Below are 72,089 nucleotides of genomic sequence, written 5' to 3'. Positions count from 1 at the left end.
GGTGTTTATATGTGTATTCTAAGTATTTAAGTATCAGTCGTCTTAGTACCCATAACACAAGCTACGCTTACTTTGGGACTCGATGACGGTGTGTATATTGTCGTATAATATTTATTTGTCTATTAAAAAAAAAAACCTTATATAAGTAGTTCTGTATCATGAATTACCTTACAAATGAATGAGTTACAACGTCGCAATAGTTACGCATAGTTTTGTCTTACTCCAACTGACTTCACCTTCCAAATTCTTATACTCGTATGTCACAAAACTAGCGCATTTTAGGTTGAATCCTTTTCGTTTAACTGCGTCTCAGTTAAGTTTAGATAAAGCATATCCTAATAGCTGGTCACAGACAGTTAAACAGTGGACAAAGTTTAACAACATCCCTGATTGTCTAAGTAGATATCGTCAGATCTCTAAGGAACTAATCGGAACTCCGTCAAGCCGAGCTAACGAGATTCACGCTCAGACGTACCTACTATAGAAACTTCTCTATTCAGTTCAAAGATAAGAAATTCCTTTCACCATTATATTCTTATCCACATTTAAGATCATAACATTTACATAAGGTACTTAGGTACTTTTTTTTATTTCAATATCACTTGCTTTAACAGCGAAGGAAGACATCGTGAGAAAAAGTGTATGTTTTAGAGTTCTCCATAACGTTTTCAAAGTCCGTACTTGGCCGGCGGACCACGGCCTAAGCCCTTTTCATTCTGAGAGGAGTCCCGTGCCCTATAGTGGGTCAAAACTTAGGTACCAAATGGCTCAGTGAACTTCCTACCACCTATAATTGATTTGATTGTAAATATCCACAAGCTATTATCTGTCCAATCGTTATCTATTGCAAGTAATCTAAAAAAGAAGAATTCTGCAATGAGGAATGTCTTAAGTAAGTCTGTTTTTGCTTGTTTATTTCTTAAATATAGTTCAACGGGTACATACCAAGATAATATTTTTGGATTTGTCGATATTTCGAGATGTCAAGTTGGATGTCACGGGCAGAATCTGACTACCCGCTTTCGTGTTCTTTTTGTCGGTATTTTACAAACTGTTCGACACACTACACCGACAACGTTACTTTTAAATTGAAAATCTTTGTTTAAAATCTTTAATTTGCTTGTGTATAGTATCAAGCAGAGCGTGCTGATGAGTGAGCTTATTATACCCGTTTTCACTAAACATAGGCATTGCTTAAATCGAATATGTAATGGTTTAGGCGAGTCTAGTGAGTCTGGCTGGTCTATATAAAGACTTACAAACTCTTATATTTTACTCTTTTTGCGATTAAAGTTTAAACATAGTTAGGCCTGTTGTACCCGTTTTCCCTAAAGTTTAGGTGACTCGTAAACTGACACATGACAGATCAAAAAAAATAATAAATTCGGTTTTTTAACAACCTTAAATCCACACAAAGAATTAAAATATGATAATACAAATACAAAATACCAGAGCATCGTGTAAGAATCATAGACAAGTTGGGTTATATGAGTTGCCTAGTGAAAATCGATTGGTGGATTTGATGAGGCGTTTCTTACTTTGGCATTGCATTGTCCGCCATTAGTGAAAATGGGCATTAGTCAGTTATGTGATTCCGACAAGTCACGAGGACTTAAGCAGGAAAATGAGCGTTTCAGGTTGCGGGTTGCTATATCATAGTTCACATGAGCAAATACACTCTATACTTCAAGAAAGACGTGCCTAACCGAATCCAGAGTGGATTTCGTTTTTTAGCAATTACTTTTTAGTGCAAGATAGATAGTGTTTAGCTGAAAATTTAGGCCGTCAGAGGTATTCTTTCATATTTTGAATACCTTTGCCAAATTTACCAATGCAAGCAAATAAAAACGCTCTGTGAAAGCAAACAATATGGTCCGTAATACATTATATTAAAGAATTTTAGTTCCTAAAGTGCTGCCATTAAAGTTTTTTCCATACAATAAATCATAGAATATTTATATAAGTCTTCGTGGAAGCTCACCATCTCAGCCGTAATAAATTCCAATTAACAAATTAAATTCTTGCAAATCATGCCTTCAAAACTAGTTCTTTGATGGCATTAATACCAACTTTTACACAAACAAATAAATGCTAGCAAATAATTACTAGGCTTTGTGTAAGCAGACAATCTGGAGTGCCATAAATTCCATTAAGGAAATTCCTTGCAAAAGATTTGAAGAAAATAAAATTAAACACATTTTACGATGTCTATATGAAAAGTTAACCAATAAGATGTTGAAATTACTTCGAGAGTTAATAAAATTTCTAGAGCAATCTAGACTACAATAAAATTACCAACGTGGCCATTGACATTTATTAAGGATCGGCTGTACAGCACGTTATTATTGTGTCCATAGTATTGAAGTTGGATGCAAATTAACATTAAAAAAAAGTCAATCCATTGCTATGTTTCTGTATAAAAAAACCGAACAAACACATTTTATCATTTATTTTTTTTTGTAAGTTTTAATTTACTAAAATATTTTTAATTAAATAATTTTGTATACTTTATATAGCCCATTTTATAGCCCGCCACACCCGAATAGTAGCAGCGTGGTCAAGATTTTATTCCCTCTTTCATTTGAGAGAGGAGGTCGGTTTTCAGCAGTGGGATATAAATAGGCTGAGTAGTATATTAGATAAGAATAAGCAGGTTGAATTGGCAATGGGCGGGTAGTGTCTGTCGTCGATCCGATGATTTTTGGGGAAGATGCGTCGAGACCGTGGATAAAATAGCTCAGCAGCACAGCGATCATGGGCGGGAGATAATTACTGCAGTGGCGGTACTACCATACAAGCCGAAAAGCCGGGCTTGCGTTGCAACAAATATCTCTTTTAAATTTTTCTCGACTATTCCGAAATGAAATTAACAAAATAATTAAAACTTGATAGCAAAGAGGATATAAATACAATGTTTTAACTTTTGCTCAATAATGTATATACTCTTTGTCTACTTTACTGCAAGCACTACGTTCTCTGGCAGGTAGACTCTGTGGTAGCAACCGGCCGAACGGCGCGGCGCCGCGCCGAACTATCACTATCGCGCTCTTCGCGTTTCTTCGTACGCGATCGGAGGTCCCGCTTTGTCTCGCTCACACTCATATGCTTATATGGGGCTTTTATTTTACTGCTCTCTCTCATAGAAATTTCAATGTATTTAGCAGAGACAATCTAGATTATTAAAATATTTAGTATGGAGATCAAATGCCAGATTGTGAGTTGAAGTTAGTGAAGATGTCTGTCATCTTGTCACTTGGGATAATGACAGAACTCGAAGAAACACTTGGGATTTCTATGATTGCTTTTTAATTTTGGCAAACATTGCATAGAAACTTCTTTATCATACGAGTAATTCGCGTGCTGACTTAATCGTACCTAACATTTTTCAAAGATTTGTTGATATTGTTTGTCATTTAGCACAACAAGAATGGTGACTTAGAGATCATGACGAGTTAAATTTGTCCTTTAGGTAACTGGGCTTGCTCAAACTCAAAACCCTAGGCACGCCACTGATAATTAAGTATATCCCCGGGGAAAGGATAAAAATGTATCTTCTTCGACAGCTTTATCAACTCTCAGAACATTGACGCACAAGTGGAAACAATATCCAAATAAAACATGTGTAATAATAAATGAGGGTAAAATTCTACTATACCATGTTCCCATGCTTTAGCAGGTGGAAAAGTTAATTATATCCCTTTTCAGGGGATATAATTTGTGTCTCCTTTCTGTGCTAGCCCTGCTGAAAGGCGAAAAACGCGATTAATTAATTTTCTGTTCAGCCCGCAAACGTTTCAAGCTTAATTACCTACACTATATCGTAAAACTCTTTTAAATATTACAAAAGCATTATTTTTAGGGTTCCTTACCCGACCCGCCTAAAGGATAATTTTAAGGCCACCAAACTGTTTGTCATCAAACTGTATTTCCATAAAATTGCACAGTGTTGCATAGTTCTTTTGTCACACTACCTACAAATAATAAAATAATTAGTTAAGTACGGCTCTTACACAAACACGAAGTTATATTTTATACGATGGTACGAAACCCATCGTGTTTAGCGTTCGGGTACGATGTCACGTTGAAACCGATTAAAGGGTAGACCCGTTATTAAATTAGACTGCACCATCACTTACTATCTGTTAAAATTGCAGTCAAGGATTAACTTGTAGTGGGATAAAAAAAACGACATAAATATCAGGTAGGATTTAATAAAAACTATCACGTAAAATTGAATCCTCCAAGTTTTCTCTGGGGATAGGAAACGTAATTTAATGTTTATTAAGATTAATATCCTACTAACCGAATTCAGCTGCCGGTTCGGAAAGAACCTAATCTTGATTAAAGATCGTTTGTATCTTGGAAGAATTTTAAGCAGGCTTTCTTAAAAATGCTCTCCTATTTTGGGTAACAGGAATCCGTAAAAGTTTATTTATATATGTATCATTTTAAGGAAAAAAGAAAAATAACCAATAGTTCAGTCATGTTAAGAATCTATATCCTTTTATAATATAAACAAAAAAGTGTCTTTGTTTATTTGGATTGGTAAAAACCATAATAATACTAAATTATAATAATACGATAATAAACAAGGACGAAGGAGTCTACTTTTTAACTATTATTAACTAAGTATGTAAATACATAGTTAATAATATTAGTAGGAACTGTGTTGCATCTCTCACAATTCATAACATAATCAATCAACAGTATAAATTGTAGCAATTCAGAAAAAGGTAATATACAAAACCTGAAGGGTGTTAATAAATTGCAACGTCAGCAACGTAAACAGCCTTCTCGATCCAACAACACTTTTATTAAAATCGATCGAAAGCTTGACCGAATTTGTTGACTTTGCTTTTGATTATTACCTACAAAATATAAAACTTTTCAGGTTTAATAAATGTGACGTAACAGGATTTCCTTACGTTGTTAAGTTTAATACATGCCTATGTTCAAATTAAAAGTGGTAACTCGAATTATGTCATCTGTCTGTTTGAGTTATATTAAACCCCAAATGTTCCTACGCGACATCGAAACCGAAACATTGGTTATCGGCACGTCTTTGTCGGTAGGGAGGTAACTAGCGATGACCGAAGCCTCCCACAAGATCAGACTAGAGAAAATTCAGAAATTATACATTTCCAAATTGCCCTTGCTGGGGATCGAACCCGGGAACTCACACTTAAAACTCCTCATCCCTGGTTCCACAGTCACCGCTGTGACAGGCAGGTCAAAAACCGTCAAAAACCTAATTATAGCGAGTTTTTCTAAAAATTTTGATTATTAATTCTTATAAAATCTCTACGGATTTATAAAAGTGCGGGGATCTATTGTTGTTTTGAAACAAGGCTTAGAAAGTAATAGCTACTCTCGGTGGAACGGGAAAAACATGGCATTTCATTTCCCATTCGGTCTGCAGGATCAAAAGTTAATTCGTGTTAATTTAACGCTCCATTGCGTTTCAGTAATCGAGTTGTTTCAATTTAATGAAACCATAAATATTACAGTTTCAATATTTAATTTATGAAGAGCTCGGAATTTGCTCCGTATTTTATAATTTTAAAACCTACTTTCTCATTAATGAAGACTTTTTGGTGAAATTCAGACTGTATAATTATCTACTTACTTATTAATATTTGTGGTGAGATTCTGATTCTATAATATTATACAAATAGGATTTGAATAGCAATTTTGGTATGTTTCTGCAAAATTTTCCATTGTGTTGTAGTGATAATGAAATATTTCATATTAGCTCTACTTAAACTAAGGTTAAGAGGGTTTCAAAGCTAAACTAAATATTACGATCTAAAGAATGTAGCGAAAAGGTTACGCTACTGTTAGACTTGCCAAGTTTAAAGATTCGCAGATTTTACTTATATCAATGGTGAGTACCTGAATAACAAAAAATATAAAGAAAAAAAATAAAATAAATAATCTAGACTCTAGTACTCTAGGAGTATTCTGGTTTTTTCAGGAAAAGTGGAGAAAAATAATAATTAAGGCTCGAACTGGGGTTTTTAGCTTCCATTCGACGAACTAGATAAATAATCCTGTTTTACAAATATACTTACAACAACAGTTATATGCGCCTAATGCGTAAAACATAATAGGTAACAATAACAATGATTATTTTATCATCATCATATAAATTCTTCACGGGCCACCTCAGGGGACAGGGGTCTCCTCCCACAATGAAAGGGGGTTAAGGCCGTAGTCCACCACGCTGGCCCAGTGCTGATTAGTGGACTCTACACTATTTTGAGAACATTATGGAGGTCTCTCAGGTTTCCTCACGATGTTTTCCTTCACCGTTGAAGCAAGTGATATTTTAATTACTTGAAACGTATATACATAACATAACTTAGATAAGTTAGAGGTGCGTGCTGGGATTCGAACTCGGCCTCCCGAAAGTGTAGTCGAGCTCCTACCCACTGAGCTATCACCGCTTCAAACATTATTTACAAAGCTTTTATTATAATTTCTGATGGATTACGATTTTCCAATAGGCTACAATCGAGGAGAGATCTGGTAAATTGTACTTGAGGTAATTAATTAAGGTAACAATCATTTAGATAAAATCTACTTTTTTTTTTTTTTTAATTCTTTATTTATTCGGGACATTTCTTAACAATAAGAATGTCAGCCCATCGTTCCCTTTACAAAAATTGATACTTCCTTTCTCTTATCTTATATCTAATAGCATTCTGGCTACCTCTGAATAAGGTGCCGCCAGGATACTTTGCCAAATCCCCACATCATGAAGATTTATTTTAAATTTACATATTAAATCTCATTGGCCTATTCCGAACACACTCCCCCAACAAATGCAAGACATCTTCGTCTATATTACAAATTTCACACTACTAAAATCTACTTTGTGACTCCAAAAGTAGGAGTGAATCAGTATTTCACTTATAGTCTTAAAACTATAAGTTAAATAATTGAATGTGATAATGTGCGGTACCACTGTAATAATGTGCGGTTAATTATTATTGGTTACAGCCCATTTATAAATTCACAGCGCTTACAGAGGTGCCATTTAGATCATCCGAAGTACTTAAGTATTTATCAAGTAGGCAATTCAATTCAATTCAAGAACTTAATCCACTTTTGTAACAACACTAAATAAAATGCAAACTTTTAAATTAAAGCGAAAATTCATCCCAATCCAATTTCATGGTTCACTCATTTTATCATAGCGTTGAAAAAGTTACGTACGATATTTATTTCATTCGTAGACTTATTCAAAAATGAGTTTTTTGTCAAGGAACGGACGGAGGTCCTGTATAATTTTACCCATAAAATTTTCTGTATATGGCCTTTAATCGACATGGAATAAAATTTTTCTAGATAGATCAGTAGGGAAACATTTTTTTTTTTACTAATTTTGGAACTTGAATTAGTTATCGACCTGAGCTGCAAAACGAGCCCAGGATGACATCCGCCGTCATATGCCGGCTACTAGACTTTTGACGACCTCCCTGGGGCAACGGTGAGCGCTGTGAATTTAATTAGGAGGTCCCGAGTTCGATTCCCGATAGGGGCAATTTGGGAATTTACAATTTCTGATTTTTCTTTGGTCTGGTATGGTGGGAGGCTTTGACCGTGTCTACCGATAAAAACGATCTGCTAAGCGATCGCGTAGAAAGGGATTAGTGGTCTGCCTACTATACTCCTTAACAGGTTAGCCCGCTACCACCTTATAATGCATTATCACGACCAGTGAGATTGCAGTCAAGTGCTAACTTGAAGTTGTATAAAAAAAACTGTTATTTTATACGTCACATATGTATAGAATTATCAATTGTCCGAGGCTAGGTCCTCCAGAACCAGAAGCAATAACATATTAACGCTCACGTGGTTGTTACGTTAGTATACGTGAAAACCTGCACTTAAACTGAAATTTACAAATCTTATAGCATCTGACGAAAAATTAAGACGTTTTACAACAAGCTAACAACGAATTCAATCATGTTATACAAACCAGATTTAATTTGCTTGGTTTTCATTAAATCGGTGAAACGAAAAATCACAATGGAATTCCCCATAATGTTATTCAAATTGAATTTAGTTGAAAACATTTTATTTCTTCCAATCAGCTATTGCCTCTGCTAGCGATGTGTACACGAGAATAAAACTTTTACTGTCGCCCATTTGATGAATCACCATTTACTGGTGTCGTAAATGATTGATTTAAATTTATTTTTTTCCTAATCAAATACCCTTTTTGTATCGCAACTTCCAGTAATTTTATAAAATATGATGATGATATGATGAAGCTTTTATGTACCTAAATAATTATCTATAACCTTAAAATAAATCCAAAAAAAATTTATGATATTAGTGATAATATAGGCAACCGCATACAATGGTTTGAACGAACAATGACACACAAACACATATAGTAATAATACTTAAAATAACCCACTGTTTGCGTTGGAGGATATTTAACTTAGTGCTTAATATTTTAAATGTGAAAATAGGCCTGTTTTTTTAACTTATGTTTGACGAAATTTGAGACCTCTTTTTGCTCTGACGACTTTCACGCGTTACACACCCAAGAAACAAAACGAGCACCTATATGTAAAAGGAATGTATAAACTCCTAGTGCTAAAGTATCAGGCAATTGTATATGCGTTGCGATGGAGGTTAATTGAATTCATACTGATATTATAAATGTCAAAAAACGCCTCTTTTTGTTACTTTTGTTAAACTCAACAACTGGCGATCTTAATGTTTTAAGAACTCTTTTAGCTCGTGATACAAATGCAAGAACTAAAACACGTAACTTCATGGGGAATGTATAAACCTCTTGTGTTTTAGAATTACGCGATTGTATATGTACGCCGAGCGTAGCTCCTCTCCTTGTCTAAATAAATATAAATCGCAGACGATTTCTGAAATCGCACATAATCTGGCGCATTTACACCTGCAAGCACACTCGCGTTAGTCCTGCAAACTTAAACTGGTGCTGCATGCACATTGACGAACGATTGGCGCAGTAGGCACTGACACTGAGTCCAAGGCCGTGGGTTCGATTCCCACTACTGGAAAAAGTTTGAGTGATGAACATGAATGTTATTCAGTGTCTGGGTGTCAATCAATATATTATAAGTATTTATGTATAACACAAAATACGCTTACTTTGCGGCTCAATGTCTACGTCTGTATTGATGCAAGCAATAATATGCACATGCTGTTTGTATAAGTTACAGGGGCATTCTACTTGCACAGTCTTTCTGCGATGATTATTTCTGTTATTGATTGCTGCCACGTGAATGGTACTCTTTATTAGAACTGTTATAAATCACACCTAATCTCCAATTAACGCAAAAGGAAGTATATTATTTCCTGTTATCAATAGCGTCGTTAATCAAACAATCTAATAACGAACTAATAACTTGTTACAATTTGTTCTTCTTACACGATTAATATTAGTGTATTCAGAAATGTGATAAGTATAAAATATTATTATAAAAGTCTTATAGTAGATATGGAATAAACTAATTTCCATATTCGAAAAGCATTGTTTGGGATTTTTTTTCTTTTTTTAATTTCTTTCTACCCCTACTTAATTGCTCAATCGGTTTCAAACAAGTCAAGGATTAAAATGTTGTCAGTTAAAAATTTCACAATATACACATACATTTTACTGAAAGCGTATCGTAAATTTCGACCCATTTTCGAAATACCTGTTCCATGTCAAGTTAAACACATAGATACTTTGCCCAAAATCTTCCAGAAAAGAAGTTCCCAATTTATTATGTCAATAGGTCTTCGCTCATGCGCCCGGAAGAATATAGACTTATCTCAGTCCAAAAACCGTCGCTTTAATTCCAAAATCACCCTATAAGTCGAACATCACCCTATTAGTCGTACACCCTAAAATCCCGTACGATCTTCATGAGCACTTATACTTCAGTTCCCACAACTGGAAAAATGTTTGTGTGATTAACATTAATGTTTTTCAGTGGCTGTGTGTATTATATTCATAAAAAACATTCATCAGCTATATTAGTACCCATAACACAAGCTACGCTTACTTTGGGGCTAGATGGCGATGTGTGTATATTTATTTATTATTTATTATTATTAGTTACAATTTTGAGGTTAGCAGTAACACCAACCGGGCCTGGATATGTGGGACAAACAAAATGAATGGGCCATGGATAGAGGAGGTTGTAGAGGGCTACACCGACATGAGCTTAGCTCTTCAGTTAAAGAACGAGTTTATACAAAATCTGAATAAATAAGAAAAAACACAGTTAATAAAGTCGACTTCATTAGCCACTGGATATATTCGGTCGTATCGTTTATTCTTCAGTACTAAATGACCTATGAAAACTTTTTGTCCCACAAAATAAGCCTAGTATGATCGCTCGCTTGAACGCGGAAACCGTGTTGTATCGTTAATCTTTGCCCCACCCCTTGACGCCGAGTCATCTACTATTCATCATAATTTGTCTCCGACGTCACGACCGGCTTCACTTATGACAGGTCCAATTTATTTTCCTAAATTTTTAACACGTACCCGAAACGAAGGTCCTAGATTTGATCATTTGTACGTTCACGGGTACTTTTCAAGTAAGTTCTTGAATTGCCTAAATTTGAAGAGTTTTTTTTAATAGCGGGTCACCTTTTAAGTGGTTGATCCCATGAATATTTGCAGCACCAGAGGCGCCAGCAATACCTTGCCATCTTATTCATCAACCATAAATCGCCTTGCGAGTGCACCGGAGAAGTTTTATTTTAAGACTTGTGTGCACGACATTGGCGTAAGCCCAATATATAGAACCCTTATTTTTCTGAATTTATTTTTCTATCGTAATCAGTCGAATTTAAACGAAGAGAACACCCCTAGTAAGATATCGGAAATATGGCGTGGAAGGTCTTTACTTTACGAGAGAGATAAAGTGTCTTTGCCCAGCAGCACGGTAATGATGGACTGATGATAACCAATCTTAAACAGTAATAGAGCTATTTACTTACCAATGAACGCCATCTGTGTAATAATCCAAGTTAATATCAATAGCTATATTAATTCGTGCGGTGACGGCAGATCAGAATACTGCTGCCCCTCCCTTTTCCCTTGGGTGTCGTACTATAGAGAACGGGCAGCAGCTTCCTCAATGCTAGTACTATTATTTACTGCGATCCCCAACCCATCTGCCCAGTGTTGTGCTTATGGGGCCTCCCGTTGCGTGTTTGCCCCGTTTGGACCGTTTGGTCCAGTAGAGGACTATACCTAGCCTTAGTATAAGATTTGTTCGCTCGCAATCGAGGATTCGTTTTCAAGTATAAAGTCTGTATCGTCAAAGTAAATTAGTCCTAATACCACTCGTTTTAGAGTCGCAAATCCTGTACTTCCGGTTTTTGTTTAACAAGCGTTGTGACAAAAGCTAAAGAATTGTAGGCAAATTTGAGCTTTAGCGCTATGCAACAATAATCTCTTTTACCCGATGTTCGAGAATTTCCATATTCAAAAACGACTTCTCGATTGCAAGCGAGAAAATCTTATGCTATACTGTTACAGGCTATTGATGTTGACATTATAGTAACAAGCATAGTACAGTATGCCAATATCGACGCCTGTAATCATTCCGGCACGGCGAGTATTCTCACAGCGCCTGACACTAGGTACGTTTTAATAACGGAACATATTGTTGCGGCCAGGTATTACGGATAACAAAGTATCTAGTGTTTAGTTACCACACAAAGTCACTTTAGACACAATAATATTTTGCTGCTGTTTTCAATTATATCGGCTCTGTTTGGTTTACAATTTTGTCCACGTCTTCTTTTGCTACAATAAAGAGTAAGTGTAACTGTAAATAAGTTCAGCCAGAAAGAAAATTAATTGAATAGAGGATACAATTTTTGTCTCCTGCCTACGCTAAGCCGTGCACTATTAAGTAAGCAGATCTGAGATACAATATGAAAATTGGTACATAGTATGAAATATTTATTACTAACTGGTACCTGCGACTTCGTTCGCGCGGATTAAGGTTTTTTATTTGCGCGGGAATTTCAAAGCTGTCTGCACGCGGCTTAGCTCGTAAACCTTTTTCGATTTTCCCTCAGAAACTAATTAAGGAATCGGAATAAAAGTTCGCCTATGTTCTTTTCGATGTCAAAAGCTACATGTACCTATGCCAAATTTCATCCGAATCCGTTCAGCCGTTTTTGCGCGATTGAGTAATAAACTTCCACTCTTTTACATTTATAATATTAGTAGGATAGTAAGAACGGCCAAAAGCCAATTACACAAATTATAAAAGATTAAAAAGAACAACACAACAAAGCGGAAAATAAAACATACAATTAAAGAAAAACAAAATAAAATTAAAATAATTATTTATTTACGTTTACACCGGCTTCTCTACTCTCCATACACTCGCGCACGACTTTCATCCATTCATCAGCAAACATATCCAGTTCAGGTTCAGCCTCTAGGATAGCATTGCTCGCAGACAGTGTGCGGTGGTGAGGTATTGGCGAGCGAGCACACGCTACTGATAACATCTTTTATATGATTGACACTCTTCCATACGTGTGGATGACACAGCTGTCACGTACACGTAAACTATCCACTTATCAATAACTAGGTGACTCATCTCAAAAGTTTAGCAGTGGTAATTTTTTTTTTGTGATAGAGCTCGTCGACACATCGCACTTCGTAGTCACGTGGTCCTTGCATGCACTGCGAAGTGTTTTTTTTGTTATTATTTATGTACCACCAATTAGGATTACGAATGTGAATATAATAAAAAAACTTAAAACCTTTGTAATTGACAAAATCTGAGTGCGTTAATGGCTATGTATGACAGTATGAAGTGTTTATTTATAACTTTACCCTCAAGTTTTTTATATAATTTCTGATTGTTTTGTACGTGCCTTTGCTTGTAGTTTTAATAATACCTACATAAATAAGTTGTAAATATTCTCATTGAGTGAAATTGTTATTTCTTTTGAGAAAAATAAACGTCTTAAACCACAATATATATTGCTCTGTTCATAGGCAATGTAGGCTAATAGTAGAGTTTTTTTTTGTGATAGAGCTCGCCCGGAGAAAAACTTCAGTTTCGGTCAACTACAGACACATGAGGCTAATATCTACGCCTCAGGCTAATGGACACATCGCACTTAGCAGTAGGCACACTGCATGCACTGCGAAGTGTTTTTTTTATTATTATTTATGGACCTATAGGATAGCATTCATCATCATCATCATATCAACCCATTTCCGTCCCACTATAGGGCACGGGTCTCCTCCCACAATAAGAAGGGGTTAAGGCCGTAGTCAACCGTTTGGCCCAGTGCGGATTGGTTGACTTAGAGAATATTATGTAGAACGCTCAGGCATGCAGGTTTCCTCACGATGTTTTTCTTCACCGTTGAAGCAAGTGATATTTTAATTACTTAACGCAAATAACTTAGAAAAGTTAGAGGTGCGTGCTAAGATTCGAACTTAGTCCCCCGTAAGTGAAGTCAATCTCCTACCCACTGAGCTGTCACCGCTCTTAGGATGTCATTATAAACATGAATATATATTGCTCTGTTTATAGGAAATGGTCTTTCACTTACCATCAGGTGGGCCATCTGATTGGTCCGTCAATTACAAAAAAAATATATGTCGCATGATAACTGGAGTCTGCTTATAATATAAGACAGTTGGAAATTAACATATACTTTGAAACTATCACAGTTTATTTATGTAAATTGTACCGTATTTCTAACATAATCGTCTTAGTAACTCTAGCTTCTCTCAACTTTTCTTTCCGCATTACAAAAAATTCTTTAGATCATAATTATTACGGAAAAAAGGAATAATTCCTTCATCTACAAAACACAAATATAATTTATCTTTTTTTTTCAATTCAAGTACGTGTTATAGACTTGTCTATATCACGTACTTGTGTTGAAAAAATCACGTACTCGTACTTGTTTTGCTGAGCACATTTTCCCGATCTGTTCTCCATATAATTGTGGCCGCCATTCGGCGCCTTTAATAAGACAGGATAAGATGATCTTTATGATGATGGATAGATGGTGAATGATATGTTGAATACAAAATATACGCTTATTGCCAATACATATTAGCAATATTAACTAAAATTGAAACAAATTTTATTTGTATAAATTTACCATAGTTACTTTAATATGGATATTAAATTAATCCCTCTCACTTTTTTAGCACTACGTATTGTATAAGTTAAACTATTTTTCGTTTGATTTTCTAGGGAAATCTAAAAAGCTTTATAAGGAAGCCGACATAAAAGGAAAACAAAATGTAATAGTCTTGCTTCCTCCTGAACCGAAAATTGAACCGTAAATGCTAGTAGATTTTCTACAATAAGCGGTTCTGTTTTGTATTTGTGAAAGCTCGTTCTATTTTAAAATAACAGAGACTCCAATACTTTATTGGTTCGAAAATAATTCGTTGATTTCGTTTCTTACATTTTGATGTGTCAGTGGATGTTGTTTTCTTGGAAATAAATTTTAAGTATTTGATGAGAAAGAATGGACAATGATTTTAAAAGGACGCTGCCATGAAAGGAAAATAAAATAAATCTAATAGTCGTGAGAAACGTAAGTTGAATTGGTCGGTTCAGTCGGATGAGAGATGTTGACGCAACTCTACAATAAACGATTTTGTTTTGTGTCAGCTTTATATTTAAGTAAAGGTAGTGGAACGTGAAAAATGCGCTACCGACCATTTATACTATTACTAGCTGACGTCCGCATATTTGTCCGCGTTTGGTACGGTTTTTTTGCAAATTCTGTAAAACCCGTTTGTTTTCCTAAGATAAAAGGTGGCCTATGTTACTCTCCGTCCTTAAAACTTACTCTGTGTCGAAAATAAGGTTGTTCGTTTGCTTAGTTAGGGCGTGAAGGAAGGACAAACTAAGAAACACAGTTTCGCATTCATAATATTAGTTAGGATATGCTAATGTATGCGATTATTATAAAGTTTATTAAAAAATATACTAAATAGATTTCGCTTTCATCCGCGAATTTACAACTATTGGCAAGATTCCCACGCAAACTTTTGCTACACAATATACAACTATATACGATGAGTTAGCAAATGATGAAGTTTATTTTAAAATAGGTTTGTAACTTTTATTGTAAGATCCTTAGAAGAACTACAATAAAAAGAACGACGAGTATCTGCCATACAAAATAAAACTAGGTACCTTTTTTACACTTATAGAAATAAGTACCTGCGTATAACCTTTGTTTTTATTATCGTTAGTTTGCAAACCCGTAAGAAACCGTTATTACTTCCTTTATATTAGCTCACAAACCATTTCCGAAAACACTCAAATATCAAATGAAATCTAAGGCAAATCTCACTTTAATAAGGAATAAATTAAAATTAATTAAAATAAAATATTCCTTCATTTAGAAATCGTGCTACACATTTTATTACTTGCAAATAATATTTTAACGCTTCCAAATTTCACTAAGTCAGTGGAACCAATTCTAATCTTAATAAATAATTATCAGCTAGCCTCAGAACAGGTTGCTCCTAGATGTCTAATGTGAAAAACTGCATCCAAACTGGCCTAGTTGATTTTCAACATGATCATGTTTTCTAGGAAATATATAATACGAAAGTAATGTTTTTAATTTTTTATTGGTACATATTATGTTATCGACATACCTATTGTGATTTTTCCTCCATTCATACCTCACGGTTCGTTTATACATTTGCAGAGACCTATCCTTCAGTCATAGCATAATAGTAAAATATCCGAGCCGAGTAAAGAACTGTTTATTCAGAGAGTAGAAAACTAAATGAAGTAGAGACACATTTGAATGACTAATGAATGATTATTGAATGAACGATAAGTTTATTTTCCGGTCATTATAGGGGTTATTAGTTATATTCATGAAATATCCATGTGTATTTCCAGGCAGTTGGATTGTAGCGTACATGAAAGGGAATTTTTGTTTCAGAGTGGCTTAATCATGGCCTAATTCATATAGAAGGTACAATCAGCAAGTGGCAATCCATTTCCTCTGATATTATTACCGGATAACGCCCCACCCTAAGTGCTCCGACTGATTAATTCGATTCAGCAATTTGGCGTTGGCAAGACACTTTCTATGGCGCATAAATACCCGTATCTTTATCAGCGATAACATAACAATTGTGACAGCATGGGATTTGCGATATAAACTAAAAAAAAGGTTGTACATTTTTTATAAATTTTCCCCAAAATATGGTGTCTTACTAAAATAGTTTAAGTTTTACAATATATTGATTTCAAACTACTTTCATTAGATTCCGTCTTTTTTAAGTCATTTGTTAATCATCAAATTATCAATAGCTGGAACCTGGAACCTGGAACATAATGTGTATCGACACAGGATTACTTTTAATAATGCTAATTAACTTAATTCTGAGCTGATACTGAAATTTCCTCACCCTAAATGTAGTTACAAATAAAGAATCAAACTCAGGACCCTTTTTCCTACTGATTAGCTCAATATAGCTGGCTATTTTGAGTTATGAAACGTACAAACATCTTGCAACGAATCATCGATGTTATATTATCTGAATCAAATTTAGGGGCGAGAAAGGAAATTGGCACATTTCCTTACTCCGGGCTTGTACGGAGATTTTTTAAAACACTTACTACAATAACTAAGGTGTGCTACACATTGAAGTCGATCGACATTAATCGGTTCAAGTAAATTGTAAAATTATAGGTTTATTATGTAGCGGCCGAGTAAAATTGTACTGTAACTTATATCATTCGGGTTTTGCGGTTCGGTCATCATTGCTTCAATACGGGATGTAGGTAGGTACGTCATATAACGTAGGCTAAATCATGTTAAGCTAACCCAAAAAGACCAATTAAGAGAAGGATATCGAACCGAACGAAGTGGCTTCGACGAACTTCGGTATCGCCATTATTATTATATCAACCCATTACCAAGCCACTACAGTGCCCTCCCATAAGATGAGAGGGGTTTAGGCCGTCCACCACGCTGGCCCAGGGTGGATTGGTGGACTCCACAAGCCTTTGAATTATGGAGAACTCTCAGACATGCAGGTTACCTCACAATGTTTTCCTTCACAGATAAAACAAGTGATACTTTAATTGATTAAATTGCACGTTGGCGGCAAACTCAGAAAAGTTGGCGGAGAGGTGCGTGCTGGGATTCTAACTCAGCCCCAAACGGTCGGTGAAACTGTCTAAAAAATACTGCCTTATCGAATGTGTCGATCATCAGTCATCAATAGTCCAAGTCGAATATTATTAATAGAAGTTTCATTTTGTTTTAACCAAAATGTATGATAAGAACAATAATATGTGAATTGTGGCTAGAACCAGAGGGGCGGCGGTTTATTTGATCTAACAAACTTTATCTTGCATAATAAACGAACTTGGCAAACAAACAACTAAGTAACAAGTTATGCGTATACATCCATTTTGCGTCAGAACGCAAATATTACATTCTCTAGTAACGACGGCAATATACGGAGTCGATTCCCAGTCCAGTCAGATTCATCATGACATCATCAGCTATGAACAGTAGTTCTTTTGTTTTTTTCAAGTTAGCCCTTGACTACAATCTCACCTGCTGCAGTGATGATGCAGTCTACGATGATAACGGCACCTGTTAGGCGTATATTAACCCAAACCCCTAATAGATTTCTAAATAACACCGTACCGGAACGCTAAATCGCTAAGTGGCACGTATTTGTCGGTAGGGTGGTAGCTAGCCACGGCCAAACCTCCCACCAGACAAGTACAGAGAAAATTCACATATTATAAAATCCGTTTATTAGACCACTGCACCACGGAGGTCGTCTCTCGAATTCTCGATATCCCATCGTATAATAGCACGTGCCGATGGCGTATGTATATCAAACTTCATCCCCAACCTACCAGTTTGAGCTACATAAGATCCAGTTTTCGTATGTTAATACTAATGAAATTTAATGAAATTTAATGAAAATGAAATTTAAATCGGTAATTGTCATGAATTTTCACTCAACGTTGCATTTACTCGTATATACAAGAGTGTATCTATATCGCTTTAAATATCTGACTGATCTATAGGATCATCTCGGAATGTAGTAATTATGAATATAACATTGTTGTTTGCTTTTCCAAGTATACTTACAAATCACCGCGAGCGATAATAGGAGAAATTTACATACTTTACAGACTATTGTGATTAAACTAAACTTTGACTAATTAAACAAACCAGACAACTGTTTATTATAAACAGAAGTGTGGTATATATAAACTCGGATTGAGTTTGTTAAATACATTAGAGTGGTTTTATTATGCAATGAAGCGAAGCGTTAAAACAATACTGAATGGATCCTGAAACAAAGCGTTAACAATATAAAAATACCACTCCTTTTAGCCATGTAGTTATCCCCAGATCTTAGAAAAACTGACATAGAGATGATATAAAGCAAATAGTATACAACGGTATTTGAACCCACGACTAACGATTGCCAAAAGAGGAGTGCAATGTTTTCCGGGTTAATGTAGGTTTGTAAAATGCACTGACGCTGGCTTTAATTTTAAGGAAAAAGTCATAATTTACGAATTCAAAAATTCATGCAGAGTTCGGCAGTCGTGTTAAAGTTAATATTACGTATTATTTATTGCCATACAGAAACCCAGTATTTAACTATTAACTAAGCATATAGTATATACGTATGTATATGTATATGTCAGACGGCCCATTGGCGCAGTTTGCAGCGACCCTGCTTTCTGAGTCAAAGGCCGTGGGTTCGATTCCCACGACTGGAAAATGTTTGTGTGATGAACATGAATGTTTTTCAGTGTCTGGGTGTTTATCTGTATATTATAAGTATTTTATGTATATTATTCAAAAAAATATTCATCAGTCATCGTAGTACCCATAACACAAGCTACGCTTACTTTGGGGCTTGATGGCGATGTGTGTATTGTCGTAGTATATTTATTTATTTATTTATTATGTATGTATATGTATATGTATTTAACAAAGCATTTTGTTGCGAAACGTTGTGTGATGAGGCAAATGTTGAAACAATGGTGCAACATCGAAGCAAAATGGTGTGTTTAAAAGTTTGAGCACATTAATCCAGATTTGTTTTATTTATTACTTATAATCGGCTCAACCAGACAAGTAGCAGTTGAGCTTTTTGGAATAGTTGTAGAGGTTTTAGTGGCAGAACTCGTCCGGGGAAGTACTTTATACTTGTTATGACGCCAAGCCGCATTGCCGTGCTCCAGTTTGAAGGACATAATTACCTAGGACTCAGACGAGTTCTGTTACAAAAAGATCTACTAGAACTCAAAAAAACCTATTGCTACTAATCTGGTTGAGCCGATCGTAGGTAACAAACAAATACACTTTCACATTTATAGTATTAGTGTAGATGCTTGGACTCTATGGGTAAATATGCTGGACAGGTATATTTGAAGATATATAACCGACTGTAAATATTTACGGTTAAATATATAATATATCGCTTTGTCAATGCTATGTGCACTTGTAATTGACGTGCATATCAGTCCATGTTTTTGTGTGTGTGCTATGTTTAAAAACGTGTAATATGTACGAGTATGCTGTCTGTGCTCTTAATCCTACTAATATTTTAAATGTCAATGTAAGTTTGTTTGACGCATAAACTACTTAACCGATCCTTATAAAACTTTGTACAGTGTTAGAAGTAATATAGAATGCTTTTTATCCCGACATTTAGCTCGAATCCTTTGGGAGAGGGGATGAAAGATTTGACGATTTTACACCATAACTCCGACAAATTATAACCGATTTAAATAATTATTTTTGTACTATAGAGGTTATAATATGTGTTTAATTTTTCCCCAACTGTGGTTGGAGATAGAGGACAGAACTCTTAATCAGACATCAGCAAACCCCTCATTTAAGGCTTAGCGATACTGAATACTTAATTATTTTTTTTAGATCTATAACTATTAATGCCACATCAAAAAACAAAATCAAACGCAGACATACTCGCGGATAACACCTAGTAAATAAATAAAATAAATAAGAGCCAAACAAAAAAATGCTTTTTATAATTTTAAATCACTAACATATGTTATATTATGAATTTTTTTAGTATTTAATATTTTAATAGCCTTTAACTGGCCACTTCTGGACAAAAGGCCCCTTCTAAAAGCATGGTTTGCCATAATCACCAAGCTGGGTAGGTTTGGGTGGGTGTGTTGATGATAGCATTACCACCGCCGCTGCCCGATCTCCGTTATATGCCTTTAGTCGCCTCGTACGGCAACCGTGGTAAGAGGCGGGGGTGGTGACTATTGTATTCTGATCTGCCGTCACTACATTAAATTTAAGAACCTAATGAGGTTGCCCTCATTAAGTTCTTAAATTTAAATAAACGGGACTTAATCTTTCTTAATGTTTGGATTAAATATCTTGTTAGAGCACGCAAACAGGGCTGTGAGCAATTAGTAATTAATTTTCGATGCTACAAAGCCCGAACCCGCCCCAATTTCTAAAGAAAATAGCTTACACAATGAGATGGAATGTAATATTATTAAAACGGGAGCACGTAAAGCTGTCGGTCCAGATTATAATCAATTACTTTCAGTAATAGTCGTTTATACCCACCAAACAGCATTGTAGCAGCGTGGTGGATCTCTAAAACATCCTTCGTATGATAGGCGAGGCCTGCGCCAGTGCCAGTGGGACATTAAAAGATTGCGAAAGATGATTATTATTCCTCTGATGCAGGATATGTTTTCCTATGTGATTAATATGTCTCTCTACGTCATAGGAAGCATGGAATAGGAGAAGTTAACTCCCGTTTATTATTACACACATATTATTTGGATATTATTTCTACTTGTGCGCCAGTGCTCTGAGAGTTGATAAAACTGTGGGAGAAGAAACTTTTTATCCTTCTCCCGGGAATATAATTGTCTCCTGCCCATGCTAGCCGTGTAAAGAACATACAAAAAACTTGTCGATCTCTCGATCTGACAAAAACTAAAAACAATCTATCCCATGATAAAAAAAAACGCTATTGCTATTCCACACATTTTATGATTTATCTTAGTGCAAAATTTTATCCACATTCAGCTGTTCTAACGAGATCAAAAAAAGAAAAGAGTAAAAAAGTAACAAACTTTCGCGTTTATAACATTAGCACAAATTTAGTTACGAGTTCTCGGCCGTGGTTTGTTACCACCATACCGACAAAGCCGTGCCGCCGAGCGATTAAGCGTGCCGGTACGATACCGCGTCAAAACCAATTGGGGGCATGGGCTTACGATACAACACCTAACCAGTTAGACAGTTTCCATTTTAGATGGCATCATCGCTTACTAATGAAAATGAAAAATGAAACTAATGCTTATTCGTAAAGGAATAACAAAAAGATTAGTTATTGCATTACAATAACAGTCCGTAATCGTGTATCTTGTTTAACTGCGGACCATTCGATTCCCAGGTCGGGCCAGAATTATTGCATTTTTCCATTATCCAATTCCGACTGGTGTGATCTAGAAATCGAACCCAGAACTTTGTGATCCGTAGTTGAACATGCTTACCACTAGACCAATATATGTATATTCCAATATGAGTATATTATACAAAATTATATGTAAATACATTATATAAAGAGAGCCATGTATGGATTAATGAAATTCCGATAGCATCAGTCTGGTTCGAAAACAAAGACATTTTCAATTCCATATTATAATGTAATGAAATTACCGTACAATAATAATTGTGATTTAATCATCATTAAATTATTCCACATTTCATGAAATGTTACGTTTATTTGATTCAAGGTAGATATGTGAAGGAATACATGTTTATTTTAATAGATTACTTCAAGACAATTCAATGAATTTCTTTATATAGTTTTGTTTGATACATTTATTGTATAAGCCAGGTATTTTTTTACAAAAATCTCTTTATCTGGCCAGCGGTAGGTAATTGATGGCGTCCTTGGAAAGCACGTTAAGGGTGGTGCAAAAAATGTTTAAGTATTGTATTATTTCTGTTAACACATTTTCAGTACCAACACCTAGTTAGTATAGGTTAGCCTCGGAGAGCACGTTAAGCTGTCGGTGTCGGTAATTTTTACTAACAGGTGGTGATAATCCTTAAACCCCGACAAAATGCATTTTAGCAGCGTGGTAGGTGTATTTTAAACTTCTACAAATCCATGGGAAATTAAGATAAAAAAAATATTTGATAGGTTTGTATAAAATCATGACGTAATAATATCTCGTGAGGGTAACCAAATAGAGCTCTTTCTAATTAATTTCCAATGGTCTAAAAACAAATCCCGGGCCTCACCCAATTACTAAGAAAAATAGCTTAGGTACACAATCAGCTGAATTGTAAAGAAATATTATAACAGCCTTTCCGAAGCAGCGGCTAGCTGGATTGCGTTATAAGTATTATACACCCTTTACTAATTTTAGCGCAGGGGGCTTACTACGATTGCTTAAAGCAGTATTATTTTGAAATGACTGTTTTATACAATACAAGAACATCAACAATATCACTATTGCTTTATGCAATGATAGTAAGCCCCCAGGTTAGTATATGTTTCATCATTAATACATTAGCGGCTAACTAAGGGTTTGAGCCGTAGTCCATCATCGCTGGCCTAACCGGATTTGCAGTCTTCATACGCTTTTGATAACGTTGTAGAGAGTTCTGAGGCGTGCAGGTTCCCTCACGATGTTTTCCGTCAGCGTTAGAGCAAGTGATATATAATTGCTTAAAACGCACATAACTTAGAAAATTCAGAGGTGCGTACGTGAGTCGAACGAAGCCGAAGTACTACTATAACCGCTTCCTTTGGTTTACTGTGGAAGAAGTTATACACAAACTCGAAACATTAACGTTCCGGTATACCTTCCTATCCGTAACTGTTTATAGATAACACAAATTGCCAGCTAGTTTTCTATCTGAATATTCCCATAAATCATCATAATCATTATCAGACGACCAATTATTAATATTCACTTTAAATTATATTAAAATTAAATGTTTATTTATTTTATGAGAAGGAGATCAGGTTGATTTTAATTATTCAAGTAAAGTTCTTTGTTGGTACCCTAAATTTATGAAGATTAAATAAATAAATAAATAAATAAATATACTAAGACAATACACACATCGCCACCTAGCCCCAATGTAAGCGTTGCTTGTGTTATGTGTAATAAGATGACTGATGAATATTTTTTTATGAATAATATACATAAATACTTAGAATATACGTATAAACACCCAGCCACTGAAAAACATTCATCCTCATCACACAAACATTTTCCAGTTGTGGGAATCGAACCCAAAGATTAGTCTATGTATATATAACATGCTATGAGGTATAAACTTAAGAAGAAACACTTTATTGAATGCAAGACATAAAATAATACAGATAACACAAAATAACAAGAATAAGAACTAAATAAAAAATGTACTAATTTAAAATGTAACGTGTATGTTAACTTAATACAATTGGATTTTTGAAAAAAAAAATTATTGATTTTTTATGTATTTTACAACTTTATAATTAATAATATTGATATTTAATGCAAAAAATTAATAAAAAAAAAAATTTAATTAATTATAAACAATTAAAAATTGATGAAATTTAAATAAAAATCACGTGACTGTAAACGCGCCATGATTGGTCGCCATAGTTGTGACGTCATAATGTTATAGCTATTTAATAACAGTACAGCGTTTACGGCTATTACACGTGACTAGACAATAATATTGAAAATTTATTGCTAAAATACGAGTTGTTAGTTTGTTCCGATTAGCTATGTGTGATAAAGGATTTATTAAGGCAAAGTCTGATACTATTCCTGATGTTGATATATTTATGATCACCGTTTTTTTAAAAAATGACGTCCGGTTTAATTCTGCTGAAGTTCGAGATGCCAAGGCATCAAGGTAAGTCTGTTAAAAAATAATATAACAAATGAAAATATTTAAGTATTTATTCTCCATTACATTAAATATAATTATTTATTTCATAAATTGTAGAGATCGCATCGCATCGCGTGAGAGTTATGGAGATAAAGCTATAGGTTATGTTCAACTAAGTCGTAAAAATAATAGGAGGAGTAAGGAGTTGCCTTTGTAGTATTCGTACATAATGGTACAAAACAAGAACGATAACTTTTGAGGTTCGACATTTTTAATATAAATTTAAATATTTAACAATGACAACAAAATAAAATCGATCATAACACTGTATTTATCATTTTTCTATCAACTGCAATGAGTGAAAACTAACATTATGACGTCGCTCGCTCGCACGCGCTCGGGTTTGTTGTCAGTGTCTGGTTTTTATCTGTATATTATAAGTATTTATGAATACAAACTACGCTTACTTTGGGGCTAGAAAGCGATGTGTGTATTGTCGTAAAAAAATGGAATACTGATACGAAATAAAACACTGTGTGTTAATTTAAAATCAAAACACGCCTGTTTTTTTTTAATATGATTATGAGCCTCAGAACGATTTCAAAAGCTCCAAGTTACGAGTTACTTTTTCCTAAATTAATTTAAAAAACGCGTCTTTAAAAAACGAATGTTACAGCTTTAGCTTTCATCAAAATCTGCCTTGAGTCTGCTTATATATAACAAAAGTGACAGTGTTTATCTGTTGGATGCTGTTGGATTTAACTTATAGCGATATACTGTAGTAGCTACTATATTAATATTAGTTGTCCCGTCAACCGTACTATCTACGTTAAGATGCATTGCGTGTAACGTGTCATTTTATGCGAAATTCCTAACGAAGCTGTATCTATCTAAATATAATGGAGTTATATTTAGATAGATACAGGTAGTTAGTGCTTATAAACAGCAGCCTATTCATGATTATTTTTCAGAAACTATGCTTGGTTAGTTTTCCGAAACTTGTTAGGTAAGTTTAAATCACTAACAACTCGGTTTTGGGAAAAGCAATATTTTGTAGAGGGTTATGAACAGTTGACATTCAGTTATTTATAGCTTATATATAATTTTAAACTACGCACTAAAAAGAGTTATAAAAAATTGACAAAAAAGAACCGACTTTGTCAAACAACTGTACTAAAAATAAATGTTTTCAACGAATTATCTTTAGTTGATCGTTTCTGACTTGTGTTCTGTAAAAAGATAGCCAAAAATATGTAACAAACAGTCAAACTCAGAGGTATATCACCGTCATTTCATTTCATAATTTAAGAAGAAGAAGAAGTCATAATTTAAGTTGGTATCTCTCATGTTTCGCTCCCGTAGGTGATGATTGCCGATTTTTTTTTTTACTTATGTTGTGTAATATATACGTATTGAACGTAACTTCTGCGTGGTTTCCTGAGTAGCCTCGTATTTTCAACTCCATTACGAACGTACGACCAGTAAGCGCTTAAAGAGCGATGCAGTCTTCTGAGACCTGAATGTAATCCTTTTTTTTTCTCGTGGTGAAATCCTCATGGATACCACCAAACCACCGAGAGGTGCAGTTGATATAGACTATTTTTTGACGGACTTTTATAGATTAAAACCCCACGAAGTTCCCTAGCCCGCCTCAATAAAAAAAAATCGTTTATTTCGTTTCTTACATTGTAAATGATACATGTTGTGGAGCCCTCCTAGTAAACATCAAAACACCTGTGTCAGGAGCAGGTGACAGGCAAGTGTATGGCCTCAATAAGCCCTATATATATATATCTTTCATAAAACAAAAGAAACCTCTTCACCTCTACCAATGGATATGATTTAGGCTTATGAATATGATGGATTTCACGTCCTCATGATTCGTGGTTGGTTACCTTACCAGAAAGACGTGCCGCTAAGCGATTTAGCGTTCCGATAAGATGGTACTTGAACTGATGGTAAATGGGAAACCATCGCCTATAAACAGAGAAATGCTTCACATGATATGAAAGGAGCACGTGCGGTAATGTCCATCAATTGCGATGCACTTCATCGATCACCCCGGACGAGCTCTGACAAAAAAGCTCTACTACTACAAACCGATTATAGCGATGTGGGTTTATTATAAATGCCGTACCTCTAAAAGCTGAACCCGCTACCAAAATTAATTTAATTAATTTAATAAAAAATAATTTAATTAATTAAAACGCAGTCAAGGGCTAATTTCCAGGTAAATAAAAAAAGGTAGTGCTTAACCAGGGTTCTTAAAACATTTCGAAGTAAATAGGATCTTGAATATTTTGCTCACCAAGTTTTGTTCCGAAAAAACATTCTCGAATTTGAGAGGGTATATCTACTTAAGTTTAAGAGGACGACATACGGGAAATCTTCCTTTCAAAAACGTGACTTCTTTAGGGCGGAGATACTTAGACCCTACTTAAGAGTAAGTCTAATTAAAGTACAAACATGCGATGGTAAGATAAGTTTAAGGGACACAATTAAACCTTATAAGTTTTTCAATAGCTTAAAAAATATTTAGGGTCTCAAACTGAAATCTATTTCGCATTATACGGAAATTTTTGCAAACCGGCGATTTCTATTTGTCGAATGTTCATTGTGCTGCAAGAAATCGCGAATTTAAGAGCTGATATTTTGCGCAGGATGCCGAAATTGTAGATAGTATCTGAGCGTCTCGGGAGAAATTGAGCTACAGTCAGATTTTGTTTGTCAGACTTTGAAAAATGCGTCGATTTTTCTCAACTGCTACTCTGTCTTTATTCCACTTTTAAGTAATCGAAGGCTTAAAAAACAAATAATAATCATATAATACAGAGTTGGCTTACTTTTATATTATTGGTGCTAATATTAAATATTATTCAATTTAACAAAATCTATTTTCTCATAAATCTTTACTTTCAGAAAAAATGCGAAGAAAAATATAATGTATTTATTTCCAGTCCTAAATCAACTTAAATATCCGTGACGTTGTGGAAAAATATCTAGATGTTTCATGCTAATAAACTGTTCGTTTCGCGCAACAAAGTAAATGTTTAGAACGTTTTTGGCGATTTCACAATGGCGCAGTGTTGAGCGCTGCAACTTTTGAAATGAGAAGTTCCAGTTTCTACCTCCAGCACGGTTCGATGGGCTTTTTCACAATTTCCGAACTGAGATCATGTTTGGTGGGAGGCAATCTATGGCTAATTTGAGGTAGCCCCATACCGGCAAAGCCGTAGGCACCACTGATATCGTTCCAGTGATGCCCACAAGGTACTCTACTCTGTATATAGTGTAAGTAAAAGATATTCATAGTTCAGTCGTACTAAAAAGTGTAGCAATAGCAAAAGCAAGTGACGATAAAGTCGGGCACCCATCCAGTTTCAGATTAGAATCAACATTGTTTAACTTACGAAATGGACTGTTTTGGCAATAATCGCAATCTTTAATAATCCGCACCACTCTCAAAATTACATACAATTATTTACTCTAATCGAAAACGTTCTTAAGTGCGTGCTTTATATTGTGTAATGACATTAGTGTAATAGAAGCCATAAAAAACCTTGACCTAGAGAATGGCTCAATGTATCTACTGTATGTCTTTTTACTAACCCCCATACTAAAATGGCGTTTAAAGCTGTACCGCTTTATCCGTGTGTTTACTCATCAACCGACAGTCTATGCATTGTATCTAAGTTATTGTCCCTGCACTCGGGCCACTGGCATGTTCTCTGTAGTGAGCCGCAGCGTCGATTTATAGCGGCAACCTTTGGCGGCGTTTTATCATTGTTGCCAGTGACACATGTGCTTAGATTCTCATATCTCCTGAGGAGGCTCCGAAGCGAATCTCTGAAATGTCTCATCTTGAAAGGCCAGTACATCTTGAAAGGCCAGTAGTTTAGGTATGATGTGCGAAGATGGAAGATTAAATAAAAGACCTAAAATTATAAAACGCACCGTTCAGATTTACCATATTTTTGCGGATTCATCATCCACACATGGTGACATCTTCATATTGAAGTACAGTATTGAAGGTCAGCCGGTGGAAAACCGTACGATCATTCGCCATCTTCTTCAACTCTGAATAGGTATGTCCGGTCCACTCTGTTATATCGTCGAACAACTTCTTCCTCGGTATTCCAGGTGCTCTTTTCCCAGTAATTTTCCTTCAAGGATCAACCTTGGAAACTCGAACAGGGATCCTCTCTGTAGGTGACCGTAAAACGAAACTTTCCTTTGTATGGTGGTTGTCATTAGTTTTCGTTGGCATTTGGCCCTTCGTAATACTTGAGCGTTTGAGATGAATTGTCTCCATGATATTTTTTGCGAATTATATCATTCTAACAATATAAATGAAAAAGTGTGTTTGTTTGATTATCCTTACTTTACGCCCTAAATAATCAACTAATCGACTTGATTTTTGACATTGAGTTAGTGGAACAAAGAGTAACGTAGGCTACTTTTTAACCCATGAAAACATTTCCCACGGGATTGGTAAAAAACCTTAATAAACGCGCGCAGCAGCTGGTTAGGAATTTAAAGCAAAATAGATGGAGGCTTTATGTACAAGTAAAATATACAATGAGCTTAAGCTTAGTTTCAAGTTATCAAATGATATAAAACTTCCACCCCTATTGCTTCATTTTTTATATATTGCCAACTCTTCAATATCGAAGTGGTGATTGCGAGGAAAAAGTAAGATGAACAAGTTTTTTATTTACCATACGCAAGAAATATATCTTGTCGTCCTAACTACGCTATTCAAAATCACTGCGAACTCTTCCACTTGCCCCAGTTATTTAATATTAGTAAAGTACCGCGGTTTCGCCCGCGGAAAATAAAAATCAAAGATAAGTAGAAAAGCTAACGAAAGACAATTTAATCTTGTGATATCCTGAGAGTCGAGAGAGAGAGAGAGATACGCATATGACCAACAAGTTCCTGGCATATGCTAACCCAAAAATTGGCTCCATGGTTTAAAAATATATCTGGATAAAACAAATTTATCTAAAGGAAAAAAGCTAGTTACTTACAAAATCATAAAAGTCTGAATCCTTAAGAAACTTATTTATAGGTGATATGTTTTTAAATAAAGATCCCTTATAAAGAGCCTAAAGCCAAACAATAGGAAATAACAAGTAATAATAAAAAAGCTAAATACAATCGAAGGCCACATTTCGCTCCATTTATAAAGAGAAATACGTGAGGAGAATATTGAGAACGGAACTACACGGAAGTACAACTACTTGGCTGTGGCATTATTGTCCTTCTTATGTTTCTAAAATGTCATGGATAGTCTCAACGTACGATCAAATACGTACGAATTCAGTTAGTCCGTATTTTACGTTCAGCACTAAAGTTAAATATTTTATTACAATAAGTTCAACAGATAAATGCACAGTAATATTCGGAATACATAACAGTGTTTACTGTGAGTTAAATTTACTAAACGTCACCATGCAGTTAATCAGTTTTGTTATGTACATATATCAAATTGTTTTTAAGAGTAGTAGAGTATTTTGTGCCAGAGCTCGTCCGGGGCATTGCTACCCGCATGATTTTTTTAGTATTGCTGCTATGTTGTGTGCCGACCTAAAGAGCGTGGTTGCTGGTGTAATTGAAGGTACATGAGGCTAAACACCTTCGCCTCAGGTTGATAGGAAACACGATGCAGGCCTAGTTCCTAGCACGCCCTATAAAATGTTGCTAGTGTATAGTTTTCCACTTAACATCAGATGGCCTGCGGGATCGGAATTAAAGGAATCTGCTTGGTCTAACAATAATAAAACTTTAAAAAAGAAAATTACAATTTTTTGTTTTAATCAAAGGTATATTTAATAATAGTTTTATCATTTTATATAATACATGGGCCATAGTTATTAAATAAAGAATTATTATTATTATATCCATGTCTTATAATACTTATTTAGAAATTATACAGATCAGAGTTATATAAAACCTTTTAGTCTCTAAAAAAATACCTAGAGTCTATGTACACAAATATAGATGAACGATAGGAAAATCGCAGATTTTCGGACAGAATGTATAGCATAAATTTTGCGTTGTTCCCTCGCTTTTTCTGCTGAGTCATATCCAGCGAGGATTTAAGCGGAATAAGTTTGGAATTCTTCCATTGAATTCAACGTATTGCTTTTTACATTTTTACTATATCCGTAAATTTTTTGGATCATCACAATAGATTTTATAACCGCTTTATGCATAACCTTCTTACCAATAAGAATCGGAACTTTAGTGAAACTTTATTTTAAGAATTGCAAAACTGCCAACCTTTTAGATCCTCTTGGTTGTGTCCAATACTTTTAAACAATACTCAAGAGCTAAATTTATTGCACTAACGCTTGTCTCAAACAAACATTGCTAAAGAAATAAAACTTACATGCTCAATCTGAGATAGCAGCAGGCTAACCTGTTAGATTTTTCAGTTATATTAAAACCACACCACTAATCTGTTTCTACGCGGCGTCGTACCGGAACTCTAAACCGCTAGGCGGCACCTTAATTTCGTAAGCCATTGCCAAAGCCACTCACCAGACCAGAGCAGAGAAAGTTCAGAAATAAAAAGTTCTAAATTATCCCCGCCGGAGATCCAGCTAACTCTAGACCTACTTATAAGACCACCTGGGAGGTCGTCAAAGAACGAAATTTAACATTAGATTGTGCCTTCTTAGCTTAACGATGGACGACCGATTGGCAGTGGGCAGAGACCCTGCTTTCTGAGTCCAAGGCTGTGGGTTAGATTCCCACAACTGGAAAATATTTGTGTGATGAACATGAATGTTTTTCATATTAGTATCGTGTTTTTTGTATTAGTAATTTTGTATACTATTCGTAAAAATATTCATCTGTCATCTCGGTATATATTTTTTTTCAACGCTCTGTTATATTTGAATTCAGTGAATTGTCTGTGTGTATAACAAAAGTGTATTCATACATTCATTTAATCAATGCAATTAAATACGGTATTTTCAAGTGAGTTGTCAAATAACAATTAACGTCAAACACGCAATGTACCTAAAATACTAACTATATTTTCAAATACTATTATTCTTTATTAGAACCCAGAACTTTGGTAATTTCGAAGCAGAAGTTTGATAGAAAATTATTAAGCTGTGGTTATAAACTTATAGGTTGCCTTTTTGAACGTTACCAATTCTCGTAAATTTTTTACACGATATTCTCGTATTTATTCTGTATCAGCATACAATTAAAACCACAGAGCAGCTTTAAATATCGAATTACCATACAGCGGATGTTAAACACTGAACTCATTATCGAGGAAAATGTTTGCAGATTAATTTTGTCGTGTAGTGGAAAATGTAGCATTAATTCATTGAATACGTTAAAATATCATTATTCATAGTAATTACAGGTATTTGTAGCCAATATCGTTAATAACGCGTTTATATAGCTTGCCGTGCTTCGGAGAGCACGTTAAACAGTTGGTCCTGCGTCCGATCTCATTCCGGTCTTGTCGGAGCTACCGCTCCATCAGACTATCAGCGTGGACTACTTGAGGACTATTTTATCTCCTGCGTAGTTGAAAATATTTCCGACCTAGCCTAAATCAGTCAGGGAAAGCTGCCTATTTATAGTTTGAATTTTTTGTACTTGCGTTTAAAATCGTTTGATTAAAATATCAAGTGATAAATGATCTAAAAGTGAACCCGTGTCTCACCTCACTCACTGTAATCTCACCTGGTGGTAACTGAAGATGCAGCTTAAGATGCCTGTTTTATGGCAGTAAACTTACACTCTTGAACGGTATCATCGTATCGTAAGGCTAAATCGCTTGTCGGTAAACTTTTTTCGGTATGGTGTCAACTAGCTAAGTCCAAGCCCACCTGAAAAAGCCAGGAATAATAAATTGCAATATTGGCCCTGTAGGGCTTCGAACCCTGGACCTCCTACTAATAAAACTCCACACACTCACACATCACTCTTCAGTCACCACTGCGCCAGAGTTAACTATGTAATTTATGTGGCCGCCAAACTCCGACAGATATGGATTTTCGTACAACTTCTGCAGGCCGCTACTCCTTTGTATTTGGCCAGTAAATTAATTTAGATTTAATACTCAAATTTCCAAGCATGTTTTGATCGAAAGAATTATCGATATATATATATATATTCATAGGCGTGTTCTACTTCGGTGTATTCCTATACATTATTAGCTATACCTCGGTAAATGTCTAAAGATCAAAGGATTCTCTGGAGCGTGTAAATCCTCAACAGCTTACCTTTCGCTGACCGCAGTCGATCGATTTATGGACGCTGGAGGCCACGCCACAGATTTGTTACACTTACCTTTGCGTTAAATTACTTTCGAAGTTAACAAATGGCAAGCCATCGTTCAGCACCATAGTAAGTCTTCAAGTCCACAATCGTAACATCAGTGAAAACTTAAGTGTTTCATTTTATATGATGAAAAATTACATCCTAATTCGCCTCAACAAAAAAATAAGGCTTAAGCCTTTCTCCTTTTTTTATAAAATAATAATAAATAAATAAATATACTACGACCTTGCAAACGCCGCCATCTAGCCCCAAAGTAAGCGTTGCTTGTATTATGGGTACTAAGATGACTGATGAATATTTTAATGAATAATATACATAAATACTTAGAATATACATATATATTTTCCAGTATTAGGAATCGAATCCACGGCCTTGGCCTCAGAAAGCAGGGTCGCTGCAAACTGCGCCAATCGCCTGCCTATACTTTTAAGTATAATAACATCCATCAACTTTACTTCGGGACGTGAAATCGAATTTTTTAACTAAATTTGACTACGCTAGACATATCCGTGCACACTCCAGACGATAAAGCCAAGGTGTCGCCGGTGACGGATAGGTACCTCATGGAGGACATCATCATAACCTCGCATATTTTTGCTAATAAATAAATTTTCAGAAGTTTCCGCAGTTTAATCTTCTTTAACGATTGTATAGATTTTATAAGGGTACCAGTACTCAATTTTACGCGACTCTGGATTCTTAGGCGAACTATGTACGAGTATGGGCGCTAAGCCGCTAAGCAATGTCCTTTCTTGTATCGCAACGCCTATTATTTATTAGATTATTTTACACCAAAAAAAAAGTAGTAAAAAAGATAAGAACACCATAGTGCAAGATAGAGATAGGAGAAAATAGGAGATATAGTATAGTGGTGACCGATGGATTTGTATAATGTATTGACAAATAGTTTGATGTACAAATTATACAAGGTCTCAAATGATCATATTTAAAGTGGTTCGGAACAAGTTTACCGAAAATGATAAATTAAAAAGATGATCAACCAATCGATATATTTTGTTCCATTCATTATAAAGATCCTCTGTCAGGAGCTTTAACCACATGCACGCCAACACGACTAATATCTACTGATAAACCCAGCTTATGTCATTTTTATTCAAAGTCACGTTCTTATCGTATAACAAAATTATTACCTCCAATGCCGTACCTACTATGAAAAAATATACTTATAATATTTTAAGTTATTTTTCCACACATCCGATTTTTTCCCATAGTGCCAAGTACGCGAAATTTGTTTCTTATTCGATCGATACAACTTAACCTGGCTAAGTTTGTTGTGGGCTCTTCTTAGACCAGGGCGTGTTTGGAACCCTTCTAGCTTTAGTTTTAAGTATGCAGTTATCACCATCACTAACATAAGTGTAACATGTCAAATGTATGAACGCTTCATTAGTGCCTGTAATAAGATCTACATAAATAAAACATTTTTGGTTTGAATTTTAATTTTGATATCGAAAAATAGAGTCGATATCGTGTAATGCTAACTGCTAGGCTATCACTGATTATTTTGAAAAATAACATAGCAAAGTTGGACGGCATTACCACCTTCCTATTTAAACAAGTAAAGAGAGTTTTGTTCAACAGAATAGGCATTACTGTATCAGAGTAGACAGACATTCTAACAGAAAATTCGCTCTGGACTTTTATGACAGAACAGGGGTTAAAAATTTCACAAGCCCAGATTAATACCAAGCGAGAGCCTGAGGCGGAATGAAGATTGTTTTGTTTCCATCCATCCCTGCATTGTCCACTGAATAATGCAATTAAGTGCTGCAGCTATTATCTTAAACGAGGACGTTAAATTCCCGTTTTACTCAGCAATGTTGATTGTTTGTCTTGTTACTTACCGTTTGTTAAATGTTTTACTTGGTTCTAGTTCGTTATATCTAGGTTAAACGGTAAAATATTACAGCTAAATAATATAAAACGGGACTCGTTTTATATTATTTAGCTTCTGAAGTTTTGAAGAGTCGTTTATCGTCTTTTATTATAATATGTCATGTTTCAAGCAGTAGACACAATTTATCTCAATACTAGCTTCCCAATGCTGGACACAGGGAATGAACACATTTAATAGAACAGCCAGCCTGTGCATTTGGTTTAGCGCGGAGAGTTTTTACAGCATAAACACACCACACTTCTCCAAGGCGGTTTGGCGGACTTTGAAGATCATTATCACATGTCAGTAATAATATCCCTACGTGTTCAAGTCGAACTCGCACTGAGCGTTTTTTTTTTATTTTATTGAAGTTATACTTTTTTCGAAATGGGGTTAGAATAACAATCACATCTTGGTACATTCATAAACTTCAGATACAAAAATAATGTTCATGATCAAACAAATAAAACCGTCTGAGCAAAGTGTGCGTTGCAAAAAAGTGATGTTGCATACAAAAGGTTCAGTACCCAAGCTGTAGTTTAGAACTCTAGGGTAATAAACACAGCTGGAGTTTCGTTATAAAATGTTTTCTCTCCATCTCATTCTCAATAATTTGACATTCAAAGGAAGAAGACAAAACGTAACTATGCTTCCGCTTTACAACGTTCATTAACCAGACACTGAGTACAGTGTACAGTACAATAAACATTATTAAGATCGACCAAAAAACGCAATACACTTTTCTTATACCTTTATAGTTGTTATAATGGAAAAATTGCCATACGCATTAAGAGTAGTTTATAATAATATTAAAAGAAAAAATTCAACTCTACCTATTTACGGTTGATGAGATACAGCCTGGTGACAGACAGATTGATTGACGAGCGGACAGACAGACGGACAGCGTAAATTTAGTAACAGGATCCCGCTGACACCGGGTTAAGTTAAGATATGGCATGATACAACTACCAGGCACGCATAAATGGTTAAAATGTACTTCCACGCCCCTAGTCTCTTACGAATACGTACAACAGCTATAATTTATGCGTTGTAATTTAATGTGTGCTGTGTAACGCTATCACGACGTTTTTATAGGTTAAGGAAAGTCAATAAGACCTAAGACGCCGAATAAAGTCGGTTACACACTGCAAATAGAAATAAACGGCGTGTTTGCTTTTGTTTTATTGTCATTTTCATTGCGGTTCACTGGCCTATTTGTGAACAAAAGACTACATTGTGTCCATGAGTATTCGTTTTTGAATGGTAATAATTGACGGGCCAATCTGATGGCCCACGTGATGGTAGGTGATCAACCATGGCCTATATACACATCTTACAAAGTGCTACAAAGTACCTGTCAACCTTAAGACCTAAGACTCGTTTGTCTGTAATTACATCGACAACCAAACCTTTCAGTCAGAAATAAGCATGATGGTACTAACCCCGGACGACGTCTGTCACTCAAAACTCTACGTCCAACTGTTAAACTACGTATTGTTTGTTTAATAAAATAAAAGCGGGTCTAATTAATTTTACTAGCGTAAATCAGCAACTTCGTCATTATAAAATTTTTGGCACGCGAGATAAATAAATTAGTCCGCAGTGCCTATGCCGCTTCTCCGGAAAAAAAAGCTACTTGAAACGCTAAAGCAATTGAAAGTGTTTGTACTTTTTTTTTTCATGGATATAACTGGGAACATAAGCGACTTTCATCTACGCTTTATTTCTCTATTTCAACTACAGGTAAGGTTCAATACCTGAAAACACATGATTTTTTGTTTACCAAAAGATTCATGGATATACTTAACTTGAAAAATTATGAACCCCTTATATTTTTAAACCATTTTGGGTTGCAATTTTAGCCTGAAAAAAAAACAAATTTCTACGCTCAACATGATTCATTGTTCTTAGGTTAAACCTTTTGGGTTGTAGTTTGTCTGTCAGTTTGGACAAAGCTTCTTCTAGGAAAGGATTATTATGTTCCAATAAAGCATACTTTATTTCTTTAAAGCATCATAGCTAGTCCGGTTGAACCACCAGTCGACACCAATCATTAATCTAAAGCCAAGTATTTTATTCCACTAACTAATTGCTCTTTCCGAAACATAAATTGGCAATGATCAACGATGGTAGGCCGATCAGTGAACTTGATTAATGATTAGCGATCAAAAACTGGCCGTAGTACCACAGGGTAGGGAAAGGCACACAGAAATCCGTCGAAGACGTCTAGCCAGAGCAATCGTGCGACAAGTTATTGGACGCCAATCTTGGCAGGATATGAGACACTTATAAAAATTAATGAAAACCTATGTAAACATGTAGCATGTACCATATTCAAGCCAATTAAAAATTTATTGATTGATTGATTTTTGTTTGTTGATAATTGTACTAACTAGGATTTATTCAAATTTCATAATTTTGTGCAATGGACGTGCTGGAATGGCTACTCGCACCGGTATTGTAGTTTGTATTGAATATATTTTACGTTTACATTTATTCTAATAAATTTGCAAGATAATGCAAATTTATTAGAATAATTTTAAACGTATATATTGAAATAAATATATAAATGCGGGTTGGTGCGGGGCGAGGGAAGGACCCATACTACGGACTCTAGTAAGGGACCCCGATACATTGTCGCGACGCTACACTGTAGCGATGTCTGCATTTACCATGCGATCAAACTCGTAGAACTATTTGTATCTCTTCTGTGAAAACGCCAAACTCTACGGCTATTAAATATGGCCGTTGATTTCGAACACTCGAGTCGACAAAAATACTTACATTATAGTAACCATAGACACTACATAGAAATGATGTATAAACTTCATGAAAATATACTACTTAGCGTTTTCTTTTGTGTTTGTTTTAACCACGGGAACTGATTGTTTGATTCTAAATGTTTACTATACTTTAAACATGAACAGATAACAGACGAAAAGAATCCAATTTATAATAATTATGAATTACGAATATAAACGTTTCAGAAGTCATTAAAAATAAACCTATTCGAATAAGGAATTTCTGAGTTTTGAGTTCTATTTCGTGTAAATAAAGTTATCGAACAAAGTCCCTTAAATAATATGTGTGACGTAAAATGTAGCATGGATGCTGTTTGCTATCTAATATACTTAATGACGTCATCCGCTATCCGAAGAATGATTTCGTTTTTGTCGGCGTGATTCGCCTCCTCTCTCTTTTTGCTTCAGACCCCTAAAATGACGGAAGCTATCTGTTTTTATCAGATTTCATTATCTTCAATTGTGAACATTTAATTGTTTCGTAACAACGTTAAATATTTATTTAATGAAAATTCACTAAAAACAACTTGTGATGATACCAAGCATATTCTAGCTGCTGGGCGTACCCTTGCCATGTCCTTAGTAGTAGAATAAGTCAGGAGTCGGTTTAGTGTTTTAAAACGACAATGTTTTGTCATATATTCAGGTACATTGTATACAAAACGAACTGTTTTAGTAAAATGTAATATCGATCAAATACTAAGATTGTTTTAATTATAATAACTTGATTTTTAATAGCCCACTAACACCCATCGAAGCAGCGTGTTGGGTTACAGCACAAATCTTAACTCTAATAATTAGAGAAGAGGCCTGTGGCCAGCGGTGAGACCTTAATAGGATGGGAATAATAATAATACAAGAAAAAAAATGCATACCAAATAAGTAACATGCTTGCGGCGTGTTATCCCATTTAATAGCGAGACAAAGTTTTATTTCAACTGTTTTTTTTGTTGCAGGTTAATTAAGTACGATCGAGTAGTGAAGCATTTGGAGAAAAAAGTAGAATTCCTTGCACGATCCATAAATACTCTTATAGACTACCGATGTTTGCTCTTGCTGTCTTATCACTTGATAAGTTAGAACACAAGCCGCGCGCAAACAATCTTATCATGGTAACATTCAAACTGACGCTAGAGAACTCCGCAGAATCCGTTGCGTTCACGCGTGGTGCGCAGAACACTTGAACAAATTCTCCCGCAATGGAAGAACTAGTTACCCAAGAGACATAAATGTGAGGATCAGTGATAGTGACAATACCAAAGAAAAAGCCAAAGTACACATTTCTAGTCTGGGGGACTTTATATCCGACAAACTGGAGGACCTACATACTTTGGAGGGCACAGAGGGAGTGGGCGATAACACTAGCGAGGAGCTATGCCTTGCAAAGAACTTGAATTTATCAGGTAACTTTTGCGAGGCATACTACGATGGCTTGCTGTGCTGGGATCCGACTCCGTGGAACACAGTTGCGATACAAAAATGCTTCAGCGAGTTCCACGGTGTCCAGTACGATGATACGCGTAAGTAGATGCACCTTTTTCTATCGACTATCGATTACGCTAATATTTCTAGCCAATACCGAAGACTTAGTGTAACAGACAAAAAAGCAAATAACTACGTTTCTAATAATGTTGCAGATGAATGTGCTGTTAAATTGATATTTCAGGATTTCAATTACAATTATTAAGTTGAAATTGAATAAAATATCAACATCATCCATGGCAATATTACCGACAGAGTACACAAAAATACGGTTCGGTACGGTACGGTTCTCCTTTCAGAATTAGAAGGGTTTGTAGTCCACCACGCTGACACAAAGCGGATTGGTAGAATTCACAGACCAATTATAACTTTATTCAGAACTCTCAGGCATGCAGAGTTGCATGCATGTTTAACCTTTCACCATAAAAGCAAGTGATATTTTAATTGCTTAAATTAAAAATGCATTTAACTTCTAAATTGATCGAGCTCGGTCCCCCCGAAGAGAGGTCGAAATCCAAACCACTAGGTTATTGCCAATTCTTAAATTTCTGTTTCTAATCTTACAACACAATTTGTCTGCCAAAAATAAAGTATTTATTGCCTTTTTCTGCCTCATAATTAGTCAGCCGGAATTGATCGATTTAATAGACGACACAGGCTTTTTTGTTATTATTAAACTTCGTTAAGGGAAAATTGGTAAAATTTAAGCATTTTAAGAGTTTTGATGAGTTCTGTATACAGGTGTAGGACTACTAACGATATATAAAAAGGTTTAAATAATTTCTACTAATTATAATTTAATACTTTGCGTGCCAGTTAGTAGCACAGTTTAGCTTGTACTATATACCCGAATCATAGTTAGACGTGGAAGGTATACCGTTGTGATTTCTGTAGTAAAGTCTCCCACCGTTCGTCTAATTAATAAACTCTACCAACGCCTTTATTTTTATTCTTTTTTATTCCACTACAAGTAAGCCCTTAACTGCAATCTCACCTGGTGGTAAGTGATGACGCAGTCTAAGATGATAGCGGGCTAATCTGTTAGGGAGTCATAATCGGTATCTACGCGATATGGCACTGGAACATTAAATCGCTTAGCGGCATGTCTTTTTCGGTAGGGTGGTAAATAGCCTCGTATCAGACCAGACCAGAGAAAATCTGAAATTATAAGTTACCAAATTGGCCCTGCCGGGAATCCAACCCAAGACCTCCTGCTTGAACTCCTGTCAAAAACAGTACCGGTTTTCCCGTAAGGAGTCGCCATTCCAGATTCTATCAGTTTTGTGACCACTATGTTCGCCCATAGCTACTTTAGCTTCGAAAGCGCTGTAGTCTTATAGAGCTCTCGGGTTCGCCCCCGTCCGGGGTCTGATCAGCCTTTGGCAGAGCTGGCAGTTAGCATTTCGGTGCGATGTCGCGTACAAAATGATAAGTGTTAAAGGCAGCGCTGTAGTCTTATAGAGCTCTCGGGTTCGCCCCCGTCCGGGGTCTGATCAGCTTTGGCAGAGCTGGCAGTTAGCATTTCGGTGCGATGTCGCGTACAAAATGATAAGTGTTAAAGGCTTAAAGGCTTTAAATAAGGGTTAAAGGCTTATTATAACCAGTTACCATCTTATTTCAGATCTGTCAAGGACTTTTATTGCATTTATTTGTTTTTTTTTATTTCATATATTGTATAGTAGATTTTCCATTACCTTCTCAGTGAATTTTTTTGTCATGTCAAATACCGACCATTTTCAAAACCCCACACCTTGTATACGATAGTTTCACTGGATATTCTTGGCCCAACCTCGAATCCAGGACCTCGCGTTACCCAACTAAAATACCATCGTGGTAGTTAGTACATAATACGGATAGGTTAGACACTAGCATAACTCACCACAACCGGCAGTTCGAATCTCCATTGTTAAACACATTTAACTACGTAATAAATGTTTATGTACTTTATACTGTAATCAAAGTATCAATACAAAGGGTACTGAATCGTTGGTTCGCTGGTTGTAAGCACTCATATATTATAACGTTATAATTTAATAGGTGTTTGCATGTTAGATAAACGATTAAAATGATTATTTTAGATCAGTTTAGATAACATTTTAGGGCCGGTTCTATCTTCATAATCCTTATTTGAGATATTTGATGTTGTGACACGTTTTGTGGGAAATCGTGCCGAATCTGTTATTATCAATCGTTAGATAGCATAACAGCTGTTCTTGTGTTGTAGGTATTGTTAATCGCTAAAACAAACTGTATTGACCGATCATGGATTAGTGACGTCCTTTTCACATTGTATCCCGTGGCCCTATTACAACGATAAATATACAACGAAATATGTTACAAAAGAGCAGAATTTTGAACATAAATTTGTAAATCTTCTGTGTATTTCACGACTAACGTCTACGGTTCTGGTGGTACTGCAGTCTCTAGAGATCTAATTTTATGACGTAGCATAACGTTGGAATAGTTATGCAGTGACATTTGAAAACAAGGTCCTTGCTTCGAATCCCGGGACGAACTTTATTAGGTATTTAGCTTTTCTGTCTAAGAATTATCAGTAGCAGACCCGGGTAAAAAAATTGGCGGTATCAACCCCCGTGCCTCGGAGATTATAATCGTTAAAGCCCACCAACTCACATTGGAGCAGTTTGGTGGATAGGACCTAAAACCATGTATCCTATAAGAGAATAGACTTGTGCCCAGCGTTGGTGCGTAAATTCCGATTTTGTGCAAATATTATTCACGAGGCTCGGAACGTTTAACAATAATTGTTAAGTCACAAACTAGAATTTTGTAGAAGCTCCTTTTAAACCGGGGCGTGATTGGAACCCTTGTAGTTTTAGTTTTAAATTAACAACTAGATAATATCCACATTACCTGAAAAATATTCAGAAATACATCATAAGCGCGTTTATGCATATTTGAATTAAGAGGTTTTATATGTTTAAATTAAATTTAAATTAAAAGTAAGTTTTTAAGTAAGTAAAATAAAAAGTAAATTTTTGTTAAGAGATGCTTTTTTTTCCTAACAGAAAACGCGTCAAGGTACTGTTTGGACGGCAGGTGGCGCAACTATTCCGATTACGTGAATTGCACAGAACGGATAGCAAACGTATCGCCGACAGATGTCACCAGCCTCATATACCTAGCCGGCTACTCGCTCAGCTTAGCCGTGCTGTCACTAGCTGTATTTGTTTTCCTTTATTTCAAGTAAGTATCACAGAAAAACACAATTTTTTAAATACATGACAGCGGCCACAGTTGTTTGATAGTTGATAGTAGCGGCAGAAAGTGCTGACGGCACATGTACCAATCTCTATTATTCTGTGACGTTTTTCCTTTCTTATGAGCTCCATAGTATATCTATATCATATCGGAACGCTAAATTATTTGGCGAAGGCTTTGCTTTTTAGGGTGGTAAATTGTAGTGCAAAGCCTTTCCCTGTAATGGGCGTTCAATGGGTTAGTGATTGTGATAATGATTTAAATCTAAGCTTTTACAGAATTAATGCCTCGTCCTCGTACGTGGGGAAGGGACAAGGTCGCGTCGCCCCGACCTTATGCCATTTAAGATTGGAGCACCCAGGCTTATATGTGGCTCAAAGATGTCAACCCCTTTAATGACGTAGCATTAAAGGGGTATTGCAATGCTACCATTGTATTTATTACTTCTTAAACAAAACAGTATAAAATATTTGGGCCACGATTCAATTACTAGTTCATTAATATCATCAATCGGCCGATTGGCGCAGTAGGCAGGGATCCGGCTTTTTGAGCACAAGGCCGTGGGTCCGATTCCCACAACCGGAAAATCTTTGTGTGATGAACATGAATGTTTTCAGTATCTAGGTGTTTATATGTATATTATGAGTATTTATTTATATTATTAATAAAAATATATGACAGTCATCTTAGTACCCATAAAACAAGCTACGCTTACTAGATGGCGATGTGTGTATTGTAAAAAATAGATCAATAGCCACTGCTGCAGTTCACTGCTAACTGACTGGCTCAGCCTCTGAGTGACAGGCCTCTCTTAATGCCGGATTGCTATTTAGTTCCGTAATTAAATGATCGTGATGTTTTTTTTTACTCCACTACAAGCTGGCTTATGACTAACCTGGTGGAAAATAATTATGCAGACTAAGATGACAACCGGCTAACATATCGCTAATATCGCTAATAACGCTTAATCGCTTGGAGGCACGTCTTTATCGAATCGGAGCCTCCCACCAGACCAGATCAGAGAAGATTCTAAACTTATCAAAATAAATCCTAAATTACCGCGCCTTCCGATAAAAACCAGAACCTCCACTCATAAGATTGCTTTAACCACTGTGCCAGATATAAAGCGGCTGTGTAGCACACACATAACTCTCAGATCTCCTCGACGCCACGTTTTTCTATACAAAATTATACTAATTATGTTTTCGGAATAGTTTACAAATCCATTCAAAATTAACACAGGCGCAGATAATAATTTAATCATAATACAACAAGCCTTTATAATCCGATGCTTCAGAACCACTGTATTATTCATTACAAGCAAATAGTTACGACGACCGTATTATCAACAACAAACAATGGAAGTCGAACACAAAAGTTGCCAGCGTCTTATTAAAAGCGTACTGTAAGGGAAAGCTGGTGGGAATTTAAACGGAATTATTTTAAAAAGCCAGAAAGTTTTTAATATAGTACTATCATGCTAGAATTTGACAACCTTGTCTGGTGTCAGACCTAAGCCATAGCTAGTTACCACCCTACCAACAAATACGTGCTGCCAAGCGTTTGAGCTTTCCGTACGATGTCGTAATAGATAACATTTATGGCTTGTATTTATTAATAATAATTAACGCATACAATTTTTGTCGAAACAAGTACCCAGTAACGTTAATAAATCCTTACTAATATTTTAACGGAATAGTGTGTTTGTTTGTCGTTCCTTCAAGCAATAACTGAGCAACCAATTGACTTGATTTTGGTATGGAGTTAGTTAAAAAGACGGAGGGTAACATACTGTTTTAGCGCAGAAAAACAAACCGTAAAAACCGTAGTAATCGCAGACGAAGAATACGGCAAACAGCTAGTATAAACAACTCCATAAACGGACTGATGAGGTAGAGTCGGTAGAGGTTTTGATAACTCAAAAATTGCCAACAAGGTATTATTAAGTATTTATCAAACACTTTAATATCTGCTTAAGTCTATCATCTGCTCTTAGACCATTGTGAGGCTATACTAAAAATAAAAATTCTGGAGCAAAACTTTCATTTACTGCTTGCATGTGTAAGTGAACGAAATGAATTCTTACATATTGAAGAACCTTGTGAAGCCAGATCCGGTAGAAAAGTTTGGCTGGATTTCTTTTACGTCTTTGTAAAGGGAATTATTTATGTTTAAACTTACATTTACCTAGGAACTTTTGGATTACCTTCGAAGAGTTACGATGCTTAATAATTGAACATTTAACAATTATAATAAAAAAGTTGAAATACTCTTTACATACGTTGTACAATATTTAAAAACACTAACACTTACATTTATTTTACCAAAATTAGGTTAGACATTTTGCATTATCACTTCTTTATGCTTTTGCTTTGCACATTTTGCTGCTTTCATTTTTGTAACTCCAAAGGATACACCACCGGAAAGATTCTCGAAATAGAATTATTTTGACACTAGCTGTTGCCTGCGTTCTTTGTCCCTTTTTTTCAAATCTCGTGGGAACCGGTAGTTTTCCTGGGATAGCCTATGTTAGTGTCTGTCTTTTAAACTAACTCCATACCAAAAATCAAGTTGATTCGTTGCTGAGTTGGGGCGTAAAGGAATGACAAACAAAGAAACAAATTAATGAACAACGACACTGTCATATTTGTAATATTACCATTTTAAAACAGTGAAACGTTAATTGCCACTCTGGCACAACTCTCGCGAGTAGTAATTACGATTGATTATAGCTCACGGCGTCCAAAGTTCGATTGCTTGGTCGAGAAAAATAATTGGTAGCTTGTCATATAAAAAAACAATTTCATACACTGTATAGGGGACGTCTTATTACTTGAAAATAACTTAAGACGTTATTAATCTTAACTTTATGTCGATAAGCCTAATGTGTATGTAAGCTACCTAATAATCTTTAATCCGTAACAATCGTAATCATTCTCGAAAATATAATTAACGAAGATTGAATAAATGAATAATTATTATCTACCAGTACGTAATACTGTACATATTGTAAACACCTACACGTTAAACATAAATCAGAAGCAGGAGGATTTGTTTTAACTAGAATTAACTTAATTATTAATATAGAATTGCTTAAACTTACATCAAAAAAAGGAATTTTCCAAACTTCATTGTACTCTAACGACTTTTAATCGAATTACAGTACTGAGTTTCTAATCTAGATCATCTTATGTTGCAATAGGCAAAATAATAATTTTAGAAACGGGTTTCTTTACAGCGCAGGGTAACTACACGCGTTAGATTATCCACATTGGGATGCTTTTTTAAAGCCAACGAGATCGAGCAAGATCTACTTCTTTGAAGAAGATCGTATCCGATCCTTGGTTCTTCAATAAATTCCTTACATTTATAGCTTAGTTAAATATTCAGAAGACCTTCTTTGCCAGAAGTCTTGTAGCATTCTTTGAGTTAAATGTCATCGCGTAAGACTGCTCACACTACCCTCTTCGTAATTTGACTCTGGTAGGAGAGAACCAGAGGTTCACCCACTAAGAAATATACTGGCATTAAGGGAAGCGGTTCGGGGGTTATTATCAGTAGCCTTGGTCAAAGATTTGCTCGTTTGCAATCGAGGAGTCATGGTTAAAATGCACGTGAATTTTACAAAGGAGCTAACAACATTATTGCAGTAATAACTTTTGTAGGTATATCTTACAGCTTGTAAAGCTGTTTCGTTTCATACTTGTACGATATGTCGGTTTCCACAAAAGCGGTCTTCTCTCAATTCGAAAGCAAACTTGTAGACGAAGTTTGAAACTGTTGAATAGCATTAAACGTGACAACAATTCGACACAATTATCCTAACAGATATGCCCGTATTGGTCCCATTTCCTTAGAATATATTTCCTTACATTTAATTAAGTTTATTTATTTATTTTATTTATTTAAACTCTTTATTTGTATACCACAACATTTAAAATATAACAAAAACAGAAACATCGAAAGAAGTAGTAATACAAAAGGCGGCCTTATCGCTTAATAGCGATCTCTGCCAGGCAACCTTAGAATTAGGAAAAAAAAGAGGAGAATAGACTGCTGGTGGTACAAATATTAAAATACATACATGCAAATAACTACATGCTAATACATAAACTAGTGTGCACAAATAGATAAAAAGTAAATAATATAATAAATAAATAAATATAAAAATAAACTAATATATATAATAACAACACTTACATAATTAAATACTTTTAACATACAATAAATGAGTAAGTACATATATACATACTATTAAAAGTCGTTAACAATATAATGGGCCTTAACTGCTCTTTTAAATATCGCCAGTGATTTGGATCGTCGTATGCTCAATGGAAGCGCATTCCACAATTCCACAGCTCGTACGCTAAACGAACGCTTATAAAATTTTGTCCTATGATAAGGCATACACAGCGTCAGCGCACGGCACGATCTTACACCAGATTGCTCACCAAGAAAAGTGAACTTCTCTTTTAAATACGAGGGAGTATTTAGATGAAATAACACACAGTACAGAAGAGAAAGTACATGCATATCCCGGCGACGACGAATAGGAAGCCACTTGAGTTTTTGTCGAAATTCGGAAACATGGTCATATTTGCGAAGGCCAAATATGAACCGAATAGCAAGATTTTGAAGACGCTCAAGTTTATTAAGCTGATCCTCGGTCAGATTAAGAAAGCTTGCATCCGCATAATCGAGAATAGATAGAAAGAGAGAATGTGCTAGCATAACTTTGGTCGGAATTGGAAGAAATGATTGCAGCCTTCGCAACGAGCTCATCGCCACAAACACTTTCTGACTCAGCTCTTTGACATGCGCTGTCCATGACAATTCCCGGTCGAGGTATACACCAAGATCTTTAACAGAGTCACAAAAAGGAATAGCGATGCCATTATAAATAACAGAAGGAATGCTCAGCCAATCAACCCTCGCGATCATTCCTGAGCTACCAATAACGATAGCTTTTGATTTTGCAGGATTGACCTTTAGCCCATATTGCCTGCTCCACTCAGAAATTGCAGCCATATCATTATTTATAGCTGCAACAGCAGAACCAAGACAACCAGCAGCAATTTAATCCTTTGATTTACGTAGATAAGCGAACAAAGACGGAGGTAGAAGCTTACTAGTTACTACCGACTACCAAGCAGTATTATTGCAATCCTCAAAAGCTCATAACAGTCCACTGCTGGACTAAAAGATTCTTCCAACAGGAGCGTTTGCAAATAATCAGCACGCTGAGCAGACCGGTTATATAAGATAATTTTGTAGTAGCACAGAGAACGCTGCTGTCCACTCACTGTTAAATTCCCTTAGTCGCCTCGTACCACATCCGAGGCAGTGGCGTGCACTTCATACATGCACAAAAACCCTGCCTACCCTAAAATTTATATATAACTCTTGTAAGGAAGTTTTTGCTGTTTTATGCAATTTTTTTGCTGTATGCATACCCTGGTAAGAAGCCTAGTGCACGCCACTGATCCGAGGGAAGAGAAGGGGTTGTGACTACTGTGTTCTTATCTGCTGTCACCACAAGGCGCCAGTCTTTCAAAATTATAGTATATAGGTATTTATTAACTAGATAGTTATCTTGCCACGAAATTGGTCTCAGAACAGGATATTTTTCATCCCCAAACATTTTTTTTATTAAAATATCCTAAAGTGAATTAGTACTCGAAGGTAGTTGTGAAATGAAAAATACAGTCAAATAATGTAAGTGGACAAGGCTTTTCTTCACAATTTTTTTTGTTTCTATAGTTCTTTTATTTCAGGCAACCCAAAGGACCATATAAAACACCCAAAATACTATAGTTACATCATCATCATGATTATCATTTCAACCCATTACCGGTCCGCTACAGTGCACGGGTCTCCTCCCACACAAGAAGGGTTTAGGCCGTAGTCCACCACGCTGGCCAATGCGGATTGTTTGGCTTCACGCGCCTTTGAGAACTTTATGGAGAACTATCGGGCGTGCAGGTTTTCTCACGATATTTTCCTGGAATTCATGCTAGTATCCTAACTCGGCCCCCGAAAATGGAGCCGAAGTCCTAACGGCTATCACCGCTTTAAATCAGGCCACGAAATACCATACAAATACAGTATAATATGAAAATAAACACAACATAACAAGTAATATTCATCAATATAAAATTAGCTTAAACTAAGACGGGATCTATTTGTTTCTTTGTTTATAATCAATAAACTTTGAAAGTACTCAACTAATTTTTAACTATTTTAACTATTCTTCCACTGTTAGAAATCAATTTTATCCACAAGTAAGATAAGCCAAAGTTTATTTAATGTATATATAATTAAAAAGTTATTTGTAATTAATTTTCAAGAAAATTTTGAAACTTTGCCCTTTACATCGTGTTATTTTACATTTTACCTAGTTTAGGAGATAAAAATAAGATTCACACGGGAGGAGAGTTTATGTCTACAAGTAAGGTATCCGCGTGGCCAATATGCATCCCACGATTGAAACCGCGGTAACACGCTACTTCGTTAAAACTTTGGTATTTTTGTTTCAGAGACCTAAGATGTCTTCGGAATACTATACACACTAATTTAATGACGACGTACATTTTGTCAGCTTGCAGTTGGATGTTAAATTTAGCATTACAAGTAAGTGATTCTCTTTTTTTTATTTCCACTACAACTTAGATATTGACTGCAATCTCAACTAATGCTAACTGCCTTTAACAGGTAGGCGATTATAACCCTAATCGGTTCCTACGCAATATTGGCCCAAAACGCCTTGGCGATTGGGACATCAAACAGACCAGATCAGCGAAAATTCAGAAATTATAAATTCCGAAATTACCCCTGCAGGGGATCGAACCCAGGAGCTCCAACTTGTAAGATCACAGCACATACAACTGCGCCAGGGAGTTCGATTACATAGTTCGTAGTTAGTAAATTCAGTCCTATCTATAATCATTGTAACGTAATATTTATCGCTTACTATTTTAGTGCCTTAATTTTCATGTAATCAGAGATCTCTGTAAGGCGATCGAGTATCATCAATAGATTTTCCCTCTTGATAAAAAGGTGTTTTACTGAATGAGTAGGTACACTATTTCGATCGTACTCACGGTCGACCGAGTGTTGCTTTGTGTTTTGGGTGAGGACTTGGATTCATTACCTAATTGTGCTGAGATAATAAGTATTCTTACACCTTTTTAATAGATAAAAAACAGAGTGTTATTAATAAATACAAAAAAACAAATAAAATCAAAGAGGCTTATCTTAATGCAAAAGTGTGTTAACTTTTTGCCTATGCTCGACTTGGTGCTGCACTGATCTTGATGAAATTGTACAAAAATATAGGTTGCAACCTGGTAATGGACATAGGATACTTTTTATCCTGGAGCACGATGGTAAAGTTACCAGGGGTTTAAAAGTTAAAGCCATCGTTACTTGTGCACGGCTTCACAGCTATAACGATCTTGCGTACAATATTATAGCAATTAATATAATTATTATAAATCACATAAAAACATTTTCTTACTCTGGCCTACGAAGAATTAGTTTTTTTAATGACTGAAACTGGAAATTGGATACAGATTTCTATTTTCGATGGCATTTCAATTTGATTTCCCAGTAGATATCGCTGAAAACTTACGCCATATTTTGTGCGGTTTCCTGGGATGTCTAGATTTGGTCTTGCGAACAGCGTATAGCCCTCACAATAAACGGGGTGTTTTGCGATAACTAAGGTTAAATCGGATTCGAGAATATCAAGTATTGGATAATATTAAAGGCTCTGTTGAAATTGAAACATTCTACTTATCCTGCAAACTTTATCGTTTAAGGAATACAATCAATGTTATTATTTATTTCAGAATTGGTCAGAAGAAGCCAACCAAGACCAAACATCATGCATGATTCTCGTCATATGCATGCACTATTTCTATCTTACGAATTTCTTTTGGATGTTGGTGGAAGGTGAGTAAAATTATTATAGTAAATAATAATTTATTGGAAAAAACAATAACGTTTACTACATATAAAAAGTCACTATTTATTTTTCTAGTCATTGCGAAGTAAAAAATATTTTTTTTATATACAATTTACAGTTTCGCACTCCGAAAAATCTTGACATGATCTTTTAATCTTAAGAATTCAAAAATTAGAAATATATTATCAGTGTTAACTTATCACCAAAGTCCTATAACAGTCTACTACTGGACTTAGGGCTCCTTCTAACGGGAGGGTTTTCCGATATACCTCACGCTGAGCAGACAGGTCGGTGATCGCAGTAGATGTAGTAGTAGTACAGACACAGAAAAAGCAACTGACCGTTCTCGGCTTTATTCGCTTAGCTGCCTCGTACTACACCCGTGTTATGTATGGTGTCGACTGTATTCTGATCTGACGTCACGACACGGCACTACCAATATAAATATACATTGAAAAACGTTCAAATATAACTATGTATGAATTTAAATATTACACATGTACTAATTATATGTATTTAATATCAATCCGCGCCATTTAAGAATAGATTTACGGAATAAGCCGATGTTGTGTTTTCTCTTTCACATGATATACGGACGTGCGAATATTGTCTTAGTAAGATAGCACGAAATAGGCCGACTTTTATTAATGTTTTCTTTAAATTAAAATATACATTTAATTAGTACATGTGTTATATTTAAAATTTATACAGCGTTGGATTTGAACGTTTCTAAATGTATATTTATACCTTTCTACATTTCTTAAATAGTTATACCTACATAATTATTTACAATCTTTTTTAAACATATATTTAAAAAAAACTTATCAATATCTTGTTTTCATATAAAGGGTTGTCTGTTAGGGTTTGCTTTTGCAATAAGAACGCATTTGCACAAAACTGTATTTATATACGTCTATTTCTTTTTTTATCTTTTTTAATTTTTTTTTCTATTTCTTCTGTTTCTTGCATTGTTTCAAAGTTTGTTCAATAAAGTATTCTATATAAATAAATTAAAATAAATATCAAGATTATTTACAGACATGGCTGTAAATTAACTGAAATTTATATGAAGCAGTAGACTCAATTAAAATTAATTACATTTATCAAATATTAAACCAATCAAAACAGAATTTAATTAAATAAGCCCATAAAGGGCACTTCTTTGTTCGTCTAACAAATGTAGAATGTTGCTAAATCGCATTGTGTGGAATAATTATTAATGTAACAATAGTTATGTAAATTCATTTAGTTCCCCCAGGAACTGTTAACTTTGAAGCTTCTGTTTCACTTGTATAACCGTTAACAAGGGTTGGACGGCTAACATTTCGAGCTACATCAAAAATTTAAACCCTCAAAAAGACTTTCTACAGCTTTGCCGAAATTCATCAAATTCATTTTCATGCTGAAATTTGGGAGACCGCGCGATACGCTGTGAATCATATTTTATATATATTTTATGTGCGAACCCTGTTTTATTAATTCCCAGTAGGTTTCCACGGAATGCAGGAGGGTCAGGATTTATAGTGAGATTAGTCATTCCTACGTAGATATACTCCGTCCGTTTGAGTAATTAACAAAACATATAAGTACAAAGTTTACATTAAAAGCAAGCTTATAATAAAATCCTTTGAAGGTCATCATCATCATAATATCAACCCATTACCGGCCCACTACAGAGCACTGGTCTCCTCCCACAATAAAAAGGGGTTAAGGCCGTAGTATGTGCTGATTGGTGGACGGTACGGTATGGGATACTACGTTGTTAACAAAAAGTATAACTGGCTAAGTTTGCTATGAGCTTTTTGTCAGACCAGGCAGCTTACAAAACATCGCTTAAAGTAGTGTTATTAGTTTTTTTTACATCAAGTCCTTGAAATAAGGATTATTATTCTGAATTAAAACGTCCACAAAATTTAAATAACAATATCTAAAGCGTGGTAGTATAGGGGCAGAGCGGGGCAGAGCGCTTTTGCAACCTTTATAACTTAAAATAAAGCAGCTTTAAGTTTACGAATATAGTTACCAATATTATCACAATACAATGTTATAAACTGAAAGGCTTTGAAGTGTATTTTATAAGCTTATTTGAAAACATTATATTTTTACTGGTTAATTTATTCATTGAATGTAACATAAATGAATGAAATATTTACCAACAAAAATAACGGGACAAAAAAATTAAATAATTAAGCATTGCATTGCCTATTTATTATCTCAATATTTTTAGCAAACATGCATTTAAAAACGTTTAATCTTATATATGAATGCTAATATTACACATGATCTCATATTATTCCCATACTCGTGAAATGTTTTTTTTTATAACCCTTAACTGCAATCTCGCTTGGTGGTAAATGATGATACAGAATAAGGTAGCGGGATAACCTGTTAGGGAGTATGGCAGTTATCTATAACCCATATATATCCCTAATAGGTTTCTTCCCGACATCGTACCGTAACTTCCAGCCACGGCCGAGGCCTCCCAACAAGCTAAAAATTAAAGAGATAACTCCTTACCAGGAGTAGTTATTTGTAGAAATATATATTATACCGGTTTTCTCCCGCGGCTTTTGAAGTAGTCGCAGTTATAAATATGTCCGATGCAAACTTACATTCTATCGTGTTAGCCCACGCAAAAAACGATTCTTAAAAAAAATTAATGAAATGAAAAATCGGTCCGTCAGTAACATCACAGACTCGCTGACAAGTAGATACACAGATATTTTGCGTCAAGAGTAACACCAATTATTTTAAAAAGCCTTATATAATTATGAAGTTCGTAGTCTCTCGTGTTTATTGTCTTTAAAATCATACAATTATACCAAATATCCAACTTAACAAAGATTTAACAGATAATGAGAAAAATGAAATAGGTGGCACCCTCCGAAATGAAATAGCTTTAGCTAACTAACTAACGTTGATGGATTACGGGATTAACAATTTACCAGAAGTCGATCTGTCAATGCCTCGTACGCGAAAAAAATATCGTACATGGCTCCAATACATAACACACACGTATTTTCCGATAAATCATACCAAATATTACCGATTACCGACTGGTAAAAGATAGAGTGGAAGTTAGGCTTTTCGGGGCAAGAGCTCTTCATGGGAATTACTACTGTCATGTTTATTTCTGCCGCAAAGCACCATTGCTGTTTCGGTTTGAAGGGCGTGGTTGCTGGTGTAATTACACAAACATGAGGATTAACGCCTACACCTAAGGTTGATCGCCACAGGGCACTTTCTGGGACGTGTGTCTAATATGCTCTGCGAAGCGTTGCTCAGTTTATAGGCAATGATTTTCCACTTTAAGTTATTACTATAATAAAAGAGCTTACCACCATAAAAACAAACAGTACCATACTCCTCATGTTTGCCCAGGCTAATGAGAACTAATGAGAACTGAGACATGGTCGCTAACTATGGGCCACATAAGAAGGCTCAGAGTCAGTCAGCGGGCGATGGAGAGAGCTATGCTAGGAGTATCTCTACGTGATCAAATGAGAGATGAGAGAAATGAGGAGATCCGTAGAAGAACTAGAGTTACCGACATAGCTCAACGAGTCGCGAAGCTAAAGTGGCAATGGGCAGGGCACATAGCTCGGAGAACCGATGGACGTTGGGGTCTTAAGGTGCTGGAATGGCGTCCCCGCACCGGTAAACGCAGCGTAGGTCGGCCCCCAGCGAGGTGGACAGATGACATCAGGGAGCCGCTGGAGGCAAGCGGCCCAGGACCGTGTATTGTGGAACTCCGTACAAAAGACCTATAAACTGACAGTTATGTCAGTTCTGAATATGATATCTTCTAAGTTTAAGAGCGTGACATTACGGGATTCGATTTCAATAGTAGTTAAAATCCGTCATTAAAAAAGAGATTAATGAAAGAAAGCCGACAGACTTTGAGTAGCAGCTGCACCAATTTTTACATAGTGTTTCAGCCTTGTTCTTTTTGAGTATTATAAGGTTTACTTAGGCATTATTAATTAAGCTCAAGGTAAAAAAAACTCCTTAGCGAAATCTTATAACAACGTACTATTAATAAAGAGAGCAACATGCTCTGTAAAAAAAAAAGTCTCAGACTCAAATTTTGTAAGAGCCTATAAAGTAAAAGTCTATTTCAAATAAAGAATAGTATTTTAAATATTCTTATGCTCAGTATACTAAATATCGTTGGTAGAATAAGTAACTGTTAATATATCAAACAAAAGGCTCTGGGGCCTTTTAATGTTCCAACAAGCTGCTCCAATGCGAGTTTTTAACGAGGCTTTAATTAACGATTATTCCTACAAGTAAGTAATAATAACCGGACAGTCTCCTTTTTTATACAAATAATATAATACATTAAACATAGATTCCTTTCCAGGTCTATATCTGTACATGCTAGTCGTAGAAACTTTCACCGCAGAGAATATAAAACTCAAAGTTTACACCACCATCGGATGGGGTAAGTCTGAAATGTTATTTTTTACATCGACTCCTTATTTAGTTATTTATTTGATTTTTTTTGCATACAATTATATTAAAACATTTTAAATTTGAAGTACTTTAATAGTTTTATGTGTATACATAGCAGAGCAATTTCGCTAAAATTAAAGAAAAGAGTATTCCATGTCTGTAGAAAAGTGAAAGACAAATTTATGAAAAAAGACTTTATTCTGGGGTGTGCTAGGCTAGGGTGACAACAAATAATACATGTGTAACTGTGTATGTAGGTATATCTAGGCAAATATTATAAAGAGAAAGAAGTTTTTATTTATTTGTTTATTTTTTGTACCCCATAGACTCCGTAACTGGACTGATCTACCACTTTTTACCTAACGAAAGCTAAACTAACATTTAAAAAAGTTAAGTTACAAAATTCATTATTTTTCGTTATTAAAGATACATACATTTTATGGGCTACTGGGGAACTACAAAAACCCCCAGGTAAACTGATGGATCCAGAGGGATTTGCAAAAACGTTTAGAAACGCGGTCGAAGCCGCGGACAACAGTGTATATTAAAAGACTGCATAAATTATCTCGAGGATGAAGTGTTACAGAATAATAAATAGGTCTCTTATAAGGTCGGTACTCTCTCACTCTGAAAATTCAAACTGCTAAAATTAAAATTAAATATTTCATAGTCGTAAAAGCTTAGTGGTATCAAATCTCACAAGTACCAGATTCTTACATTAAAATGAAGAATTTGAATGAGCTCTCGTAGTAACTAAATGATAATAAAACTTTGTTTATAACACATCTGCCGAAAACTGCAGGAATTTTCACTTTTCAAATTGAATTTTAATAGATGAAATTAGAGCCGGATGCTTCCGGGCTACCTTGTCATTGAGAAATTTATCAATTGTGAAAATATATAGCAACCTCATTATGGTAAAAAAAGTTTTTTAGCACATTGTTTATGCATTGGTAGGTCAAAAAATATCGCGGGAATGTGTTAATTATAAAGCATATAATATTAGAGTTAATGGCTTTAAGGTGAATAATGTAAAAGGATATGTGTGCCTTATTTTGTCTTTTCATTGTGTGCAATAAAGAATTTATCTATCTATCTATCTTTTCTGTTAATAGTTGTTGTGTAAATGATTAACGTATCTAACACCATGTGCATATTATCTTCACAGAGGTAATAGCCTAGTTATTTTGAGGGTTTGAAAGAACGGAAAATAAACAAGCCTTGCTATTTCAATGTCAGTAATTTGTCAGTTTTATCTGACTGCGTAGGCAGTTAAGGTTTTTTTTTATTCAAGTATTTAGTTCACCGTCAGCTTTACATTTGAAAAAAAAAACAATAAGAACAAGAAGTTGTTATTGTCTTTCATAATACGAAGACAAAATGTAATACTTATAGGAAAACACCGCATGCAAATAAATATGGTTAAATTATAAGGTTACAAAAACAAACTACGCAAACAAGTTAAGTATATCCGGTGCAGGCGCGTTATAAAATTTCAATTCTCAGGCCATCAAAACAATTTGTTAAAGAAGTAGGTCTGCTATTTTGTTAATATATAAAGCTAATATTAATTAAATATATGCAATTCATAATAATTATAAGCAGTGATAGCTTCAGCTTTCCTTTCGTGGAGACCGAGTTCGATACCCGGCACACATCACTGACTTTTCGGAGTTATGTGCGTTTTTAGACATTTAGAGCTACCACCACACTGCACAACGACAAAAGTTATAAAAGTGTCACTATCCAAATAGTTATATTTGGATTTTTTGAACTTATAATATCGTGATACTCGTAATCTTAATAAGTTAGAGTTAGAGAACACAAGACTACTTGTCTAAATATGTATTTTCTTTTTTAGGTGCCCCAGCTATTTTCATCACAATATGGGTTATTTGCCGGTGCTTCGTCTCAGAAATGCCAACGACTGGTCCAGATGGGGTAAGATTGCTAATGTATAAACATGACTAAGCTCATAAAATTGCTCTTTTTTTACCAGAATATATAAAATTTGTTAATAAATTGTTCATCGTTTTACCAATTGATACGATTTTACGTACATATACGATTTCATTGCGTTTAATGACGAATTCTTTGTTAATGGCCTAATTATTCTGTTCATGCCAGAAAATTGGACGCATATATCATACATGATGTGTTACGTTCCAATGCGGTGCCATAACGGCGCATTCCGACCTGAGGTTCCGAGTCCAACGCTTTAACTTATTGTTTGATTTATTGATTACAAACGAATAAAATAATAATTGAATTAAAAACAAAATAGTCGTTAACCTCTAAATAAATAAAAAAACGTCTAAAGCAAACAGGAAGTAAATAACAATTAAACTAAATAATTTCATTCCATATATTCCACAGCGACAGTTCAAGCAAAAAAACAAGGTGTACGTAATAAAGTTCTCAGTGAGCTCCTAAAGGTAAATGACGGATATAAAGTTAAGGTCCCTAAGAACGAGGTCCATAGAACGCACTTTTAGAACATATTTAAAACTCTTACAAATATTTTACATTTCCCCATAAGGCTTCCAGTTATCTTTAACTGATTTGACTTATAAAGTATCAGCACCAAAAAGTTAGCATAAAATTCCGCTCTAAAAATATCTACTAAAAGGTTCAGTTTCAAAGTTTCAGTTCGTAATACAAAATCAAGTTATTTAAAAAAACATAAAAGCCCTCCGAAGTGAGACTAAAAGTTTTATGTGAAAGTTAAACTGAACTAAATTTTTATGGGCCTTTTCTCAAGCTGCCGACCATTACGAAACGCCCTTTCAATTATTCGTTGAGTCCAGAATTATTTAGATTGAACAAAAATATTTTTTCAGTATAACTTTTGACGATTCTTATTTACACAAGTTATGAATTTTTAATGGTTGACTTGGCACGAAGGAAATCTTTTATTAAATCATCTTTGTCTTAGTTCCTACTTCCATCGTTTTAACACGGCCATCTTTTTCTGCATTTTCGTCACGTTTTAGTTCACGACTCAAAAATTTTGTAGAAAATATTGCTTTTCCCGAAGCGGGGCGTAATTGGTTAAGGAGTACTTCCGGCACTTCACCATGAGCTCCTTTATTGTGACGAGCATAAAGTGCTTACCTACCATACTATAATCGAAGCGCAACCTATTCATACTTATTATTGTATTGATGTGCCCATCCGTGTTCTTCATCATCACGTGACGAAATAGTGCTTTTCAAAAGAAAATGTATTAGTTACATAAAAAAAATACTCAAATTGCTATAGGTATAAGGCCTATAATATTTGAAGATTCCTCCCAATTTTTCCAGGTTCCCTCCAATAGATCTTCACCAAATGAAAGTGGGACCACCTTTAATGTAGGACGTGCCAATCAAAAAACTAATCATGTAAATTGGTTTTGAATTAGCGGAGTGACGCATAACAAATATACGAAAAAAAATCTAAGTAAATAATAAACAAACAGCCGACTTGAGAACCTCCTTTTTTTAAGTTGGTTAAAAAATACTAAATGACGTATAAATTATAATTGTACATTATGGATCGTTCGATCTTACTGGCAGAGCGCGCTAATAGTTTCTGATCAAAAACCATAATTTTATTAGTTCATTGGTATTGGTTTTAAAATTAAAAGTTAATAATAGCGTTTTCTTTATACGCTGCATTTTTCCCTTTTACATGCTCCACCGTGCGCATATCGGATCATTACCCTGTGCTCATTTCTCCGATGAAATACAAAAGCTTTATTGATTCAATTAATGGAAAAATAAGCGACTGGCAACTAAATCACATTCTTTTTACGTGATATTCGAGTTTATTAAAATGTGTGCTTGATAAAAAGAATCGGTTTAAATTAAATTAGTTCTTTATCCTTAGCTCGCTTCAAAGAAAACTTTAAATTGGTTTAATACGGATAAGTGCAATTATTTTTAAAGACTTGCGTATGAAAGAATTTAAAATACTAATTTTTAAAGAATTTAAAATGGGATGGGAAAAAGTATTTTTAATTGGATTTCAAGTTGATTTAAACAAAGTTTTAGATCGGGTGAAAAGATGTTTTTTCACATCTTAACTAAACTTTTCTTGAGTTAAGCGAAAACTTTAATTGCGTCGCTTAAGTGCAGCGTGTAGCTTCAGGAGTTATGCAAAAAAACGGTGTTTAAATAAAAACGTTTGTAACGAGCTAGTAAGCCGGTTCACTTATAAAAGGCAATGATTTTAAGATTAGCCGTGTTTAATTTTAAGCATAATTATTCAGGTAGGTATATCTTTGGCATAATATGTTAAGTTAACCTGCTTCGTTATAATATGTTAACCGGCGGTAATATAAATCCAGTAGTGACTTAGAAAATTATAAATGACTGCCCCGTCCCTCAGAAAGCACGCCTTCGCAAGCCGTAAGCCGCTGCTCGGTCCTCGATATTATTGTTATAATATTCCACCAACCAGTACTAAAGCAGCGTGGTGGGTATATGCTCTAGAACTCTCATTCCAATGAGAGAGCAGTTAACGTTGATAGGCTGATTAGACCACGTAATTAAGTCTTATTATTTATTTTAGATGGCGATAACAGGCGCAGGTAAGATGTGCCAATGGATTCACGAGCATCAAGTAGATTGGATTCACAAAGCACCCGCGCTTGTTGGACTTGCCCTTAATCTATTCTTCTTGATTAGGATCATGTGGGTAAGTAACACGATGCAATATGCATATTTAAGTAACACAGAGTTAGATCTATCTATGAAGCCTACATACATACGTTACGTATGCGTTTTCCTTTTTAGTTTTCCTAATCCTAAAGTGGCCCGGTAAAGATCGCTACTTAGCGATAGAACGCTTTTTGTATCCTGCTTCATTCTTCAAGTGTTTGTTCTTTTTTTTTTGAAATTTAAATGGAAAAAGAAAAATTAAAATAATTTCATAATTATTTAAATTTAAATTATTTTTAAAATAATACGTGTTAATAAAAAACTGTTATGAAATGAGACAACAATCTGGATATGGTTCAACAACACTTGGTTGGTTAGAGACTGAAACTACAGGTAGGATTCAGTGGTACAATGCAAAATGTAGTTAACATAAACTGAGGGCTGTCAGCCCGAAAGGATACATCGACCATCTGTCGATGCACGTAGCTGCCCTGCGCACTAACTTTTCGAACAAGTTACCAACTCGTCGTCTTCATACCACCTCTTAGCAACTGTTGGAAACGTTATGGAATACGTCAGCTGATGATAATCATTTTATCGGTGATATCTGCATTACCTGAAGGTGCTTTTAAATATATATTAGAGTAGGTTCTGCAAAGCTCAGATTATAAATGTGAAAGTGGATTGATTGGTTAGTTCTTGCTTCACGCAGCAACGGCAGCACACAAGTTATGCAATATACGTAGAGCCAACATCTTCATAGAAATAATGCGTCTATCTGACAACTTCGTCATCAACAGATTTGCTACTGGAGAGGGTTCTAAGCAAAAACTTGGCAAATACGCAATTGCACCTTAAAGCCATGTTACTAAGACGTTAGCTAAAGTAGGAGTTTTATAATCCCAACAAAAGCTCACATTTTATAAAACTGCAGAAATTACTTACCGATTCGCTTGCACACAATGTAGACTACAACTCTGAGACTAGACTCTGTCTTTATTGCTATTTGGAATTTGCCTTATTTTTTTTTGCAACAAAATATACGAGAATATTGCGAATGTCGCGTTTAAAAACAAACGATAGGGTCGTTTCATTTTTATAGCTCAGCTCTGGCGGAACAAGATTCAATGAGCTTCATACACATTTCTCTCTGCATCCTTGCACAATGGTCTGATTGAAAGCCAGTGGTAGCATTTTTTGTTTATTAAGAAAAGCTTTGTCTTATGCTAGTTTTAAATTATCACGAAACAACTTAGAACCACCACTTGACTATAAAAAGCGTCGGATAGCCTTATCGTATGTTTTGTCACTTTCTTTCCTTATGCCAAGTAACAAAGACAAAATATGTGAATAAGCTGTCAGACACGTCTAATCAAAATATGGTGAAACTGGTCCGAAGACCGTTAAAGTACCGTAGAAGAATATGAGGTCTGTGACTTTACCGCGAAGTAGTTTCATCCAATTAAATCATCATTGTTACCGTTGGCGGAAAGTGGGGCAGCTCATCAGGAGTTAAGCCCCAGGCCTCTACGAGATCGGGAGGATGTGGCGAAAGTCTACAAATCCGCACTGGAGTCAACCAATCTGCACTGGAGTCCCCCAATCTACATTGGAGTCGACCTATCTACATTGGAGTCGACCTATCTGCATTAGGTCGGCGTGGTGGACTATGACCTAGCCCTTCTCATTGTAGGAGGAGACCCATGCACGGCTAGCATGCGTAATTGTCTCCCCGGGGAAATGAAAAAATATATCTTCTCCCAAAGCTTTATCAACTCTCAGAGCACTGGCGCACAAGTGGAAATAATATCCAAATAATATATGTGCAATAATAAACGGGGGTAAATTTTTCCTATTCCATACTTCCATAGTCCGAAGACCGTTAAAGTACCGTAGAAGAATATGAGGTCTGTGACTTTACCGCGAAGTAGTTTCATCCAATTAAATCATCATTGTTACCGTTGGCGGAAAGTGGGGCAGCTCATCAGGAGTTAAGCCCCAGGCCTCTACGAGATCGGGAGGATGTGGCGAAAGTCTACAAATCCGCACTGGAGTCAACCAATCTGCACTGGAGTCCCCCAATCTACATTGGAGTCGACCTATCTACATTGGAGTCGACCTATCTGCATTAGGTCGGCGTGGTGGACTATGACCTAGCCCTTCTCATTGTAGGAGGAGACCCATGCACGGCTAGCATGCGTAATTGTCTCCCCGGGGAAATGAAAAAATATATCTTCTCCCAAAGCTTTATCAACTCTCAGAGCACTGGCGCACAAGTGGAAATAATATCCAAATAATATATGTGCAATAATAAACGGGGGTAAATTTTTTCTATTCCATACTCCCGTGCTTTAGCAGATGGACTCGTTAATTATATTCTTTGTCAGGGGAGGTGCTAGCCCTACTGCAGTGGTTCATACGATGATGATGTAGATGATAGAAACTGTTTTATGATTATCCCAACTATAAAGCCAAATTTTTTTAAATTAGCAAGTGTGTGGAATCCAGTGGTAGAATTAATGCAAACCAAGAATGCATCCTACAGCTTCTCAATTTAAAAGTGGCGTTGTTAGTGTAGTGTGTCGAACAGTTCGTGAAATACCGACAAAAGGAACACGAAAGCGGGTAGTCACTTTCTGCCCGTGACATCCAACTTGACATCTCGTACCTGCGCAGTCCCGTCGTGACCACGATCCATGCAACTGGGTCGAAATATCGACAAATCCAAAATATTATCGTGGTATGTACCCGTTGAACTATATTTAAGAAACTACTACATTTTCACGTTTCTTTTACTAGGTTCTTATAACGAAACTTAGATCGGCGAACACGCTGGAAACGGAACAGTACAGGAAAGCAACTAAAGCGCTGCTAGTCCTCATTCCTCTGCTTGGCATCACTAACCTACTGGTGCTGTGTGGACCGAGCGATGACTCCTGGTTTGCCCATGCCTTCGACTACATACGCGCTTTGATGCTGTCCACGCAGGTACGATTAAGCATATTCATTACAACTATATACACAAAAATGTAATGCTTTTATAATTAAAAACCATGCTTTGAATGTATAGCTTTATCACTTAGATAAAGTATAGTCAAATACCTAAACGTCAGAAAGTATAATCAAGTAGGTACCTAAGCAATACAAACCTCACGATAAAATGTTTCTGTGCAAAAAATTAATTGTTTTTCTTAACAGAAAGAAAGCTTAGCAAAAACAAATTTACTTTAGCAAAACTTAAGCGTCTAATCTACCTTTTAGCTACTTAAAACCTTCTTAAGATACCGCGAGCCTACTTTGTACACAGTCTGTTTTTGTTTGGATTAAAGTGAATGAAATATTTGCGTTTTGACTTTTGCACGGTCCTATTGAATAAAATATTATCATTTAACACAGACAACACTTAAACTAACCGCTTGGATTATTATAATCTCGGATATTATAACTTTTTGATGCCCATTTGGATCTTTTGTTTATTCGATGACAAATTAGCTCTTGACTTCGGTGCTAATATTCAAAATTCATTGACTTTGAGTAGGCTTACTCTAATAAGCACTTTTGAAATGTCAAGTATCTCTGCTTGTCGTGACTTATTGTGATAGTCGAAGGACCAAGTAGATGGTACTGGGTCCACCTAATGTTAAGTAAAAAACCTATAAACAAACAACAATAAGCATGCGAGGACCTCGTCCTGCAACGTGCCACCTTATGTCAACATGAGACGTAGGTTTTAAATCTAAAGTGCCTGTAATTACACTGGCACGCTCGTCAGCCCGGAGTGCAGCATTGAAAAATGCAGCTTGGCGAAAAAAATAAGAATTTACTGCAAGACGAGATCTGCGACTAAAGCTACTACTACTTAAAAAAATTGTATACATTTCTATAGGGCTTCACAGTCGCGTTATTCTATTGCTTCATGAACACGGAAGTTCGTCACGCGATAAGATACCACGTGGAGAGGTGGAAAACTGGCCGCACCATCGGTGGTGGGAGGCGGAGAGGCGCATCGTACTCCAAGGACTGGTCTCCGAGGTCTAGGACTGAGAGTATCCGGTAAGAGCCATTTGCACGATCTATTAGAATGTTTTGTTAGACGAATTGCATGTGACCACAAATTAATAATATGTATCGTAATATTGATACTGATAACTTTTAATATTTTATTATTTCTTATCAGTGGCGTGCACTATACATAAAAAAACACTGTCGTAAAGTTTTACTCAATAAACAGTGTTTAAAGAGTTTTTATTTTTTATCATCTGTTGGCATTGTGCCTTCCCTAGTCTTAAAGTCAGGCCACGCTACTTTTTCTTATCTTTACATAAACACTTTATTTATACCAATTTTATTGGCAATAGAGTAATGTCATTGCAATCTTTGCCATTTCACCAGTGTCGCACTAACAATCTAACTCTGCACTCGTACAAATAACAAAAGTATACAGCCCTTAGTGCAAATCTCACACCCCACAAGTGTGCTTAAATTTAATTATACCTAAATGTGTGTGTGTAGAAACACTATAATGACAGAGATTGATAGACCAAGTGCTCCTTGTCTAAAGATCGATTTCATCCAAACGTCTACGATCAGAGTGCCTTGTGTGAGAACTCATACCTACGTTTGCTTATTCTATCGTTTGAATATTAACAACTATTATATTGTATCGAAAGAGCGTCACCTAGTTACAATCCTAGGAAACAGCATTTCCGCACTAGATGGCGCTCTTTCGATACCATATTAATCGTAGTTCAGTTTTACGCGATCGAATAAGTAAACGTAGGCAGAAACCTCATACTTGTCACTCCACGAAACAAAATAAGTGATCAGAAATTCGACTTTATAATACGAGGCATAATACTCTGACACTATAGTTGGGTTTTATAAAACACGCAATTTCGTAAAATAATCGAGAAATATTATTTGTGCTAAGAAGCAATGAAAATTATCTTTCCATTTTTGAGCATACCTTCGAAAATCTAACTACATGCTATTGTTTCTATCATATACATCAAGTAAAGTAAATAAATAGCTTGATCACGCGATTGCAAATTATGTTTTGTTTCAAGACAGTTAGGTAGATTCATCATATATTTCTTAACTGACACGATGACTGTTTTAATAACCAAATTTCCTTCCAATCCGCGCTCAGAGTTTATCAGGTATCAAGACTATACATCTGAACACATAGACATTTATGTTGCGCATGCTTTATGTTATTAGCACACGCTTCAAGGTCAGAACTGACCGAAATTAAAAACTGCATGAGCATACCCCTTTAATTGTCTCATAGATAATAAACTACCGCCCGTATTTTTTTTAAATTATAATTCAATATGAAGATCATCATCATCACTCTTAGCCTAATAAAATAATTTCACTCTGCTAGGCATAGGTCTCGGTAACTAAAACCCTCCCTTCTATAAGAGAGTTTTAGCCAGTAAAACTGCCACGCAGCTTTAGCGATTAATACCATATAATAAGCATATCCATACGCGCACCAAAGATTATTTTGCTAACACAACTGTTACGTTTGCATGTAAACCGCAATTTTTTCGCAGACCAAACATACTTATGCGAGCACAGTTTTCGGAATTCAAACTGCTCTATTTTTAGCGTCACGATTCTCAAGTTAGACCAAAAAACTATTAGGGGTTTCCGTCAAGATTTTCATTACCAGCCCGGAGATTAAAAATTGCTAATCGCGCGCCTCAGAGATTTGTAATAGTTATAGTTAGACCGGCATTTTAGCAGCCTATGGGTTCTAGTTTTTAATGTGAGGACGTTTTTTTTGTATCCATGGCAAACGTTAGGCTTTAAATGTAACGTGAAATGTGAAACCGTAAATGAGGAGCGACTGAACTTAAAAGGGCGTCTAGTTAAACTACAGAATGTAGAAAAAACTAGTTTCCAATCTGAATACGCAAAGATATTCAGATATTCAGATTTTTTTGCACAAGGCACACATTTCAAATGCAATCTTTTAGAAGATTTGTGGCTTTTTTATCTCGTTTAAATAATACATGGCTTTATATAAATTTCACGGGACTCTATCAAGATTTGAAAATACAGGAATCTATAAGAATGTTAATACATCTTGTTCGTCTATAGTAAGTTTACTTTTTGTACTTATTTCAAGCATCAACTTATCAACGTGTTTATTTGCATAGAGTTCATGAAAGAACCAAAGAAACTAAGTTTAATACCAAGAAAACTCCATACTGATGAAGTTTCGTGCAAAAGTTCATTAGTATTTTAGTTATTTATGCTTCTCCCTTACAAAGATAAGTAAGCAAGCAAAAAATTAAACGTTTTATTATGATGTATTATAAAATCGTAAATCACACGAGAGAAAAATAATGAGTGCTGTAAATTCTCAGTTGTAATAAATAAATTATCTGTCTAATTATGTATGCATTGTAAGCGGTAAAAGCCTAGTGGTAAGAGTTTCTGCCTCTCTTTCGGGGTGGCCGAGTTCAATCTCCAGCACGCAATTCTAACTTTGGGAGTTAGGCGCATATTTAATTTAACGAATTTAAAATATTACTTTCTTTAACGTTGAAGGAAACATCGTAAAGAAAGAAACATGCCTGAGAGTTCTCCATAACGTTCTCGAGACTCAAAGGTGTGTGAAGTTGAAGTCCACCCATCCGCACTTGCCCAGCGTGGTGGAATACTGTCTACGGCCTAAACCCTCCTTATTTCGAGACGAGACTCATGCCCTGTAGTGGGCTTGTACCTAAGGGGTTGATAATGATGATGATATTGAATTAATGCAATTTATTTCCTACTCGTGTATGCTTACGTTCTCACACTTTACAAGTTACTTACGCACGTCGCTTTTAAATTGTTGAATTCTTTATTTGAAACTAACAGTTCCGGAGATTTATATGGCCCCAATTCCAAATCCATATTTGATCACCCATTTTTTCCCATTAGGCTCACTGTATGAAGATTCATGGACATCGTTCCGGAAAACTTCACCGGTGCTTACGAAAACAGGCTTTATTGCATTTACGAAGAAAATTTTGTGGACATTAAATAATGTGGATTTGGACGAAAACTTTTACTTATTTCTTTTTACTTTGTTTTATATTACTTTACAATGAATTAAATTGTATTATCTGCTTTATGTCTGACTTTTTTCTGCCTATGCTTCTCACTTCCTTTGCTCCATGGGAATATGCATGCAAGATATTTGTTTCAGGTAAGCATGTTTTCTTTTATATTGTAAATAATTTTGCTATTTCATAATTATTGCATCGTAAATATTTAAGCTTAAGATTTAACTAAATCTACCAAATATACCAACACTTTTTTGATATCGCTCATTTAAACCCCAATGTATTCAAAAATTGCTATACTAAAGCCATACAAATAAAAAACATTAAGAATTATTATTGGTCCTCACTTCACTTCATACTAAATGCTGCTGGCATACGAGTAAAATATAATAGCAAATACTACACCGAAGAAGTTTTTGTAATTGTTCCCAACTACATTTATAATGGTCCACTAATCCGTACTGGACTTTAGCCTTAACCCCAATCATTGTTGGAGGATACCCGTACCCTGCAGGACCGTCAAGGGGTTGATATGATGATGATAACATTTATAATACTTACCAGCGAAGCGGCTGGAGACTGAAACAAATGTATGGAAATCACTTTTGTCTACAAAAACCATACAAAAATGTAGTTTGACAGCAAAGATTGCAAGATTTACTCCAGTCGCAAGCCTGTCGTGAGATACCTAACCATCCTGCGTGTTAAAGTATAACAATTATAAAACAGTTTAGTAGCCATAAGTTAATAATAACTTATAACTAACTACAATATTGAGATTAAAATTATTGTGGTGAACTATACTTTTATGGTTTAACAATATCTCTATGGAGCGTTTTGGAGACCAATCATTAATCGAAAATAAACAAATATTATAAACTGTTCTGGTCTATAAGTTCTTAGAAGATAAAACTTTAGCAATCACAGAATTTTATAGCCACAATTTATAGACGAACGGAAGGAATTATCGAAACCACTTGACTAGACTTCAAACGGTGCGAAGAAATCAAGAGTTATTTTATGTTTCGCTCAGAAATCCTAACATAAATGTTATTGAATTCTTTTATTTCGGTTTATCGCAACATTTTCGATTCGTTTGTGGTTCTAATGTTATTCTTATTTTAATACTAACTAAATAAATAGTAAATCTATATATAATAATAGTCCATCTGAGCTCAAACATTTTGAAAACATCAATTACGGGATGTCGTAATAATTAATAATGTTGCACCTGCAGAAAGAGGACTGTGAACCTAAAATATCAAGTCCCCGAAACCGGAGTTTGTGTACCTATACATATAAAAGTTTCAAAGTTTTTATTGCGCATTAATAATCCTATTCCTTTTTATTGACGGCCGAGTGGCGCAGTGGGCAGCGACCCTGCTTTCTGAGTCCAAGGTCGTGGGTTCGATTCCCACAACTGGAAAATGTTTGTGTGATGAACATGAATGTTTTTCAGTGTCTGGGTGTTTATCTGTGTATTATAAGTATTTATGTGTATTATATTCATAAAAAAAAAAATATTCATCAGCTATCTCAGTACCCATAACACAAGCTACGCTTACTTTGGGGCTAGATGGTGATGTGTGTACTGTCGTAGTATATTTATTTATTTATTTTATTTATTCCATGCCGTATGATGGAAATAGTAGCAAAATTAAAATACAAACTATAAACAAAGCAACACTTCGCAGGGCATGCAAAGAACGCATCCTACAAAATGCCGCCATATATCGATCAACCGGAGTCTTAGGTATTATGCCTCATGTAACTGCAATGACACCGGCAACGGCAGTTGATAAATAAGCATGGCGGTGGAACTTCTAAGGACGAGCTCGGTCACAAAAAGCTCTACTATAATCTATTTTTAACCACGTTTATATGGTAGGTTGTACAGCCACCCTTCGAAGCGGGAATCAGCAGCTTCAGAGACGACAACCACGACGCTGCTAGTTCCACGGATGTCACTTGCCCCTCATCACGATGGCAGACATCTTCATGCTGTAAGTTTGCACTTCAAACTATTACACGACTTGGATAAGAGTTCCGTTATTGGTTTTAGCAGTCCGTCCCTACTCCCTTGGAATACAAATCTAGTGAAATGACTATTAATTTTGATTGTTTCTTAAAGAAAATTGGGATCAAAATAATAAAGAACTTCAGGGCTACGAATGCGGTAGCAATAATATAACATTTCAAGACATTGTGATATTATTGAACCGTTGAATTATGTATAACTTTTGTTCTTTTGTTAACTAAAAAAATAGATGAATAGAAAAACGGAAACAGGGTGGATTAAAGATAACTTTTGTTTTATTAGCCAGTTGTCTTTTCAATAGATTTTATTCAGTAATAAGAGAAAAGAGAATAGTACGTAATATGCCTCATTCCGGGATAAAGTTTCACCAGGAAGTTAATCAAATAACTGATTTCATAACTTCCCTACGACGGATATACGTTGTGTAGCTCTTACAACGGCGTTGTCTTTAATGAAAATACTTAAGGTAGTGTTTTCAATGAAGGCATTAAATCGATAGATAAAAACAAATCAATTTTACAATTTTTTTAAAGCTGTTATTAATTTGATATTTTAACGTTTATTAATAAATGATAATAATTATCAAAGTCCGCAAAGTTCGAGTGGCGTGGATCCCTCTCTCTCAGGCGTGAGACATAACGTGCTGGCCACGGGACGAGCGAAAAAAAGCATGAAAGTACACTAAGTTTACAGCGACCAGTGGCGACACAGCTACCGCGAGCATGTGATTTGTCTCGTGGCCAGCACATACGAAGACTCCAGATGATGATGATGTATAAAAACGGTCCAATGTGCAGGATTACATAACGAGCGGGAGCGCAAGCGGCGAGCAGTCGCCGGTGTGAGGAGGGGGGCGGGGGAGGCTCTCGCGCCTGCGTACTCTGCCCGAGGAGGACGCTCCTCCCGCCTCTCCCGCCTTCTCCACCCCGCCACCCATCACCACAACACTAACAACTCCGCACTCTTCATCTAGCTCACTAGCGACGGCAACGTCCGGAAACTCCAAATGCCACTCCCAAGACCTCATGCAAGCATTCGAAAACCCCAAATGCAATAACACCTGTCCAAGTGGCATGATTGAAAACTTTGTGAATGATGGCTATCGAGTAAGCACACCGGACGCACAAACATATAACAAAGGCATTGCCACTAACTTTCCCTTTAACGACAACGCCACTGATTTTTCTACCTCAAACTGCAATGATCTCACATTAAAAAAAAGGAAAATTCCCCATCTCACCCAATGGTCCTCTAGAGGAGCTTGATAAAAATTAGCACTGTAAAAAATATTTCTTATTGTGTCAAATAATCTCAGTGCTTGTTTACTTTGACTCGCGATATTGACTATTCTATATCTATCAACCAGTTAATAATCAAATAGTAAGTCTTTTTAGCGCGCTAATCTGGTAAACTACTAGTCGGAAAAAATTCGGAAAGTGAAAAGTCTTTTTTGTATTTGCTAGACCCGTTCTTGAAGAAGGTTGTCATCATCTAATATCACGCTTTGACCTTAAAGACCCGAGCTAAAGAAAAAAAGTGAGAAAGAACTTTCAGCAAAAACGAATATAGCCCGGGCGGGCAATCATCAAAGTTTCATCATTTTCGATGTTGAATAAAAACATCGAAAATGATAGTTAGTAAGTTTAGAAAAAATGTGGAGAAAAACAGGCCATAAAGTTAAAAATGTCTAACTGACTAAAGCTTTCATAGTACATATGTTAAATCAAAGTTCATTATTTATAAGCACTTCCGTATATTCTTAAATCAACTAGTCATTTATATTTATCCATAGCTATATGATTGAACTAATATATAACAACACAACTTGCATCTATTTGTAGATTGCGCGTGACTTTTGCCACAGGCGATTTGGTAGTGGCGGCCGACTACGTTTCCTGGATTTAGGAGTCAAGGTCAACAAGCACTTTTGATGTAAAAATTATTAATAAAGGTAATTTATGTAAACGGACACTCTGTAGGTCCGTGGCGTGAAAATAGAATGAATTAACTGGTAATATTCTATTCTGGTTATGATTACGTTAGGACCCAGTCTAAGAAAAAACCAAGAGATTCGCATTATGTTGTTGCGCCATTAATGGTGTTTACCCTAGTCACAATGTTTATCATTTCCGGGTACAATGTTCATTCTCAAAAATAGATATAATGGAAATTATATGATGTAAGTTAATAAAATATAAATTAATTATTATTATTGAAAAAATAGTAGCGTTTACTTGAATCCTCGTAAAACCGGAACTTTTATGATGTAAGATTCTATAATATCCTTTTTTACAGCAGGGGGAGAGAAGACATGATAAATAAAATTGCTATACCTACTTGTCTTGAACAAATTTAATGCTAACGTACCACGGGACAAATCGTGTGTGATGAAATGTGTTAATGGATAGCTGCAGTCGTCGCTACCCGTTGTATATTTATATACATATGTTTCGGACTCTAGACGCTTCGCTTGCCGCGCTGCGATATATTTCGCACGAGTCGAATGTCCCGTGGCCAGAACGTTAGCTGTAGCGCTTGTGTAGTAGCTTATCTGTGTAGCAGCTACGCCGTAACTGTTGTAGCAAAATATCAATCGATTTGAATAATAATGTTAAATATAAAACTGACAGATATTATTGTTGCTTGTATAAATAAAAGTGAAAGGAGTTAAACTTCTTTGGCCTATATTGATACGCTCGCAACAATTTTTGGCAATTTAAATACGCATACACGAAATGCCTAATACACGTACTCTTGTTTTCTATAAAATCAAAGTCGAAATAAATATGTAAATATAGAAAAAAAAATGTATATTCGTGTATAATTTATTATGTAAATACTTAAGTCTGATATATTTTATTTAAGCCGAAAATCATAATTGAAAGTTTTATTTTTACGAATTTTGTACCATTCCCAAGTTCTTAAAGAAAAATTATTCGCCTACCTTTTACAAACTTTTAACTACCTAAGTAAGAGTTAATATTTAACCCTCGCTAGATAGTAAATGACTTATTACATATACCTATATAAATGTTGCCAAAGCTTTATTATATTTTTATCACTAGATATTATTATATTTGTTAAAATAATAAGATATAGGTATACTAATTAAGTGAAATTGGGAAACAAAACGCTAATTGTACAGTAAAAATTTAGCATATCGTAATTTTACAAAATTTCATTTGGTTAATAACTAACGAATAAATTCAATATCTTATAATGTTTCGGTAAGAGTGATTTAAATTGTATTTACTTTTAATATATGCATTTTCGTTTAAATTTTTAGCGTAATCAAACAAATTTAATCAATATGTATATAATAAAAATGGACTATCAGTTAATAATTGTTCTGATCATATAATAAAATCAATTAGCTTTACTCAATGGAAAAGTATCATTCATGATAATTATATTTTACTTTATAATATAAATAACTTAAGATTCGCTGAACGGATTTCACCTAAAAATATCATACGTAAAAAGTTTTCCTTAGAAATTTATTGAAAACTACAAATGTCTTATAAATGCAACTGATTTCGATCCATTAGCTAGTATGTGTTTCTATGATTAATATTAGTGCAAATTGATGTGAAAACTCATTGTGAATTTTAACATAAATATTTATAATATTTTATTACGTAGTCATTATATGTATAAGTTTACGTTTACACTACGTTATACGTAATACACTATATACTAAAATTATATGTACACATTGATCTGTACCGAGTAGCTCCTAAACGCTCCTAAATGTACGTAATAAATGTTTATATCTTTAATAAAATATCTGATCTATTCGCTCCGCTGTAATTTTTAAACCTATTCCCAAAACGATACTTCTTCCAAATGTCACATCTTATTTTAGCGATCGAAAAGTTTGGTACCCTTGTGTCGCTTGTCTTTTTTTGTTTACTTGAATATTCAAAAAACACACACCAACCTGCTGATGTATCTATATTTAATTACTATGTTTTAAATGTATCAATTTCGATATCATATAATAACGATACGATTACAAAATGAAATACCTTTTGGTACTTTAGTCATAGCTACTTTACGAATATAATACGCTTGGAATATTTGGAAGCATGTGACCATGTCCACTGCATGGACATGTCGGTAGCTGTCAGTTACAGATAATCGAAATTGACGTCAATTTACATGCGCAATTCGAATTCACGTTTAGATACATGGATTATCTTTGCGTAATGCATAACGCGCTCGTGTCATAATAACATCTGGTAATTTTTGAATTATTTTGAAACATGGTCCCTAACTTGACTAATATGACGTAGATT

At 35.3% G+C, this 72,089-nt stretch overlaps 1 protein-coding gene across 1 annotated transcript; it reads left to right on the top strand.

Moving 5' to 3' along the window:
• Positions 1-37,999: 37,999 nt before the first annotated feature.
• Positions 38,000-71,013, top strand: LOC120633058 (diuretic hormone receptor; the record flags this gene model as incomplete). The annotated part of the gene is made up of 11 exons (XM_039903143.1): positions 38,000-38,444; positions 41,436-41,613; positions 48,165-48,258; positions 49,479-49,581; positions 53,958-54,038; positions 55,911-55,990; positions 58,604-58,729; positions 61,492-61,680; positions 62,579-62,745; positions 67,642-67,756; positions 68,589-71,013. Coding segments are annotated over 11 exons (1,626 nt in total), but the record flags the coding sequence as incomplete, so codon positions are not given.
• Positions 71,014-72,089: the final 1,076 nt, after the last annotated feature.

This window comes from Pararge aegeria, chromosome 21 (genome assembly GCF_905163445.1).
Source record: "Pararge aegeria chromosome 21, ilParAegt1.1, whole genome shotgun sequence".
In the NCBI taxonomy this organism is placed as follows: Eukaryota; Metazoa; Arthropoda; class Insecta; order Lepidoptera; family Nymphalidae; genus Pararge; species Pararge aegeria.
This window is presented reverse-complemented; position numbering and strand designations above follow the sequence as displayed.